The sequence below is a fragment of the Lottia gigantea genome (genome assembly GCF_000327385.1).
Source record: "Lottia gigantea unplaced genomic scaffold LOTGIsca_13, whole genome shotgun sequence".
NCBI classification, from domain to species: domain Eukaryota; kingdom Metazoa; phylum Mollusca; class Gastropoda; family Lottiidae; genus Lottia; species Lottia gigantea.
The window spans coordinates 1,117,549-1,189,637 of NW_008707425.1; the positions used below are offsets into that span (position 1 = coordinate 1,117,549).

Below are 72,089 nucleotides of genomic sequence, written 5' to 3' on the forward strand. Positions count from 1 at the left end.
TTCTTACAACATAGACTATTATTCATTCCTTCACAAACTATCAGTAGTTATAGACCATTTCTTACAACATAGACTATTATTCATTCCTTCATAAACTATCAGTAGTTATAGACCATTTCTTACAACATAGACCATTATTCATTCCTTCACAAACTATCAGTAGTTATAGACCATTTCTTACAACATAGACTATTATTCATTCCTTCATAAACTATCAGTTAGTTATAGACCATTTCTTACAACATAGACTATTATTCATTCCTTCATAAACTATCAGTAGTTATAGACCATTTCTTACAACATAGACTATTATTCATTCCTTCACAAACTATCAGTAGTTATAGACCATTTCTTACAACATAGACTATTATTCATTCCTTCATAAACTATCAGTAGTTATAGACCATTTCTTACAACATAGACTATTATTCATTCCTTCATAAACTATCAGTAGTTATAGACCATTTCTTACAACATAGACTATTATTCATTCCTTCATAAACTATCAGTAGTTATAGACCATTTCTTACAACATAGATCATTATTCATTCCTTCATAAACTATCAGTAGTTATAGACCATTTCTTACAACATAGACTATTATTCATTCCTTCATAAACTATCAGTAGTTATAGACCATTTCTTACAACATACACTATTATTCATTCCTTCATAAACTATCAGTAGTTATAGACCATTTCTTACAACATACACTATTATTCATTCCTTCATAAACTATCAGTAGTTCCATTTAAGACTTCGATATTTCTGATACCGTAATTGTGTATGACAATGGTTTTGGAATCTGTCCACATAAGATTTTAATTCATTGAATTTTGGAACAGGAGTGCTTGTGCTTGCTTGTGCTACGGGAAATATAATCAACTTTATAATAGTTATAAAAGATAAGATAGACAGTTAGATGAGGTGTCTTGTGAAATAGACTAATAATTATAGAAGATAAGATGGACAGTTAAATGAGTTGTCTAGTAAAATAAACTAATAATTATAGAAGATAAGATGGACAGTTAGGTTAGATATCTAGTGAAATAAACTAATAATTATAGAAGATAAACAGTTAGATGAGTTGTCTAGTAAAATAAACTAATAATTATAGAAGATAAACAATTAAATGAGTTGTCTAGTAAAATAAACTAATAATTATAGAAGATAAACAGTTAAATGAGTTGTCTAGTAAAATAAACTAATAATTATAGAAGATAAACAATTAAATGAGTTGTCTAGTAAAATAAACTAATAATTATAGAAGATAAACAGTTAAATGAGTTGTCTAGTAAAATAAACTAATAATTATAGAAGATAAACAATTAGATGAGTTGTCTAGTAAAATAAACTAATAATTATAGAAGATAAACAATTAAATGAGTTGTCTAGTAAAATAAACTAATAATTATAGAAGATAAACAGTTAAATGAGTTGTCTAGTAAAATAAACTAATAATTATAGAAGATAAACAGTTAGATGAGTTGTCTAGTAAAATAAACTAATAATTATAGAAGATAAACAGTTAAATGAGTTGTCTAGTAAAATAAACTAATAATTATAGAAGATAAACAATTAAATGAGTTGTCTAGTAAAATAAACTAATAATTATAGAAGATAAACAGTTAGATGAGTTGTCTAGTAAAATAAACTAATAATTATAGAAGATAAACAATTAAATGAGTTGTCTAGTAAAATAAACTAATAATTATAGAAGATAAACAGTTAAATGAGTTGTCTAGTAAAATAAACTAATAATTATAGAAGATAAACAGTTAGATGAGGTTTATAGTGAATTCACAAAGAATACATTTGAACATTTTTTACTTTTTGTTGTCATATAAAATTAGGCTCTATGCAGATGATTCATGTTATTTTGAGAGTGAAACATTTGTTGATAAAAATGTGCTTGGTACATATACTATGTACTCATATTTTTGCTTGGGAATCAAATTCTACTAAAATTTTTAAAATTTAATTTTAATTTCAATTTTCAGAACAAAATTGTACAGAAATTTTGATGATTTTTGTTTGATTGCATTTGATATTAACAGTATTCTTTAGTGCAAAATATTTAGAATTTGGGCTGAAAATTTCAAATGATAATATTATGTGCCCATGGTTATTTTTTGATCGCTTCAAGCAGTCACCCAAGATATTCTTATAAAAAAATCAGTAATGTTTGATTTACTGACAAAAGTACAAGACAGATTGTGTTTTCATAAACAAAAAAATAAACATGAACATTGACAGCCTCCCTCCATTTCTAACTATAAAATATATGAGAATTTTAAGATAAAACTATATCACTGGAGGGTGAACATGATAAAATTTGGTTTGAGTTTTTTTGAATAGGGAGTAGTTTGTGTAAGGAGATAGATTATAGAGGATTCATTATAAAGAGAAAGCTAGGTGAGGATATGTTAAGGGGAAATCATGCAGAATTAATGTTATAACATGGTTGAAAAGTTATTTGGTGGTGAAGCTTATTTGATTTATATGAGAGAAATCAGGCAATATTAACAAGGTTTTTTTACCTCTCTTTGACACAACTAAAACCCTTTCATTCCATTTCTATTCAAGTTCAGAAATAAAATGACAGACTAGCCTAGAGAAATAAAAAAAAAGAAAATTGCACAAAACTTTAGTTAACTTGTTAAAGTATATGAATAGATCTTGCACTGCTTCAACTATTTTATATTTTTATTTCTTTATACAAAATCTGGTTGAATTTTGGGTGAGGCCACATCAATAAAATTAACATTCTTTTAAGATGGATATTCGACATAAATCTAATAGATTCTGTAGGAAATTTGACTGTATAGACATAGTTGTATATCTATATAGGTCTGTAAAAAACAATCCTTATATTTGCCCACTTGTTCATTGATGTTCTGAAATCTTACCGTCTCATGTCTTTCTTTTCAATTAGGAAATTTTAATTTATTTTCCACATCTAAATATAGTCATCTTGATAAATTAAACATATTCTTTCATACAAAATAAAATGCTTGATCCTACAAAATACAATGAAATGGTAATATTGTATAGAAAACACAGAAAAAATTTAAAGGGATCGTTTTCTATAATATGTATGTGTATAGAGGATACTGATGGCATCAATGTATCAAGGGCACCATTCCAATTTCCAATCAGACATCTGTGGTTCCTGCAATTCCACGAAAACTATGTGTTTTATGACGTCACTAATAACAATGGGTCTTATGGTGTACATATTTTGTTATAGTGACATCATCAAACACTTTGTTATACTAAATTTCAGGATCCACAGATGTCTGATTGAAAATTAAAATGTTGCAAATTGACGCTATCAATGTCCCTGATATACATAAAAAATGTAGAAAAACCTCTTTACAATCCCTTTAAGAGAATTACAGGTTTGAATTGAATGAAAGAGAAATAATCTTCATTTAAATATATATGAAGAAAATAAATAAGAAAACTTGAATTACAATTATTCAAGTTATTAATCCATAAAAAACCTTAATTACAAACAATCTGAAGAACAAACTGAACCACAAAATGAAACCAGAAATTTATTTGTTTATTTTATCAAGTTATTTCTTTACATTTGAATTTTGAGAACTTTTCCTGTAACCCTTATTAAACGTGTTTATTTTTATTTACTCATCTAGTTGAAATATATTCATCTGATTTATTATTTATTTTCAGCTCAACTAATTCCATCATTTATTAAAGAACCCAGGTCAACTGTAATAAGACAAGGAGAAGTGGTAGTATTTATATGTGATGTTGCACCAGAGAATGCTAAAATATCATGGCTATATAAAGGACAACCAGTTGTAATAGATAAATCAAAGGGTTTAACTTTACATAGAAATGATTTAAAAATAAACACAAATGGAAGAAAATTGGGAGATTTTTTAGGACGCTATCAATGTCTGGCAGAAACACCGGTTGGCTCTGTTATTAGTCGACCTGCAGTATTGTCCAAATCAGGTGAGTCTTCAATAATTTATATGAAATCAGAACCTAGACCCACTTTTTCATCCAATCACCATTGGCTTCATTTTCTTTCAATTGAAAATTTATATCATTAAGATTTCTCAATCACATGACATTTGACTGACTGTTAGCATAAGGTGTTAGATAGAATTAAGTAAAATTTACTCCCTCAGAACACTTCTCAATCAGGAAAATATGATCTAACTATTATATAACAGATATTGTACTGATCCAGACATCTTTAGTTATTAAAAGCTGGAAATTTAGAAGACTACATTGTCTTAATGATTAATATATCAACTAATTGTCTTATGATATCAACAGAAGAATCATTTTAAAACCAGGAATTGATTAAGAATATATAATGTCAGAAAGGTAAATGACAAGAAAACTTGAATAGAATGATTGTGAATACAGGATATATTTACTAACATCATGTATCAAATTTATTCCACCTGGTAAACATGTGGTCAATTAGTGGAACTAAATAAACAACTAGCAGAACTCTACTAGTATTATATAGGAAGGGTGGACCTGTCTCTACACCTGGTATTCACCAGTATTCCTTTCTAACTATCACCAAAACACAACATGGTAGCTATCACTACCACTATTTAGGCTATGTGAGCTCATAATGTATTTATTTAACAACATATCGTACTTGTTTTTGGAGGTTGATTCTGACATTGTATTTCCATAAGCAGAACACAACCAATTCTAACTCACCATATGTGCAATTGGCCTTTTATCAGGGTTAGTTTGGTACGGTGGCGCCAAAATGTTTCTAAGAAATTCCTCCAATAAAAAAGAGAAAGTAAAAACAATAGAGAGTGATAGAAAAGATCATATAACAAGTTTAAAAACATCTAACGGATATTAATACCAGTTTATCAACTACAACACTGATTTGCATCAAACTAGAAAACGGAAGGAAACTTCTCTACAACGCAAAATATACAGACTAACTTCTCTATTGTTTCACTAGTCAGCTTCACTATGTTTCCATTTTGAAGTTTAACATTCAACAAACCGTTCAGTTTAATTGTTTAAAACATTTGGTTTACATTATAGCAAGTGTAACGCCTTTTTTTTTCATATCAAATGCATTTCCAGATAGTTTACTATACACTATTGTATAGTCACATTGCATGTGGTTTTATTAGAAAATAAGCATTTAAAACAATTTCATAGTAAAAGTTCTATATTCTGTAACGAGGAGATGACTTGCCAAATGTATATAGTTTGATGCCAGGATTTAAAATTTGATACTTTAAAATTGAAATTTTTCATCATAAGCTAAATTTTCAGATACAAAACATTTTATAAACAACATATAACTTTTTATGCAGTGTTTTTAGTCAAGCTCCCAACATCTGAGAAAATATCAATTTAGTACTACATGATATATATACCGATTTTTATACGCCCACATAATAACCATATATTGTTGTCGCCCTGGTCCGTCAGTCTGTCCGTCCACAATTGGCTTGTGAACACATTAGAGACAACAGTTTTTATCTGATTTGAATAAAATTTGGTGTGATCATTTATATTAATGAGATCTTGGACAAGTTCGAAGGTGATGGTCTTTTGATGAATGGTTTTTGAGTTATTGCCCTTGACTTAAGAAAAACACATTAAAATTTGTTTATGAACACAATAGAGACTACAGTTTTCATCCGATTTAAATGAAATTTGGTGAGATCATTTATAGTGATGAGATCTTGGACAAGATCGAATGTGACGATCTTTCGATGAACTTTTAAGAGTTATTGACCTTGATTTATGAAAAACTCATCAAAATTTGTTTGAGAACACAACAGAGACTACAGTTTTCATCCAAATTGATAAAATTTGGTGTGATCATTGATAATGATGAGATCTTAGTCAAGATTGAATTTGACTATTTTTCGGTCATCAGAATTTGAGTTATTGCCCTTAACTTAGTAAAAATTTGTTGGCTTGTTAACGTGATAGAGGTGACAGTTTATGTCAGAATTTTATTAAATAATGTGTCTTTGTTTAAATCAACAATATCTTGCACAAATTAGGTTTTTGGTATGATTTGACACAGATTGGTGACCGCCCTTGATATACTGAAAATGTATGAGGAAAGTGGGCGTATCTTGCTAGGCAACCACTTGTTCTTTTTGATTTTATCCTTATCTGATCTTACCTTTACTCACAATGAGTTCAGTCACAGGGCATCCAGTTGCCAACACAAAAAATCTTAACTTTTGTGCACATGAAGGAATTCAAATTAATCAATTTTCTAAACTTGGTCATATTTAAGTACTGGTACCAGTTAATATCATTTGATCTAGTTGACAAACCTTCAGAACATTGAATATTACAGAAAACACTTGAAACTCATTGGCTGTACAATATACTATAATATCAAAATCTTCAAATTTCAAATCTCATGTTTATGAAAATATTCAAATGATTGACTGGTTTGTTTCATTTTACTTTTTCTACAGAATACAATGTTAATATTCATTAAAATGATAGTATAAATAAATACATCAGGTATGTGTTATATATATATTTTGTATATTCAATGTGATATATCATTCTCATTTCAGTATTCAAGTTTTATAATGGTAGAGATATCAGTATCAATGTAACAGAAGGTGGTGTGGTCACTTTACCTTGTTTTTCACCTCTTATATCTAAACCTTCTATAATACAGTTTCAACATTCACAGGGTCAAATAGTAGATATCCGTAATGATAGTAAGTATTGTTTTAATTATTGGAAAAAAACTACATATCTATCATAGACATATTTTTTACTCAAGAGTTAGTTATTGATCCTAGTATATCACTCATTACTGCTCTAACGTGAGACTATATTAGTCAATATCTATACACACACACAGTTGTTTTAGGTAAAAGTTATTCTAAAAAGGTGTGTTTTTAACTTTCTCTTAAAAGAGTCAACAGATTTACAGGTTTTTAACTGTTCTGGTAACTGGTTCTATAACCATGGTCCTGCTATACAGAATGACCAATCATTAAAGGTTTTATATTTTGTTGTTGGTACAAGTGAAACTCATAAGACACTCTATAGACTTCAGTCAGTTTTGTGAAGAAATTAAAGCTATTGCATATTTCTGTTTTTTTATGAAATTTTAAGGAAATAAATCATTTAGCATCTATTTGTAATGATTCTTATCCAAATATGTTGTTATTCAGAAAATGTTATCCAAATTATGACATCACTGGTTCAGATATGCTAAGTCTTAAATATTGATGGTGAGATTGTAAAATGGCGCTAAAAGAAATTATAAAAACCTCGTTCGAATCATTTTAACATAGAAAATTACTTATAAGTATACATTTTTGTTTATTAAATGTTTGATGTTTTCTTGAGTAAGTCATGTTTATTAATTTGAAGGTATAATGTCTGCTCATGCGTTCATATTCATTACAGCAGCTGGTTACCACATGTCTTTTAATCATATCGTCATTAGACATTCAACTTTTTTTATTCTTTTTACCATGAAAATATCATTTCAGTCTTCCTGTTGCAACCTTAATTTTCTTGTCAAAAACTATGGCTTTTTATGGCAGTTTGGCTGTAAGAAGTCTCCCAAATTCTCCATTTACTTGAAGTTGTGTGTAACTATTGTCAGTTTAGTCATGAATTGAAATATTATGAAAGTTTGGTCTGCTACTTATTTTGATATGATCTTACTTGCTAAGAGATTAGATGTTAATTTTCCTGTAAATTAAAGATCGGTTCCCTTATTTTCATTTATGAAAATAAAAATGCTGATACTTATATGAATAGAAAGTTGCCAGTTGGTCTCGCATGTAATAATGAATTTAAAATTAGCTACATTAGAAGAGAATTTCCAACAGAATTCCAATGAGTGACTGATCAGGTCAAAAAGTCTCTTTTTTTTGTTTATCTAGACTGGTTAAAACTCTGAATCATATTCAATAAGAACATAATGATATGATTTAGAATACATGATAATTAGAAACACCAATTGATCAAAAAATGTGCTGTATTCGACACTAAAAAATAAGGAAACCTATCTTTAAAGCCCAACGCAGACGAGGAACATTTCTGTCGACGAACAAAAACATCGAACAAAAATATTTGTTTTCCGTTATCCGCAGACGACAAACATAATTCCGCAGACGGCGAACATTTAGCTCGAACAATACGCCAGTGCCACGGAAAATCACATGACCTCAAAATGGCGACTTCCAGAAGAAAATGTAAAATTGCGTTGGTTATTTTATTAATTTTAAAAAAGACGCCAACGTAGACGGTCAAAATGGGAGCATTTGGCTCTGTACCCGGATTCAACATCGTAAAGAGCAGTGTGTGTTCGACAACCTTGTAAATTTGTTGTTTCCAGGGCTTGTGTTATTTCTTGCATCGCAGCGTACTTCTTGTTCCTATACGAATAGTCGGGCGAAGAAATCATAAACAAACAGGCAGATTGCGACCACAGACCACAGTCCAAAATTTTGTGTTGGTGGATTCACTGGACGTCGCCATTTTGAGTGTCATGTGGTCTGGCTTCGATCGCTGATTGGTCTTTCGTGGATGAATGGTCGGCGCTAATGTTCGTCGTTAACGCAGATGGCGAACAGAGAATTGTTCGGGTGGCGAACAATTTTAAAAAATCAAACATGTTTGATTTCACGAACAATTCTCACGAACATTTTTGTTTGTGTTTCTGTAATCCGCAGACGGTAAAAAAAAGTGATCGAAACAAAATTTTTACAATTTTTCGCTTAAAATGTTCCTTGTCTGCGTTGGGCTTAATTAAAGGACATTCAAGTGTTGGATATAAATTTGAAATAAACGTCACAGAATTGCACTTATTAAAAATAAAGTTAATTGTAAAAAGTTGTATTTCTATATTTATGTTAGATAGGTAAATGTCTGCCATATTTAATTAGATTAATTTAGATATTGGAAGTAAGTTAACATATCTAACTTGACTGGTAGGGGGTTATAATAACACTCACAAATTACTTTCAACTTCAGTCAAACTTCTTTTAATATTTACAATTTTTTTAATTTTGCATTAAGTTGCCTGAAGTTTTGCAAATTGTCTCTGAACTTGATTGGAAATCTAATTTAATATTTCTTGTAAAATGTTACCAATATTAAAAGTGAAAAATAAAAGTTATGCGCATAAATTTTAGATTGCATTGAAAGTAGTTTTATAGATTTTCAAAATTACTTACAGCTGTGCTTCCTTGAGAAAATTCCCTCATAGATATATCTTATGATTTGGTGAAATAATTTTATGCCACAATATCCATTATCTTGAATAAATCCTGTCTAATGTTGCATATCCCAGACAGAATGTCAGATAATAGAGTCTAGATATTAAATATCTTTTATAACTAGAAAATATTAAATATAAAATTCACTAGTCTGTTTTTATTTATGATATTTATTTCTTACAAACTTTTGAACTATGACTTTATAATTGAAGAGAAATAATGTATGAAAGACTAGTGTGAAATGAGAGTTTTATCTTGTCAATTTTATAAAGAATTGAAAAAAATTGCTTGAGGAAGGAGAGGCCTGCTGTTCCAAAGAAGAACAGTTTTAAACTACGTTCCACAACAGGCGATTAATCACTCTCATATTACAGTCTTGCTGTGCTTGGCCTCTTTTATCAAACAACTTCCCCAACATATGCCAAAATTTCAAACTGAGCTTTTGTGGCTTTTTATTGAAATGTTTCTGTGGAAAAGAGACAGGCCAATCAATCTTATTTTTTGAAGCAGAAATTCTTTGCCCAGTAGATTATTTACATTCAGTGACTATTTGAATTTGATTTACAAAATACCATAAATATAAAACATATTTCTTATTTATCAATGATAATGTTGAAGTTAAGATGATGTTAAGATATGCTGTCAATACATATCGGTACATTTTTGTAACAAGTATATCATGACCATTTGTAAGGTGACAATTTGGAAGAAAATTTTATTAAAAGCAATCTACACAAAATACATAAGATACACAAGAAGCAGTCTAATAAGAATTAAACTCAGCTTTCGCTTATTTTTTTATTAGTTTTTATTTTAAGTGTAGCCATTTCAGAGTGGGGTCCAACAACCGGAAAACATTCATCAAAATAACCTTTTGACCTAATCTAATGACATCTACTTTAACCAATCAAATTCCTTCAATCTCTTGCAAAATGCCAACGCTGGAGAAGGCATAAATTTGATTGGTTAAAGCAGGTTACTGGTAGGACGAATGTTCAACTAATAAAAAATTAAATGAAAGTTGGACTGCACAAAAAGTTACTTGTCATTTGTCAAATTCCACTACTGTTGTGGTTAAATAATAAAAATACTCTAAATTGATGGGAAAGAGGAACTTAGTATTCTTACTAGTACAAAGGTCTTTTACATGCTCTAACTAAAATGATCAGGGTCATAAATGCTCATGGTTATTTTTGTATAATACAATTTGTTCTTTAAAGCTCCAGTTGAAAGTTATCTTGCTTCACACTTTGTGTGCTATAAATAGCCATGGTTTGAGAATATTTTATTCAATTTTCAAAAGACAGAGAAGAAATGTTGGGGAAATTTCATTAGTTATTAAAAATATAACTAATTTAGAAATAAACTTGTCAGTTTTATGATAGGCAAAGAATATTAATCAACAGCAGGTGTGATTTGAGTTATCTCCCTTTTAAGTTTCCTCCTCTTTCTATCACAAACATAACAGCTGTTAGAATTTCTTCATGCAGCTCAAATATTTCTTATCATGTATATAGAATTCTACTATAAATAAATGATTCTATATTTTATAACATACACTTGAATGTTTTAACTTGTGTCTAATAGATTTATCTTACTCCTATAAAGTTCATTCAATACACATGTATTACTGCTCCTAATACCTCATAACCTGTATATTGCTTCTGTCACAATCATTCCACATGCATTATAAAGGTACTTTAAAGGGATAGTTCGTCTTATGATAAAATCTAAGTTTCACATAAACTGACTTTTGACTTTCTGGCCAAAATCAAGAGTTCATAGAGGCAATCATTTTGATATGTCTCTTACATACAATTATGAGATTATGACATTACAGCTTTTTGGACCCAGACCACAAAAATTTGAGTGCCTATACATGTAGTTCCAGCTAATTTAAGACAGTTCTCTTTACATATTATGCTCTTCTTATTACTATTTTTAGGTGTAGATTTGGAGTTTTTATGGTCTGAGTGAAATTGGCTATTGTAAAAAAGGGCCTAGACATTATCTCCTGATATATGTATATGATATAATTTGCTATACTACCACCATGTTGATTACAGGCCAAATGTTCAGAGTGAATGTGACAGTTGCTGTTTGTCAAAGAAACACAGAACCTTAGGAATATAGAAATGAAAATTAATTGTTATTTCCAATAATACAATTATTTGCAACTAAGACAGGTCTATTCTTTGGCTGATTTGACAATAGCCAATTGTTAAGGAAGTTATGATGATATGTATGTTCATTTTATGTTATGTATCTTATTTTGTAGAAGATATTGAAGTTTTACCATCAGGAAATATTGTGTTAAGAAATATTCAAGTTGATGAGTCAGGAGACTATAAATGTATCATTTATAATCCCAGCACAGAACAGCTCAAGAAATCTGATTTTATTGTGACACTCAATGTATCACCATCTACAGGTAATTATTATAGATACAATATTTATTGTATCCCCATTTTCATCTTATTTTTTTAGATACATGACCTTGGGATATAATTTGTATCCCCATTTTCATGTTATTATTATAGATACATGACCTTTAGGAAATTAACCACACTACCATCTTCAAGTTATTATTTTAGATACATGACCTAGGCATATATCATTATATTTATAATACATGACCTTTGGGAAATTAACCACACTAATATCTTCAAGTTATTATTTTAGATAGTCAGTGTGTTACAAATTTTTTCTAATCAGTCAAAACCAATACTTTATATGGTCATAAGAAGGCATTGATTCTGATTGGTTGAGACTGACTGAACTAAATATGATCTGATCCACCATGAATTGATATGAACTGATTTTAATTTATGATATGATTTGATTGCTCAAGTGAATTATTATGAATTGGCAAACCTGATTATCCCATGAATTTTGGTATATTTTAGATCCTCCATTACCAACCTGGATTTTAGACAGTGACGCTAATTCCCAAATAAAATTAAATATTGGTGATGATGCTGTGTTAGAATGTCCATCTGCTGGTTTACCCGAACCAAAAGTCAATTGGACTAAATATGATGGCTACTTGAAAAAATCACGTTCTCAAGTTATTTCAGGGAATTTACATATAAACAATCTAGAGTTGCGTGATGAAGGAACCTATTTATGCAGTAGTAATGGAATACAGAGATTTGTTACTTTAGAAGTCAGAGGTAATATATTAAAAATGCTACAAAAATAACAGATTTATTATGTTGAAAAATTTGAAATACACGTTAGTATTAGCCAGTGAAAATAGTCAGAATAATGAACATACGTTCAATGGATCTTTGTTGTCAGTATTTTCAATTCATCAGGTCTTTAAAAATAAAAAAAACCAGGACCAGGTATAGTGCTAAATATAGGATATCAAACTATTATTTTCCTGTTGACAACCATGAATATCAATTGTTTTATTTACAGAACTGCCAAAAATCACTGTATCCAGTAATCATATTGAAGGAGAATTGGGAAGTAGTTTAAGAATAATTTGTAATGTTCAGGGACGTCCTAAACCTACTGTACAATGGTATCATAATGGCAAACTTTTAACAGACTCCTACACCAAAATCCTTCATGGAGGTATGTTTCAGATAAATATTATTATTATGTATATTTTACTTATATTTTTATTTTTCCAAGAGAATATTTTAATTTTGTCTGTTACTTTTGGAGTCACTATTAAAGGTATAAGGGGAAATAACTCCAGTCTTTGATTATCTACATACAAATTTGTAGTTTGTAAGCTAGATTAGCTTATTGTTCAAATGAAACATTAGAAACACAAGTTTTAGATAAATAAGACATATAAGTATAGAGGGATACTTTTAGAATATTTATTATTTTTAACATCACTATTATGTGATGACGTGTGAGAACCACATTAAAATTATCAAGTATCTATCCGTAATAATTGTCTTTTTTATAGATAAGTTAAGCTATAAGTTGAATTCCTACAATGGATATAATGTTTTATAATTTATAGATACAGCTAAATTGATAACTAAACTAGAAGAAAGTGATGTTGGTATTTATCAATGTATGGCCAGTAATGAAGCTGGGGTTGCTTCTGCTTCAATATATTTATGGGTTAAAGGTCAAGTTCTGGACCCTTTTGGTGCAGGTATGTACATAACATTGTTTTATAGTCTTCTTGTATAAGATTCATCTAAACTAAATGTCTATAGTCTGTATAGTTAATCTATTCAGGTTTTTTCAAGATTGAGTATGTCCTGTTTCACCTGACAAACGTGCATTAGTAATTATTATAGGAACAGTATTCAATCTAAAAATAGAATCCACACACTGGTATTGAGTGTCAATTAGGCCAATATAATGTTAGTTGAACCAAATATGGAAATAGGAAAATCTAGCACTTTGTGACAGACTTGGTGGATGATCTGATTCCATGCTAGAATAACTTAACTGAAGTGGAAACATGACGGTTTGATATAAAGCAAGCTTCAATTTAGATTAAAACCCTACTTTTTGATATACAGTTGAAATGTGGCATTCCAGTAGTAATGTATTCTCATATTCTGAATTGTTTTAGATGGAGAAGGGTTGTCTATTATGAATACCAACAGCCCAAATGAGACCACTTCTATAGATGAAGATGATATTAAAAAATCTAGGAAAGACAAAAAGCGAAATAGAAAAAAAGATAAAAGAAGAAAAAAGAAAGGCAAAAATAGAAGAAGACATAGAAATAGAGGTATGTAAATTAATCATTTTATTAATGTAAAATGTATAACTATTTTAATTGACTCTCATATCTGAACACACTCCGGTAATTCATTTGCCCTCTGTTTCTATCTTAAATCTCGAAAATTCAACTTTCTATAATTTTTCCCAGAAATCTTGTTGAAAACTTTCCAATATGTCACATGGAAGTCTGGCCAATACTTAGTTTCTGGACAAAAATTCAATATATCATAACCATGAAAATGTTGAACTAGCTAAACTGAAAGTAGACCACTACATCTTATCAAATCTATAATATTAAAATGGGTGATATATATTTATTTCTAGTTATCTTGGTACCCCCTTCACAACCTACAGTCACACAGCTATCTGATTCATCTGTTATGTTGAATTGGACTGTACAGAAAAATGAAGGTCTGGCAGTGAAATTCTTTAGAGTGCAATATAAAGAAGTGGCACCATCAAAAAGTTCCTGGAAAACAGAAGATCATGAACTATCAAAGCATGTTCGTCAGTATGAAGTAAAGCATTTAAAAAAGGGTAAGTAGTATTTAGTTTCAATAGAAAAACTTATTAGAAAAACAATAACTGGTTGACCTTGTCACTGGTAGAATTTTACAGCAGTTAGATTTTGAATGATTCCTAGTAAACCTGTGACATCAGAGAGAATCTTGGGCCAATCTGATGAAAACTTTCTTTAACCTTGATAAAAAAAAAAAAAAAATATAGTTATAAAGATTTCTCACAGAACAGAGTTTTTTGGTCTGATGACAAATTTTGGGGTTGTAAACAATTTGCCCTGTTTTTTTGTTTGTTTGCTATATTGATTGATTGGAAAATTGCAAACAATTATTGTTGGAGATGTACAAAAACCGTTATATATAGAGGCTTACTGCTGTGTATGTTATGTTTTCAAATTGCCGAATTATTACGACAATTCAAATGTAAATATTAACATCCTCTGAGTCTGAATTAAAAGCTGTATTTAAAGCATGTATATTTGATTTTTTAACAGGAGGATATTATAAGTTCCGTATAGCAGCTGTATACACCAATGATGATAACAAAGTTGGTAATTTATCACCAAGATTTCAGTTAAAATATAATTCAGATGGCAAGTCAGTACCAGCATCTGAACCTATTATTGTTGAAGTCAAACCTATTGCTAATAATAATATCTATGGTATTAGTCTGAAATGGATGGTATGTACCTTAATGTTAGAACATAACTTCTTCATCAGAACTATGTTTCTCAAAATATCACAGATCAGCTTAAACATTATGAATTGACGATTCCATCATGCCAAAAATAATGAGTGTTTCTCAAAAGCTTTCACATGTTAAGTTTCAAATGTTATTTTACGTATTTTTCTACAAATACATTTTTACATTTAATAAATCTTTTTCCATCAACATTTTAGAAAAGGGGTCCAGATATTTTTTGATGTTCATTAATCAAAATTTTAGGTTTCAGTAAAGTTCTGGGCCATTATTCATGTTATGGATATAATAACAGAAACTTAAGTAATATCAGAATTGCTTTACAATTTTTCATATATACCTGTCCTTAATAGCTTGTTTACTTTAAGGAAGATACATTATTCTTTTGAAAATTTTGAATTCCGAATTCAGATTTCTGATAGGCAAACCTTTTCATCATTCATTATAGTATTGTCCTTAAACAGATTGTTAAAAGGGTTTCTAGCTTTTTTATTTGATTATTATATTTTATGGCTTCTATTTTCCTCATTTCCCTCAAATATCTGTGGTTTCTGTAATTATAAGGGAGCCACGGTGGCTCAGTGAGTTAAACGCTTGCTCTTTAACCTGAAGGTTCAGGGTTCAATCCCGACATAGGTCAAGATAATACCTTGAGGGGTAAGAGGGACTGACATGGAAAAAGTGTCTAGTCGTTCGGATGTGATAATAAACCGAGGCCCTTTGTGCTACAGGCTTTGCACGTTAAAAGATCCCTCGACAGTTGGAAGTTATTAGCAAATGATATTTATGAAACAGGTGTAAACTACCTATATTAATCTTTATTGAAAAACCAAGAATAAGTTTACATTGTTGATAAAAGTGTATTTATTTGAGTACCAAAGTAGATACGCTTATTTTTGTTACTGCATATTATGACTTGCCCTGCTAATATTTATCTAATAATAATTTCTATTTATAGTATAATGGTCCTGATGCTAGAGATTTAAAAGGATTTATAGTTCATTTTAAACCTTATGATGAGTCTGGTGATTTTAAAGAAATTGTTCTAAACCAAATTGGATTAAGACATTATTTTTTAGTCAATTTAACATCTCATACAGACTATGCTATCAAACTGCAGTCATTTAATTCCAATGGAAGAAGTCAGTTTAGTAAAATTGTAGTAAAGCGTACCAGAGGTAAGTCATTATGAAATATTTTTATATAAATATTTTCTCTGTCTTACAATAATTCAAAAAATTACAAAAATATAATGCTTTAAAATTAGACCAAACTTTTTTTTAGCTTTTATATTTACATGAGTTTACTCCTCTACACAACTGTCCCTGTCCAGTCCAGGGATTATGTGAAGCAAACTAAAGTAGCATATCAAGTCATCTAAAACTGAACAATGTGCTGAACACTTTTGAAACAGGCTTTTCCATTGACTGTTCAGTCCAGACTTGTGTGATTTAATTGGTAAAAGAAAAGGTCATTAGGTTTGGGCAAATGTTATTAAGACGAAGAAATAAGAAGGGAGTCATAAGACCTTAACTGGATTGGTTGGACAGAAATAAAAGCTAATAAAATACGAATCTAAAGTTTGGTCTAATTTCAATGAGATTAATATTATCTGAACCTAAAATGATTCAACTGTTGAGTATTCAGCAGTAATACCGATTAATATTCGATTAATAATTCAATTGAGACACCCTGTAAATACTTAATAAAAACATGTCAAACTTTTTTTTCATGGGTTATTTTTGTATCATAGTAATATAATCTTACTTTGATTGGTTATTATAGTTTATTGTGGGTAAGTTATGTGCTGAAGGGAACCTATGTGGAAGTGATAATTGTAGACAGTAATATTACTATTGATAACAGTAATGCGTGACAGGATTATAGGATTGTCATTGTGTTATTATTTTGGATTTAATAATGTCAATTATCTCATTGTAGGTCCACCAATTGTAGAAAAAACAACCTCCGGACCAGCGCAATCAGTGCCCATAGATCATGGTAACCCAATGACCTCATCAAGTGGTCAGGAACTATATATGATATTAGGAATTGTATTGGGCATCATGCTACTAGCTTTAATAGTATTTATGTTGATGTGTTGGTGGAAACAAAGACAACAGAGAAGAATGCCAGGTAGGTCCAGTAGTCTGGTTACATATTTCAATAAATTGTCTCCTTATAACTGCATTGAAGAACTGTGTATGATGACTAATAAATGTTGTATTTATCTCCTCATAATGATAACAAGATCCACATTCATAAGTTGAAAAATAATAATTTTGTTGATCACTCCATTCTTTACCAAATCTTCCTTGTAATCAATCAGTGGCATGTGTCAAACTTCTTTGGTTAACCAAAAAATTGAAATTTTAAAACTTGGTTAAAATGAGTCTTTGTTCATCAGTAGACTTACCTGGTGTCATGACTAACAACAGAATACCTCTTTAATCCAATAAATCCATTAAACTAAGTAATTTTGAAATACGCTAAGAAGCTTTTTTCAATAATTAATTAGTTTAATGGATATTTTGTTTTTGTTTAGAGATTCTCTTCTTTAGTCATGTAAGTTTATTCTAAGAGGTAGTGTTTGTTTAATTGTTGATTTTAGACATTCTAGAAATATAAAGAAAATGATGTAACTCTAATTAACATAGTAATTATATATTGTAGTAATGAATGGTGTTCTTCACTCAAAGTTTCACGATCAGTCACATCGTATTTATACTGATAGCACTAGAAAAAAATACATGAATGGTGGATATCCTACAAATGGCTATATACCTAATGGTCATGGACCACATTCACCTAATAAAATGAACATAAATGTTAATCCTGTTCCTCCACATCCAGAGGCAATGTCTTTAACCAGACATACAGATAAGGGCACTTACTATCATGTAAGTATACAAAATTATCATGATAAAAGAAACCTCACTTCTGAAAATGCTTAAAAACCTTACAAGACAATGGCATTTTGTGGTAAAAAAACTCTACTGCCTCTTTTTGTTGCATTAAAGTCAAGGTGTATTTACTAAGCTATATAAGTATTTGAAAATCAAGATGATATATGATACATCCCTATGTATATCAACTGATATTATGGTTTCATCAATTATAAATACAAGGGAGAATGTCAGTAACTAGCTGAATAGCATGGACCATAGTAGCATAGTGCTTGTGCTCTATTGATCAGAGGAAAATATTTAGAAAATTTGAATTCAAGTTATATTTTTTTTTATTTTTAGAATCATATTGGTAATGGTAGTGTAAGGGCATTTGGTCATGTAAATACAAGTGATAATAATTTTAATAATATAAACAGTAATAAAAAAGTGATGCTCTCAAATGAAGAAGCATCACAACCTATGCTTTGTGATAATAATAAAAGTGATCATACTGGTGATAATAATGAAGCTATTGTATATAATTATGACTGTTGTTCAAATCATCATTATGATCAAACTTTACCTGAACATACATACGATAGTGATACAGTGTATTCAGGTGGTGATACCTGTGATAGGAATTCTCCAATGCCATCCTCAGTATTGCCAGGCTATGGACTCTGCAATCAATCCCATGAAAGAATTTCTCACAGACTTTCCCAAAATTTGGATCTGAATCAGTCACATGATAGTTTATCACATAAGCATTCAGGTCATAGTAAACAGAGACATAGAGGAAAACATCGTCATAATGGTGAAAATCTCACACGTGATCAAGCAACCAACACAGACCTCAGTAGTAATGGTAGGTAGAATTCACATATTGTCTTTTTAAAAAATGGCTGCTACAGTATATTTTCATTTAAAAGTCATAATTGCACTTCTTTTTACATATAATGTCAGCTTGTATTAAAGTGCTGACACGAAAACAAATTCCACTGAGTAGGGACATCAGCTGAAATAGGTCAGTTGTAAATCAACATGTTTCAGGTTCTGTTTTAATATTTAAAATTTCTATATTACTGTAAAATTAATGTATTAAGCACTATTTTAACAGTGAAAAGATTTTGTTATTGTAAAAATGTTAGTCAAATATCTTTATTTATTTTCAGAAGGAACAATCGAATTCACAACGTTCAACAAATCACAAAATAGTTCAGATCAAAATCATCAAGGAAATCCTTCAACAGACTTAATAAGTTCTGAAGACTTGTCTCAAAGAAATGAAGGTGTGTGACACCAAACATTTCATTTCATGTGTTCATAATTCATTGTATACAACGAGAAAATCAAATTGTGAAACTTATTTATAGTGCATAATGGCATAAACTGTCTTTCACACAGAAAACAGACTGGAAACGTTTTTTACTTGTAATTTGATAAAAAGTGCTAGTTTCTATTGGTGTTCATTAAGGTGCCTTTATTTACAAACAATTATTTTTAGTGAAAAAATACTCAGGATGTATAAAAACATTATGTGCATAATATTATTTTAATATATTACAAAATATTTATTTCCATTTTTATGGACCATTGAATCTGTTATATTTTATGGAAATCAATTTAGTGCCTTTGTCAAAAAAAAACTGTGCAGGGCAATTCATGTGTTTTTACAGAGTTGTTGAAACACAATTTGTATTATTTAAACTTCAATTCGAATCTTTAAAAGGATACTACCTTTTAGAAATAACAAAAAATTTAAAGTTTCAAACTTGGTCAACAAATGTATATATTCATCAGTTGGACTTAAAAGGTGTCATGACTAAAGAATAGAATCTCTATATAACATCATATATCTATTAAACTAAATAATTATTGAAACATGATTTTTAATGGATTTATTTGATTATCAAGGGATTCTTTCGTATAGTTATGACACCCGGTAAGTCCACTGATGATCAACCCAGTTTAAAGATTTTGATTTTTTGGTCATCCTAAGAGGTAGTATACCTTTAATTTGGCATGTATGGTCAGGATGTTACCATATCAAACGTACAATGAAACTTTAAATGCAACTTGTTTGAAAAGTTCAAAGATAAATGTTGTTTCTGTTGTAGTCAAGCAAAAATATTGATGCACATCTGGGAACAATTCTAAATATTAACAGGAACATTCTACTGTAATTTGAGGTAGAAACTAAACAGACCTGTAGACTTAATTTGTGTTCATAAGTTGTAACATTGTAACTTAAAAGAAATAAAGTAGAATGTTTGGTTTTATTCTAAGATGTGCACAAACTATTTCTCTTTTGAAACAATAGTAAAGTGGGAGTATGCACAGACTCTATTTTGTATATTTTGAAATGTCTATAAAATAACAGAGTTAAAACTGAAGGTTATTGTAAAAAGTTTAAAAATTAGACTCTATCAAAAGCAAGTGAAGCCTCATAAAACAATTATTACTCCATCTGATAACATTAATAGATACGGTAACTCAAGATTGATTATTCAGAACATCTACCCTCTTTTTACACATTAAACCACAATGGTTATAACCTTTTTCAGAAGTCTTGTTGAAAACTGTGTAATATGTCACATGAAAATCTATTTCTAGATTTCAACCTATAAATCTTTTCATATCTCAAAAAATCTGAAAGAAAATGCAATTTTGGGCATCATATTCCAAAACTAGACTGACAATTAAGGGTGGGGGGAGAGAAAAATTCTTAAAATAGCACAGACTACATTCATATACAATTTGCATAAAATATTTTATTGGTCTGAGTCCATTTACAATTTTAACAGAAATTTATATATAATGATATGTTCTCAAAAGGAGAAATTAACAGTTCTTGTTATTGTGTACCTCGTGCATACTCCCCTTTTAATTCAGATAATCAGCACAAAGATTAGAGCAATATGATATATGGTAAAGTTTTTGACTTATTTGAATTGTTATTTTTGTTTTTGTCTTGGTTAACTATTTGCTCAAGAGACAGTAGGAGAATTAATTGTATTATATATAACATGATGATGTAAAAAAAGAATCACCATAAATAATTCTTTATGATTTAATATCCAACTGTTCTATATATTGTTAGAAGACCGAAACACTTGTCTCCTTTCCATCCTCTGATAGCTATACAGACAGATGTCGACTGGTGTATAGACAGAAAAAAAGTCATCTTCGGAGGTGTGGAGAATCTCTATACAACAGTCTCTATACAACAGGGCCTATTTTCCTGACTCTACTCCATTGACAACTGTCAAAATATCCATCAGAGGTTCGAATAGAGGCAGACATTTCAGACTGTGTTGTTTGAGGCCTGCAGGGATTGATGAACCATATCCGGAATTCGTATTACAATTCAACCAAGATACAGTTCTTCACTCAACTCGGTGTGGCAGTGTTCACCATCACTTGAATGGGAATTTATTACCACTCATGCCCTAAAACTAGCTACCGAGATACGAGATTTACAACCTTAAATGAAAAATTTCACCCGGGCTTCGTAGATGTCCGTCACAGAGATAAATTATGCCCATTGTATACGTTGGTATAACCTAACCTTTTTAAGAATCAATAGAATAAGACATTGAACTCATTACAGATGTGTATTTTAAGTTATACTACCTCTTGGGATGACCATAAAATTAAAATTTTAAACTTGACTAAAATGATTCCCTTGTTCATCAATGGACTCGTGTCAAAACTATACAAGAGGATCCCTCTAAAATCCAATAAATCCATAAAACGAAGTAATAATCCAGTGAACAAAGTAGTTTTAAAACGTGCTTAGAAGCGAGATTCAATAATTACTTAGTTTAATGGATATGTCGTTTTATATGGCACCTGGTTGTCCCACTGATGAATATTGACAAAGTTAAAAAAAAGTATGTTCAAGCGGTAGATTTCCGTTAACAGAACTGGTGCACAGTCCACCTAGTTGAAAGCCAATCATTTCGGTAGGAAAGGAATCCTCTGTAGGATCATGGCAGCGCTATAATGACTTAATTCAGATAATTTGTGATATTGTTGTCAAAACCTTTTTTGCCATAATGGTTGCTGAATTGAATTTTGGCAGGCATCTCATCCTTTATTATTTCAAAGTTTCAATTCAATGTATCTCTGCGGAAAATACCCAAAAGGCTTTTTTTTTTACATCGATACAAAACTTGCTACTTTGGCATCGGCGATCAGAAGACTTCATATGAAAGACTGACGATTTCCATCAATACTTCAAGAACCGTGTATTTATACGCCTTTGTATAGAGTAGCTTTTACAGCAGTTCAAATAACGATGAATCCATGTCTTAGATATTTATCATCAGGGAACAGTAATCTTCTCATCTTCAACATCTTCAATACTCCAGTCATTTATCTTGCGACATCAAGAACTCAAGAAGAAAATCTTATTTTTAACAGTAGCAATAGCTTTATATTTGTAGTTTAATTGTAATGAACGCATAGGAATAAATTATAATACTCATCTGTAGCAGCGCGCCACCCTCATGATCCTAATTCATATTCTGGTGCTTAAACGTATGAAAATTCTATTTTTTAAGAAATAAAGTGGGGATACAAATTATTTTCTAGGAGAGTAAATTTTAATCCTATCATTATTTTAAATCTAATACATTCTGCACAGGTAAATCAATCACTGTGGATCTGAGGAAGGACTGTTGTCTTTCCACTATTAAAATGTTCTGCGTAAAATTTGAAGTTTCCACAAATCCACGAATCTGAACAATACTATAGGATATTTTACCTTACTGCATCAATAGAGTATCAGAATTTAAGACGCATTCCCTCCCTTTTCTGAAATCCATTTTACTTGTTATCTAAGGGCGGCATGTTTTTTTAAGGAATAAACAGTATTATCAGTTAGTCATTTTGTATCAACATTTGAGGTCATATCGAAAGTGTTGTCCCTCGTGCCATTTTTTCGCAGAAAAGCGCTAGAGTTAGTAAATATAACGAAATAATGGACTAAATATTTCTTCATTTGAGTTTTATTTCAACCGATTTTTTAACCGCTGGAATCTCGATCACTCAAATAACACAATCTAAATAATGTGTACAAAAATACAGGAATAATTTATTTGAATCTGTTTACTCTGTTGAAAAATATTGTTATGATTGCTTCAGATGGCTTTTATTTATTTAATGCAGATTTGTGCAATATTTTGGTATTTTCATAAGATAAGGGCAAATAATCCTTTTTGTAATTACGTGTAAATGATATACTATTTTTAAGATTTATGGTCCCAATACTTAAAATCGCATTTCTTTGTGTTCACTTCGAATATTTCCTTGTTATAATGGAACAATTATTTTCTATCTATAATTGACTGCCTGAATGTGATAGATTATAAATGTATATAGTCCACATCATCATATCATCTTCAATCATCCTTGTTGTATAAACTTATACTTGTTTTAAATAAACTATTGTAAATTATAATTAAAAGTAATTTTATTGTATTAGCGATTGTTAGTATCCTAATTTCAGCAACCACTTTAATTAAGCATATGGTCAAAAACTGCCTGTAAATTTTGCTAACGAGAACAAAATGCCTTCCGGATGACTACCCTAAAGAGGAAAATAATGAGTTTGGGAAGAATTGACCTACATCTGGAAAGCATTTGGAAGGCAATTTGGTCATGGAAATTACTTTTGGGAAGTTTGTGCTAAATGCTTCATGCCAATTGCAAATTCGAGCTAAAGCTGATAGTTGGAATTGGGTTCGACCAGGCACGATGTCTAGCTAATTTTCTTTTGCCATCAGCATCCCAGTGAGACGGGGGTATCCTATTCATATATAAGAATCCACAAAAAAAAGATAAAATAATTTGCATAATTATAATATAATATTTAAAAAATAACTTTACAAAAGTACACACTTTCTGATAACAAAATAAATCCATTCCTCAATTGGTCAAAAACAAAACAAAAAATATATATATTTTAGAAAATAACGAGCAGAAGTCAATTTGTTGTTTTACTAAGTAGAAACGGATTGTGCAGTTAAAATGGCTAAGGCATATCACAAAATTAATGTCGTGCATGAAACTATTTCTGTTTTATATGGTTGGTATTTTCTATATCAACCACTTTCCGTTTTAAAGCTGGTTGAAGAAACAAAAATGTTACTGAATTAAGACTTAATAATAGTAAAAAGTAGATTACTATAGTTGATAACTGAACTTCACTAATTACTCCTTTATTCAGATCTATCTCTTTCTCCATAGCATTGTATTGAGCTAATATTGTACAAAATACAAAGACATGAAACCACTGGTGGCTATGTCCTACTATATCACACATTCCCAGGTTGGACATTTCTGGTTGATGAGCAAGATAAGCAACCGTTGAAAGAAACAAGAACACATACATTAATCCAAGATGATTTAAAGAAGAAATATGACAAGCTGTATCGTTGAAACACTCGTAATATGTACACAATAAAGGATACAACATTGATATTGTAGACAATAAACATGCTGACACTGTCAAGCATTTACGAATCACTCCAAAGAAATAAAGTTTAGCAGTACTAATTGACAAGAAGTTGTTATAACACAGAATTAAATGTAACGGAAGATAAAATGTTTGCAAAATCTGGAAGCTGTTCTCGGGACAAAATCTATAAATAGTTAGAATACCACACCCAAGGGAATATAAAGAAACACCAAAATAATCCAGCATAAAAAATTCGTAATGATGACGTAAACTTTTCGAATGAAAGAGATGTGCTATGGTACTAAAAGACGTCAACGATAAGGCACCGAAAGAATAACCTAATACAACAGCGCCTTCACTTGTATTCATTACATCATACTTTTCACATAAATTGATTATATGCAATACTATGTAAATAAAAGATAAAAGATGTGTCCATATATTTATCGTTTCATTATGCCAATTAAATAAACTGACTAAATAATAATGCCATGGTTTGTTAGTTAATCGATAACCACGTAGTATGTACGGCTCCCGAAATGTAACCAAAACTTTCTCTTGGAATTGAGTTCTTTGGGCTTTAAATAATGGTTGAAACTGTTTTGGTAGCTTATTTCTTAGTAGACCATCCATATCTAAAATAGAGAAATTATCATAAAGCAATGAATTAATTTGTCTTGTAGCCTATGCTTTATACCCTTTAGTATCATTATTCTCATATGATGAATGGTAGTTTTAAGCATAAACACTGATTGTTAAAAATGTTTGCCTTCGTGCAAACACATATACAGAAATTGTGACGACGAAATTTAACATTAGGATTTGTAAATTTATGTTAGCAGTTTCATTTCTTGATCAAGTCAGGAATCTTCAGAAACGACCTATTAATATATGGGAGGTCAAACATATTTGCCTGTATATATGATTGATAAAGTCATAGTTATAAGGAAGTACCTTACATATGGGCTCACTAGTGTCGCTTGTTTGACACTATACAGGTTACAAATATTTGATATACCTTGTGCCCTGTACTATGTTTATTTGTACCACGAGAAATGAGGATAACTATCGATTTTAGTGGTAGGTATTTCGCATACAGACTTTACCAGTTTTGACGATTTTGTTTTACGAAATAGTCAATAGCATAGGATAAAACAAGACTCGTATCCAGACTTGATAGTATTATATAATAACTCTTGTACACTAAACTGGATTAATCAACACACCGTGTTGGCAAATGAACTAAATATTCAACACGATAATCAGATAATCCCCCCTCGTTGTGACATTTAATTCTATAACTACCAAAGACGCCATAATAGTCAATCGCCATTATTTTGAACCTTAATATTCAGTTTTGAATATGAGAAAAGACAAGAGATCATAAGCTGAACTATTTGTGTTTGTGTGAGATTTTAATAAGTAACCTTTATAACCCTAAATAATATTGCTCTCTGACCCAGGGCCCGTATGTATAAAACTTTAGTGAAAATCTTTCCTTAACCAGTTAAGAAAATCCTTAGCCAAGGACGATATTTAAGGATGTTGCATAGACCACCTTAAGAATGTCCTTACTGCACTGTTATCTGTTGCTAGAATCCACACGAATTTCATCACAGAGACAGTGTGCTCTATTATATCTCTGCTGGGGCGATTTTGGGGGTAAGATATGGGATGAGAATCCAGGATTTGCAGGCAGAGATACCCGCTGTCCCTTAGTAGTATACGACGTTATGTTCTCTTCTTTCAAATGATTCTCCCATTTCACTTTCATGAGTCTTGAGTGCTGCCGGGTCATCACCTAGGGCCTGTACATTTATAGAATGGTAGTTCTTCGGATTCACATAGTCGGCGTCATGATCATTTAGGGATATTATCTTTATGTGAGTACCATCAACAACACCTATTACATAAGGGAAATTGGCGATTTCATAAAAGACAGAATTGATAGCAGGAAGTTGGATTCATTAATCCTTCTGATAAGAGCACGGTTATTACAATCCGATAAGGCTACTGTGCTTCGGTGTATCTTTATAGCGTCTGCAATAACCTGATGGAAGCTACCACATGTATAAAACCTCAGAGCAACGAACACCTGTAGTCAAGGAGGGATAGCATGGTTCCTGTAGGTACGAGGCTCTATTTTATTAGCCAGTAGATCTGTGATGAAGAAAATACCCACTCTGTTAAAGCGAAATCTCATGTACAACTCTTTGATTATTGCAGATATCCATAGTATAGGGTTCTCACGGTCACGGAATATTTCTAAGACGTCGCAAATTGCGTTGGACTTTCTCTACCTCAACAATCGCTGGGTTGGCAGCTATCGTGAGTTCACCTGCTAAGAATAATTTACTGATTAGGTACCTTAAAGACATATTTAAGAACATTTTCTAGACTGCATACCACTTTGATTGAGGATAGAACCTCAGATAGATTCTAAGGACATCCTTAGAAATTTAGGTAATATGTTCACTTCAAAGGTTTTATGCCCTAATTGAGACTTGAGGAGCCGCGGTGGATCATTGAGTGTTTTAGACTAGCTCGCAAATCTGAATTTCAAAGGTTCAATCTCGTCATAGGTCGATATAATAATTTCAGATTTTTCAACCCTGTTTTCCCCTGTAAATGATGCCGTTCGGAGAGACAATGCCGCTATCCTGGCACAATTTCCCTCATTATATATATATACGCACTGTCTGGCGCTACCCGTATTTATCAACCAAAATCCGGTGCAGAAAAGTAGGCCTAGAAAACTGATGATTCATTGCATTTCTAATTGAGACTCGTCACTAAAAAGCATAATACCACACTTTGAATAAAGTTCCTGTTTGTTATCATTCTCTGATTTCAATTTAACACTGAAACATTTTATTTACTGTAGTCAACTCGTCTAAATATTGTACAATAGGATATAGAAAGTTTTCCGGTCGAAGGACAGCGAGTAATGAGACAGTGACCTATATGCAATCATTATATTAGATAAATCGTAACAATTCCTTTCTGGTAATAGATTCATTTCTTTAGCCTTGCTGTCAGAAAATATGATCCATGCAGAAAACATTTCTTAAAATGATCAATGTTCATGCTTTCTAGCCAGATAAATAAACTTGCAATTTAAACGAACTAAGTGCATCTAAATATAGAACTGTGTGAGGCAAACTAGTTTGAGGATATTTGTTGTATTCTATTACAACCAAATGAAGATTAAAACAATTTTCTTCTTGTACTTACTGCGTATATTGCATTTCAGTCCTAAAGCGTGCTAATTCTTGTGTTAATTAATTATCAATAGGCTACGAGTCAAATACAGTTATTCACGGGCTGGTTAAAGTAGGTCAAACGCATCACTAATTTCACAAGATGTTTATATACACTCTGTTTTGGCAACACAAAAAATGACACTAGGTAACATGTCCAGAAAATTAAAATCCACTCATTATCTAAACCTATTGCGGTTTATTTTGATATAAATTAGTTGTGAAAATGAAAAGTCAACCTAAAAGTAAAGAACAAGTTTTAACTTTTTGATTGGATAATAGCTATGTGGTTGGGCGCGGTTCAATGTTTTAATATAAATTACACCTATACATGTATTGGTTTCTAAACTAGTCTGGTTGGAGTATTATTAAAATAACGGAAATGTTTTAGTATAGATAATCGTATGTAATAGGTATATTGTCCTCGTTACCACTGTCCGCAATAATTGTTCGTAAAGACTCTGAAAAGCTATTTCGTCCCATATGCTCATTACCGCTCTCTAAAAGGCACAAATCTATATGGATTCTATGACAAACTTGATATTTTTTAGTATTTTATTAAGGATGATTCTTATCATAAATTGAAAAATATTTAACGAAAGTAATTTTAAGCTGTTGCTCCGGAAAACGCTAAACGCGTTCGATTTGTAGCTTGTATAAAACGCTCTAGAAGGCGTAAATCTATGAATTGCAAGGAAATTTCTTGTTTGTTACCTAAATGATATAAAAAAATAAATAAATAACAAAATACCTAACGTAAATTGGTGTTATTCAGTCGTTTTTAAGATCGAAAACAAATTTTATATGTTATTATGCGTGAAGCTATACAACTGTAGAAATTATGTAAAACGGTCGAATGGATACTTTTTAACGGTAATGTGATAGGCCTACTGCATGACTAATAATATTTTTTAGTAAACATTTTGTATATTTAGGTACAATAAAATAGTTTAATATGGTCCAAAGTCCAAATCCTACATAAAGAGATTATAAAAGTATTTCTTCTTATAAAGTTGCCTTAAAACATGAGCTATGCCATTGCTGGATAGGCCTATATTGGTCAATTTAAGCGGCCCCTGAATCTATTGAGAGTTCAGAGCAGTGGTAACCTCCCTGAATGAAACAAACGTTAGGTGTTGATGCCCCTTCCTTTTCCACTGTATACAAAAAATGAAATGAAATGAATGGAGTTTTACGTCCTACTTTTCTACACCATGTGAGCTAATGAAGGCGGGCAACACCATGCAGGGTGCAATGGGGGAAATGTTTTTAAGACAGTGGCATTAGCTTGCACTTTTTCGATTTTCAACTGTCGAGGGATCTTTAATGGCACATCCTGTAGCACGCAGGGCCTCGGTTATTGTCCCATCTGAACGATTAGACATTTTTTTCCATGTCAGCCCCTCTTACCTGCATCACTGGTGAGGGAAGGGGGGGGGGGGGGGGCACTGTACACTTTAAGAAGTTCGGGTTTAAATATCTTATATGCATATAAATGACATCTTTCATGAGAGCTTTGGCACCCACTCTACAAAAACTTTTGTCATATTTCCAACTCGTCTGCGAGACTGGTAGCCTACCCAAGCTTTGGACAGCGTATCAGAATCGTGTCAGATTCCTGAAATACCGATGATTTTCTTCTTATCCCAGTACGCTTAAGTAGCTTAATGATGCTAAATTCCGTGGTGACTGATTTTTTTTAAAGGTGGCTGAAGAAAGCTTCTCCTTGATCTGCATCAAGGCTTGCTGAATCGCTGGCAAAAGTGTGTTAAAGGGGACGGTAGAGAAATAAAGAAAACCATTGAATAAGTACGGATCTTTCACTTAGAACTTTTCAGCTTGTAATACGGCTGGATAATAAAGACTGAGATGTATAAGGGGAGTTAATTTTCAACCACACCTAAACCGGAACCAGTAGAAGAGGAAAGAATTTTGTTGATTGTTTTATTTGGTTAGTATTAATTGAACGTTTCTGACGATAAATATCTAGGAGTACATACAATATTTATTAATAATGTTTGAAATGTTGTCATCTATTCATAAATTTATGACGCCCAACAAGAATATTCATTGAAAAACCGCAACTGGTTTATAAATAACTTCCAACCAAAACTGGATTCGACAAACGAATGACCCCACGGAATCTCATTTCAGCCAAGTCTAATGGATAAAATAAAAAAATTGGATTTTACAATGAAAATTTGTGTGTGTATAGGCCTTGTCAACTAGAGTCAGGGAGCTTCCAGTCCAAATGATGGTCATGGGATATTTCTTTGGACCTGAACAGGAGAATTACTAATGCTACAAAGGGAAAAACCACAGCAAAAGTTGGGGGGGGGGGGGGGTGGGCTTATTTGCATAAAACAGCATTTTTCAGTAAAAGCAATTTTGATTATTAATAATAACATGGGAGATTAATTATGATATTGACTGATTATTTCAGTGACAATATAGCCACTTGTAGATATATTTATGTATTTGTCTTTGACACAAGACAAAATATTTATGAAATTGTTAACCTGGTAGACGACTCATCTTTAATGTCATTTCACACCCTTGCAGACCTGTAGCTACAGCAGAGACAAGAAAAAAAAATCCAGAATCAAGATATGGTCATATTCTTAAAAGTTTAATTTTACACACACAAAATGACACAAAATATCTGATTTTGATAAAACTTGGTGTGATGCTTTAGATTGATAAGATCTCAGTCAAGTTCGAATTTGACATATTTTCGATGAACAGTTTTTGAGATATTGCCCTTAACTTAGAACGCCTTGAAATTTGTTAAAAATTGTTCGTGAACAGAATCCCTGTAAGTTCTGGAAAATTGGAAAATTCATAAAACTAAATAATTATTGAAAAACGCTTAATCTTGATTTGATATTAAGCGTTTTTATACGCCCACATGAATATGTGGTCATATATTGTCGTTGCCCCTGTCCGTCGGTCCGTCAACATTTCTTGTGAGCACTATAGAGACTACAGTTTTTATCTGATTTTGATAAAACTTGGTGTAATGCTTTAGATTGATAAGATCTCAGTCAAGTTCAAATTTGACATATTTTCGATGAACAGTTTTTGAGATATTGCCCTTAACTTAGAACGCCTTGAAATTTGTTAAAAATTGTTCGTGAACAGGATAGAAGCTACAGTTTTCATTCGATTCTGATGAAACTTGGTGTGATCATTGGAATTCATAAGATCTCGGACAAGTTCTAACTTGACACATTTTCGATGAACTGTTTTTGAGTTATTGCCCTTGACTTTGTTAAAACGCGTCGAAATTTGTTAAAAATAGTTCGCGAGCAGGATTGAAGCTACAGTTTTCAACCGATTCTGATGAAACTTGGTGTGATCATTGGAATTAAAAAGATCTCAGACAAGTTCTAACTTGAGATATTTTTGATGAACTTTTTTTGAGTTATTGCCCTTGACTTTGTAAACACGCGTCAAAAGTTGTTTTTTGCCCTTGATTAGAGCTGTGTGATTTAATTGTTTGTTGTATTTGGGTTATTGATATTGATTTTAAAAAATTTTGTGGAATTACTCAGCATAAATAACTGGCATATATATATATGTAATTGAATTCAAACTAATAAAATTTCTTCAATATGAGAAAATTCGTACTTTTGTCACTAAATACTGTTTTATCATTTCTGACAGCTGCCAGTGGGCGTATGTTATCTTGCCTCATAAGCTATCTTTCAATAGTTAATTGCATATTTTTGCATAATTACTAAGTTTTTTGGATGTATCGGATTATATTCTTATTCCCCTAAAGATAATTGGTCAAATCAAATTGACTGTAGTAGATATAGCTGTGACTACTGTCTTCTTACTATTGTCAATGTCAATTGATCAAGCTTATATGAATTAAAATATCAACATTAAAATAGTAATCTTGGGCAAGGACAGATTAAGAATTTCATTGCAAAAAAAAATTTGGACATTCATTGTTTTATAGCTTGCCAGGCAAAGTAACATATGCCGACTGGCAGCTAGTAGAGATGATAACTAATTCTTGATTGACCAAAAATATATTAAAGATCTTAATAATAATAATAGGAAATGTCTCGTATGGAAGATCTTCATTATGACCACATATTCATGTGGGTGTATAAAAAAGGCACAATTCTTGACTAATTTTGATGAAACTTGGTATGGTTGTTTGTAATCACCCAAGGATGAACCCTATTGAAAATCAGACAAATCAAATATTTACTATGAGTTATTTCCCTTGTTCTTGAAACGCTCGTAAACACTCTAGAAGTTGCAATTCATGACAGATTTTGATGAAACTTGGTATGAGTGTTCTTTATCACCCAAGGATAAACCCTATCGAAAATCAGAAAAATTGAAAAATATTTAGTATGAGTTATTGCCCTTGTTCTTGAAAACGCGTTCAATTTTAGCTTGTAAACACTCTAGAAGGCATAATTCTTGATGGATTTTGACGAAACTTGGTGTGAGTGTTTGTGATCACCAAAGGATAAAGACTATCGAAAATCAGAAAAATTGAAAAATATTCAGTATTAGTTATTGCACTTGTTCTTGAAAACGCGTTCAATTTTAGCTTGTGAACACTCTAGAAGGCATAATTCTTGATGGATTTTGACGAAACTTGGTGTGAATGTTTGTGATCACCAAAGGATAAAGACTATCGAAAATCAGAAAAATTGAAAAATATTTAGTATGAGTTACTGCCCTTGTTCTTGAAAAGGCGTTCAATTTTTAGTTCGTAAACACTCTAGAAGGCACAATTCTTAATGGATTTTTACGAAACTTGGCATAAGTGTTGGTTATCACCCATGGCTAAACCGTATTGAAAAACAGAAAAATTGAAAAATACTTGGTATGAGTAATTGCCCTTGTTCTTGAAAACGCGTTAAAATTTTAGCTTGTAAATACTCTAGAAGGCACAATTCTTGACGGATTTTGACGAAACTTGGTGTGAGTGTTTGTAATCACCCAAGGATGAACCCTATTGAAAATCAGAAGAATTGAAAAATATTTAGTATGAGTTATTGCCCTTGCTATTGAAAACGCGATCAAGTTTTAGCTAGTAAACACTCTAGAAGGGACAATTCTTGATGGATTTTAACGAAACTTGGCATGAGTGTTTGTAATCACCCAAGGATAAACCCTATTGAAAATCAAATTTAGCTCTTAAACACTAAAAGGCATGATTCTTGCTGGATTTTGACAAAACTTGGTTTTATTATTCAGTCACGAGCTAAATATTTAACATGTTTTCAAGAACAAGGGCAATAACTCATACTCAATATTATTCAGTATTGTGCTAAAGAGTTCAAAAGAAGTGTATGACTGAAGGTTGAATATTTCATACTGGTGATAGTTATTGCACTGCCAAATAAATTTTTTCAAATTCAAAGCTGCCAGTGGGCGTATAGTACCTTGGCAAGCTATCTTTGGAATAGAAAATACTGTAGAAAGAATTGTAAGTGTAAAGTGTAAATGTTAAGTGCTTTTATCTGCATTTTATCATTGAAAAGTCACTTTAAGTCATAGATATAAAAGTCATTCTAAGACCCTTGAAGTCTTCAACCTACTCTCTTAAATAGAATTTTAGTGCTCAACCTACCAGTAATATATATAAATATTACACAAAGCCAAATGTTTATTATATACACATTTTTGCTATAGAAATTCTCCACATCATAAATGTGATACAACATTAATTATTGTTTTTTATACGCCCACATCTCTCTATGTGGACATATATTGTTGGCACCCCTGTCCGTACGTTGGTCCATCAACATTTGCTTGTAAACGCTCTAAAAACTAGATTTTTTTATGGAATCAAATGAAATTCGGTATGTGTATACATATTCATAAAACGAAGATCCAGTTCGAATTTGAGCTATTTTCGACCACTAGAAGCAGAGTTATTGCCCTTGCCCCAAAATCTTGAATATTTACCATCCGCATGCCATGATGGGCGTATATGGCTGTGGTCCACTATCTTTCTTTGTACAGTTCAATTTTTTAAATATCTTGGTGAAAATGGATGAGATTGAAAATAATAACAGTGTTGATGTTTATCTTTCTAAATGAGATGATTAATCATCAAAATGTCTTGACATCAACAAAAGCCATTTCATTACTCAATGAACAATTAATTACAAACTAGAACTTTAATTCATACCATAATAGTTGTATAAAATATATTACAGGTTAAATCTGATGACAATGGAAATTGTTTCCCTGACAACATCTGATTTAGAATGTACAGGGACAGATAATGGTAGACAGGAGGTAATGCAGATTATACAGATGCCAAGCAGAGAAGAAGAGCAAGTTGAACTAGATACTGCCGCAACTACAAACTGGTCTAAACAAGCTACTTTAGATCTGATATCATTACATCAACAACATGATCATTACTTTCAAAGTTCAGAATATAAGAAAAGAGCTGTATGGGAGATGATTTCTAAGAAGATGAAACAAAAAGGATTTAACTATGCTTCAGTACAGGTTGAAAATAAATGGAAATCATTAACGAAAGCATATAGAGATGTAGTCAATCATAATCTTAAAAATGGACATATTGTTACCAGAACTTGTGCATTTTTTAAAGAATTATCTGAAGTGTATCACTATATACCTGAATGTGCTCAAACTCCCTCCATGCAACAATCAGTTGTTCAAATAAGAGGTGGGAAAAGAAATAGTGAAGACTTTACAGATACTGACACAAATTTACAGAAAAAGAAAAAGTTTTTGAATTTAAATTGTTCAGAGACTCAGAGTAGTTCAGATATACAAAGCTTTAGTTCTGTTTTGAAAACATTTAACGAGGAGAGAAGAAAACAAGATAAAATTAAAATGGACAAATTAGAAAAAATGCATCGAGAAAAGATGGAAATGTTTTCATCTTTTCTTAAAGTTTTTAAAGATAGTTTGAGTAAATAGTTTTGTGGTATATATTTCATTGATAGCTTGTTTGACACATTTTAATATATTAATTGTAATGGACTACTTTATGAAATCAGAATACTATCCAAATAACTCCCACTTTGTATTTTGTGATAAAATTGCTGATTTTCTCTGTTATTTTGTGTAGAAGTTGTTGAAAAACGACTAGTTTAATTTTGAAACATGCTTAGCTAAGATGCACTTTTCAATAATTATTTGGTTAATGAATATATGGTGTTATATAGAGATTCTTTAGTCATGACACCTGGTAAGTTCAATTGATGAATATTTGCAAGTTTGAATTTGAAATTTGGTGTCCTTTCTAAGAGGTATTATCCTTTAAACAATGACTTAAGTCTGAATAAAACAGTATAAATTTATTCAATATTGATGGGAAAATGTTTTGGACTTGAAACTGTACAATAGAAGAATTTTTGTGATCTACCTGTTATAGTAATATCACCTGGTATCCAACTACATACTTATTATATTTATTACATTTATTTATTTACAGTTAACTTTAATTTCATCATATTTCCACATATTTTAAAGATGGGTTTCCTTATTTTTTGTGTCAAATTAAGCAAACTATTTGACAAATTGGTGTTTTTAAAGAATTATCATGTATTCTTAATCATATCTTCATGTTCTTATCGCATATTATTAATAGTTTTAACCAATCATAAATGCTCATGTTTGTACAGTCTGGATAAACAAAAAAAGACTTGTTGATCTTTCTTGATAAGTCACTCATTGGAATTCTGCTGGTAATTCTCTTCTAATTTAGCTAATTATGAATTAATTATTGACATGTGAGACAAACTGGTATTTTTCCATGTCATTAGAAACACCTCTACTTTCTATTCATATAAGGAATAGCATATAGTGAACCCATCCTTAAGCACCATATGAAAATATAGAAGTATATTGTTGTTACCCAGTTTTTTGGCAGTTTGGCATCTAACAGTGAACATTTCTTGACAGAACAATAGCCTACAGTTTTCACTTGATTTATATGAAATTTAGTGTGAACATTTTGATTCATGATATCATGAACCAGTTTGAAGTTGTTGAGTTCTTTTTTAATTAAAATTTAAGTTTAAGAATGTGTGTGCACATTTAGCTGATTACATTCAAACAGTTATGAATATTGGTGTGAAATCTGTTATTAAAACTAGCTGCGGTTTTTATTTCAATTTGTGATTGATAAAGTTTTTATTGCTCCTAACTTGATTCAAAAATCCGTTTGTGAGTTATAATCTTTCTAAAATTTTGGTGTGATCATTATGATAAGTGGATGAAGTTGATTCCCCTTGATTGACATTGTTAAAACTTATTATTGTGATAACTACGGAACCTACAGTTTTGATAAGTATTTCAATTTCATTAAAGGTGGGTTTCCTTGTTTTTTAGTGCCAAAAGTTAAGAAAAATATTTGATGTTTCTAATGAGTTATCATGTATTTTTAATCATATCATTATGTTCTTATTGCATATAATCATGTATGTACAGTCTGGATAAACCAAAAAGACTTTTTGACCTTTCTAGATCGGTCACTCATTGGAATTCTGCTGGTAATTCTCTTCTAATTTAGCTAATTATGAATTAATTATGGACATATGAGACAAACTGGTATTTTTCCAAGTGTTAAGATCTGGGATAAATTCTTAGTTTACGATTTTTTCGAATCTGGTTTATTGCCTCTGAACTAATTAAACCTTTTACAGTTTTCCTCCAATTTTCATATCTTATTGTAATTGTATCATGAAATTTAACACAACTGCTGTATTGACACTTAAGATTTGGTATTTTAAGATAAGTACTAACAGCACCTATTTATTTATTGTATTGTGCTTTCTCTCTAAGAGTCTGCAATGTAGAAAATGAATAATCTTGCAAAAGCAAATCTCCACCCAGTCAATCAATTTTTCATTCTTTCTAGGCTATACCTGTGTCGGGCGACAATTTGAATTCTGAGTTGCAGCCAATGGAATTGGACGAAATCATCACAGCGCATGCTTGGTACGATTGGCCACGATTCCGTTACACTTTTTGACAAACTGAAAATTCTACGCTACAAGATGCCCCACGCGTTGCTTGCTTTGTCGTGTAGCACACGCCCTCACAATACACAGCATCGTTTCGTAGCTAGATTTTGTGCACGACATCGCAGCGGAATCGCACAGTGGGAGGCCTGCCTTAGACTGAAATTAGTACGATGCCTTGAGCGTCACACGACGACACCAGAACCACACACGAAGATACAGAACTCAATAATGAGAAATGAACTGAAATAAATGGAGTTTTACGTCCTACTTTTCTGCATCTCATTGGTCTTCATAATGAGAATACAGTGTCTTCGAATATGGTTACGAAGGCTTCCTGTGACCTGCCGATGGTAAAAAACTTTCAGCCGACCGTGGAAGCAGCCTGTAAAGTAGTCAGCAACAACCAACTTGGGAATATCTATAATTGCTGATGGTACCGATGATAATACCAAGCCGAAGATGACACGATTTAACAAGATACCCTTACGAAGAGCAAAATGGACACACGAATTCAACACGAAAGATAGCTTGCCAGGCAAGGTAATATACGCCCACTGGCAGCTTTGAATAAAAATATTTGGCAGTACAATTACCAGCATGAAATATTCATCAAAATCTGTCAAGAATCGGGCCTTTTAGAGTGTTTACGTGCTACAAATTGAACGCGTTTTTAAGAACAATGGCAAAAACTCATACTAAATTTTTTTCAATTTTTCTGATTTTCATTAGGGTTCATCCTTGGGTGATTACAAACAACTATACCGTCTAGTTCGTAGAAATCAGTCAAGGATTGTGCCTTGGCAATATACGCCCCCCCCCCCCCTCTCCATTATATGTTAGCGTATAAAATTGAATCTTCGAAACGTTTTTTCGCATAGCAAAGATTTTGCCATCACTCACGAAGCCTAAAAAAATAAAAAAATCAACTGGAGGTCATGCGATGGCTTAGGATGTCCTCACTAGACCAGAGGGAGAAGGGGGGTATTGTCTCCCGAGAGGGGGCAAAATATGAGTTAACTTTTCTAGAGGCATTTTTCCTCAGGTATCCGAGTCTGGGAGGTAAAGTGCCAGGTCAGGGGGGCGTTTTTGAGTTATTCAAGGTCAAAGGTCACAAAAGGTCAAATAACGCAAAAAACGTTAAAAATGATAGAATTTAACTACAAAATGTGTACAAATTCATTGATATCATCTAGAAATTGGCGAAAGCCCATTAGTGTGAATCGGCACTATCTATAAGTTCCAATTCTTTGAGGTAATCCAGGTCAAAGGTCACGAAAGGTCACAATGGAAAGACGGATCTCATTGATCATGTCATAAGCAATATCAAGTATTTGTTAAAACTCCTATCGAAATAAATCATTTACTAGTACATGTACATGCATGAAAAATTAACTAACAATTTGAAAATCTCTGAATCACAGTAATTCGTCTAAAACGCCGTCGGTGAACTGTTCGGTCGATAATCCTTCAGGCTCACCGTCACTCAAGTCGTCGACCAGAAACATAGGTCGACTATCTTCCTCTATCTGAGATTTCAGGGTATTCACTTTACTGAGTACAGTGTTCAGTTTCTTCTGATTTTGATCATAATTTTTCTGAAGTTCTGCCTGCCAACTACTCAATGCTGTTTGTCGATATTCGTTGATTTTCTGCAACGAATCCTCGGCTATATTCTTCACTGTTTTCAATTCTTCTAACTTACATTTCAGACTGTCTTTCTGATCTTTGTAATTTTCTAAAATGACGTCGTTAGAGTCTTCAATATTAATACTTGGTGTTGACCAAGAAGGAACACAAAATGGTGTTACAGTCTTCACAGAAACATTTCAGCTCCTCCTTAGGATGTTTTGAGCAGTAATCTGTATCTCCTATTCTGTTTGTTGAACTCGTTGATGGATCAGATAGATAAAAATTTGCTGAAAACTTCCTCACTCCGCCATCAGGAATTTTGCTGATTTTGTTACACAACGGAAATTTGATGGCGTTGCGGCTACCCGCCAAATTGGAACTAGCCAGGTATGATGTATGATGACAATCCAATAATTTAGGTTCCTGGCATGACACAGCACATTCAAACTCATCTACATTCCCAGTCATTTTGATTTTGAATGCTGACAAATTCAATAATCTTTATGGTACGTAATGATATAATCGAATCTCTTATGTCATGTTTTTATCAACCCGAAAACTGAACAACGTAATAAATATAATCCGAAGACCAGTTAACAATCCACCATAGTTTCCTTTGACAACTAAAAATATCCTGTTTGAAGTTTAAAGTTTAAAGATCTCCAATCCTATGGTAATAGTAATATAAAGTGTCTCCAGCATTTTAAAATATGTAAATAGTCATCAGAAGTACTAGAAATGTACGAAAATTTCATATTTCCTTCAAAAATACCTCAAACTAGGAGTTTTACTCACTCTTTTCTATATTTCACAGAGTATAGTCTTAAAATGACGAGTCATCATTTTGGCATTCAAACGCAAATAATTCTGGACACACATGGAATTGAAGGCGCATCTGTCCCTTTAATGAAGTAAAATTTGGATTCACATTTCATAAAAATTTGTAAAATTTCAAAATATTCGAGAGGTAGACTAATAAATCATGCCATGTTAGTTTCTTAAAATTATAAAAACCACCGAGAGTTGCCTTGTATTTCTAGATTTAGTGGATCATTCTCGTTTTAATTTTAACGTTTTTTGCGTTATTTGACCTTTTGTGACCTTTGACATTGAATAACTCAAAAAAACGCCCCCTGACCCGGCACTTTACCTCCCAGATTCGGATTCCTGAGGAAAACTGCCTCTAGAAAAGTTAACTCTCGGGTGACAATACCCCCCTTATAATGGCCCTATATTTTTATACGATCAGACCTGAATTTGAACATTTCCTTCATCGTGTATACATCTGGTGTCAATTTCGGGACATTGTGACACGGTCTTTAGGAAAAACACTTCCAATTAAGCATGTCGACAAGATGTAAATTATAATTTCCATTTTTTTTTATCATGAGGAAACTTGGTATGCATGTATTTATCGATAAGATCATTTTTGGTGTGCCTGCTACTCGAATGAAAAGTTTTTAGTTATTTCCCTTGACTCATTTAACGCTTAAACACGAAAAAGGATAAACCTAATTGGCTAATGAAGATAGTGAAAATATGATAAAGGCAACAATTAATCTTATTGAAACTTGGTATGCCTATGCCATGTATATTGTGTTGATGATATCTTAGTTAAGTTCTAAATTAGAATTGCCCTTGACTATTAAAGGGTGTCAAATTCGATCTGTAAAGATCACTGAGACTACAGTATTAATCCAATTTTGATGAAATTTAACATAAATGTGTATGTTGATGAGACCCTGTTCAGATTTAAATTAAGTGAGATATTGCTTTGACTTATAAAATATCTTAATTTTATTTTCACTAAAGTCACTAAAGCCCCTCTTTATCATTACTGACAGTTGCCAGTGTGCGTATGTTATCTTGCCTGACAAGCTATCTTTATATCATATCAAAAGTGACTTTTGAGTAATTAATGCATAATTTAACATAAATTACAGTATTGTTTCTTTTTTCAAATATTGGTAATGTCCGTGGTTGTTTCCTTCATCTCACATTATGCACTACAAATAGTTCTACTTCTATTGTAGCCTCTGGTAGCTATGTTGACAGTGTTGCAGGCGCTCAAGTAACCGGCAACTTTCACAATAGTTATCAGAGACTGTAATATGGGAGGATATTTGGATTGTGATTGATCTGGAATCAGCCTTCACGTCGTTATTAGCTCGTGCAATTTTTGGTTTGAAAGTAAGAATGAGTTCTGTGAAGTGTTGATTCAAAATTTTCCATAACATTAACGTATTAATATTTATAAAAATTCATTAGTTTCGTCCATTTCGTTTTATAATGTTAATAATTCCCATTTTTGCACATTTTACCATGTTGGTGCTGTTTGTTGTTTTTTTTTTACAAACACTGCTTCAATCGGGGATGGAACAATAAACACACTTATTGAAAATGAGTAAAACTTGTATTTTTGTAATACTTTGTTATATTATCAGTAATAGAAAAAATCAAAAATTCAAGAGAAATCCTAGTTCCTGCCAACAAAACCAGAAACCTTTACCTTCTTGAAACGCACAATATGAAAAGACTAATATTAACTATTATCATAACGATGCATTGAAAACTGAAATACACCGAACTTTCAGGAGGGATGCTGAAATCCGTAACTTGTGACGACAGGAATTCAAAGAGTTCCTTCTTGTTGATTGGATCACGGAAGTCATTCCAGTTGCCCGGCAGCTTGGTATCACTGGTACTTTTCTATGCACAATTTTGTTTCGTTTCTCCCTGGTTCCCCCCTTCAGTCTATCTGGCCGGTATTTGTCCCACAATACATCCACCCGGTTTGTGTCGAAGCAGCTGACGTTCTAGATTAGTTATAAACACATTGTCGGCATAATCCTGGAATGTTGAGACACCAGTTACAGGCAATGCATGTAGTATGCATGTGTACCGCACCATCCAAAACCTTACAGTCATATAACCATGGGGCCTCTGCCTGGTTTGGTTCCTCGATACATTGTAACAGATGACATTTTGTTTCCAGGGATGGGGGTAATAAAGAACATCTGCCTCTATTCCAGCCTCTGATATTTTGACCGCAGTCAGCTGGAGTAGAGTGAGGCGAAAAAGACACTGTTAAATGGGAACTTTCAATACCTCCAAACAGATGCGTTTTCTCTAACATAATATTGAATAACCTTTAAGATGATTGTAAATTAGTGTCGGGCATCATCGTAACTCGTTTTGTTAGTATCACGTGATTCTGTGATCTTTGAACTTTTGGCTGCGCAAGTAGTTTTAAATGACCGATGGTAGATCAGTTTCGTCAAAAAACTTTGATGGATCGGAGACATGACATAAATGGTGTAGAGAGAAAATGATGAGATGACAGTGATAAGTACGAAAATATTCATCTTTCCAAATATACCTGGGTTTTGCATATCCGAGGAATCTAAATAGGTTTAAAAACCCCCAACCTGCGGAGATGTGGAATCATCCCATTTAACAGGGCCTATTTTGTCTGTCTCTTCACTAGCTGACATATGTCCAAATAGCTATCAGAGGCTGTAATAGAGACAGATGTTTCGGTCTAGGATGGAGGATACGACTGGTCTTCGTGAGCAAAGAATTCAATGATGTCACCATCTATTTTGTAATGAGATGTAGAACTGACCGAAGAGTGTCACATTGTTCTCAAGCACCTTTGCTTTCTTGCATTCTTTTGATCTGACTTGGAGCTTTGTTGAAAACAGGTGTAGTGAATTCTTTGAGATCGTATGTATGAAGTGACTCCCATCCACGAGCACCACAGTCTTCACATACTCTTGATAATTCGTTTTGCCTGTGTCTTCCAGTGTACGTATTGTATTCACTATCGCCTCATTCGCGTATTTACGACTATCAAGAGTTACCAACTCTGGAAAGTCATTCAGGAAGGGATTTCCCATCTTGCGTATTGTGTTAGATAGGTATTCAACATGTCGCTTGAAAGTTTTCTCTGCTCCAAGTGTTCGAAGTTAGCGGGGATTTCCGGATCACCGTCATGTAGATATCCATTCTCGTACTGTCTCAGTAGTCTGGGAAGCTCGGATGCTTTCACCACTTTATTTTCCTGCTCATGCGCTTGGTTGATTGGGGTCGCACAGTATCTGTATGACGATTTTGCGATTGTCCAGTGATTCCGAGTTTCGATAGCGCCTTCATGCCTCTAATGTGTACATGCAGTCGTCCGCCCTAGGCCTGTACATTTGGGAGAATCAAACCCTCCCTTCCCCGAAATCAAAGAACAATGGTACTTCTCATACAGTAACATACCATGGGAAGTTTCTTTCAATGGGTTCTAACAACTATGAGAATGAGTATCTCATACGTCTGCTATCATGTACCAGAACTTAAACTTGGGAGATCTCTTACACATTTGTTCCAACCAGTTGCTGAAACTCTCATCAACATTAGATCTGTGGTTGAATGCGTCATTGAATAGCCCGTGAAAAATAAGAACGGTGACCATGCCTAGTCCCTTGTAATGTGTGATACTTTCAGGAATGAAGCAACTTCAGATTCAATAAGATCCGTAGCCCAAAATTAAATTACCAACAGTGTTCCACAGCGCCTTCTCAAAGTGTGTTCGGTCATCATAACTACATAGACGTTCCATTGTACGTACTTGGAGAGCATTTACAGAGGCTGGTCAAACGTAATCACTGTAATTTGTCCTGGGTTGAGATACTCTGTTGCCTGGCGATGTACATGCCATGTTTAATCATTGCTGGTGTGTCTGATTTTTCATTAAAGAGACGGAGCAGTGCACATATTGTTTGTAGCTCTGATTATGGCTGTTGTTGATTAGCGTGAAAAGCAGACCATGTAAGTCGTCTTCCGCAATTCTACATCGCTGATATGTTGACGACTATGTTCCATGCAGTCATTTTCTTCACGTTTTGCATCTACCAAGTCAAGCTTCACTAGTCAAGCTTTATTAGTTTTTTCAACGAAACTATAGGAAAAGGAGCATAATGTTCTGGAAGCGAGACTTGACGGTAATGATTTCTCTTGACAACCAGGTGGAAACTGGCCGGTGAATTGGAATGTTTTATAGATATCCTTTCTAACGATTATTGCTGCCTGTGCCAGTATCAGAGTATCTTCAGTAAAGTCACGTTTTTCACGATAAATTTGCTAAGCCACCTTACTAGCTAGACGATACTACAATGGCAGCCTGACACACGTTAAAACTCCAGCGCCTTGCTATATAACCTCTTCGAAATAAATAGCTATATTGACTGGATGACCAATCTATCTGCCGACTGCTCAATTATGTTACTAGATGCGATTGTTGGTTGAACCAACCAAGGTCCCGAAATGAAGAAAAAATCATAGTATCGACAAGACTTCGACAGCGATTTATCTTATTTTTCTTAGAACCAAAATAATAAAAGAACATTTTTTAAAGATTCTATTGTTGGTGAGATTTTGTATGATTCGGGTAATCTGTTCCTTTTTTTTGCTTGCTGAAGGGATAAAGGAATTATAAAAAGTATTAGTTATACATCGATATTGTTCAAGTTAATAACTGTTTCTTAGGGTATATAAGATTTGTTTTGTTTTAATTAATTCGCAAAGAAAAGGTTGAGTTATATTGTTGTTCATTTTATACATCATGATGAGTTTGTCATAGGCCTAATATCCGCCCCAATATCCGCCAAAAACGAAGATTTCAATTTCAAACATTTTTTTAAGCATAACTTAAACAATTATCAAATCGGTCTACCCAGGAAGTAATGTTGTGGACAGTATGGATGAACATACATGAAGTATTATAAGAAAATGGTGTGATTGGCATTATGTATATTTGAAAACATGATGTTTGTCCTATATTCAGTTTATAATCCCGATTCTGATCAATTTCTTTAATGATTCTATAGTCAAAGAGCCTCATGGATCATAAAAACACTAGTTTAAACACTAACCATGCCATATCTTAGCTGTGCTTTACCAAATAATGGAAAATAGTGACATGTTGGCAACTTTTTTGGCCTCAATCTTGTATTTCCACCATCTTTGATTGTTGATATTATTCGAGAACGAGATGAATAGTTCAAACATTTATGGAAGAATCGCCCTAAACTTGACCAAGTGGCAATTTAAGTGGTATGCGAGTAATATATAGCAGACATAATGTAGAAATCATATTTATCTTTGTTATCTAAATATAGATTAAAACCATAAATTATTAATATACCATCCCAATACGTTAACAATACTGACATATAATCCACTCAAATTTTATACTTAAATAATGCTGGCACGTAATAACCATGTAATATATTCTACACTGCCTCGACCATGGATGCTCTAGATATAAAGTTATGGATTCCTGTTTTTGTATTAAGTAAGTATTTCATTGTTAGCTTTGACTATTGAATACTTTAAATGATAAGGCATGGCTGCAACAAAGAAATAAATAACCCACGAAATGGCTTACTTTGACAAGAAACCACGAAGACACCGGGAATGCTACAGGAGAGGTCATCGAAGTTTCTTCGTGTAACGTTTGGGTTGAAACAAATGCAATGTAGATAAAATATCGACTGTTGTTCAATTTCTACACTACAAATAGTGACATTTTGAGCTAAAACAGAACACTCAAACGGACACAGCTGTTAGCTCAAACATAGGCCGAAAACATGCTTACGACAAACAGTCAAAAGTTTTAAAATACATTTTCAACATTAAGTTCAAAAGAAGCATTTCGGCTTATTCGGCGTCTAACGTGACAAAGATATAAAACTATTCATGATAAAACCAGCAATTCTTTTGTACAGTAATTATAACAAGAAGTGAAGATCTAAATTCTATGTGTAACAAAGCAACTGATATTAACTGTGATCATGGATATAAAGCAGAAGGAAACGAACTACTGTGTGCCACTGATAGAAGAACCTATCAAAATTTGTAAGTATATATTAGTTAAAACTTGTTGTCGTTTAAATTGTGCATTTTAAATTTTGCAACTCATATCTATTTGCGTCATTTCGACCCGCGTGTCGTGAATACCCAGAACAATCTTTCCAGATTATGACGTCACTCTCGCATAGTATCACTATAATCACACCCTTCAAGTTCAAGTATAGAACAACTGCAGTACAGTTCGTGGGATTTTCAATATGGACAGAACACGGTTTTTAATTTGCTCCCCAATCTGTAAGATCATTAATATATTTTATGAGTGAAACACAATTTTAGTTTTAATCTTCAAGATTTATTCAAGGTTCCCAGGGCAATGGACACTTATAGCCTACTTTGACGGAATTTGGTACATGTATATAAAACACTCACATTTTTTCTTATCTTTTTTGTGGCAATAACCACATAGTAGAAAGCGTTAAGAATCTCCATTTAGAGATTGACCTGTTGATACATATGTCGACAAATTATGTACATTCGATAGTGATCCTATTTTTAATTTCAGATGCTACTTTGTAAAAGCAAAATGTTCGAACCAGGATCTGGCAATACTTCATTTCGGTCCTTGTACAACTGAAACAAATAACGATAACCAAACCCTGACCACCAAATCAATAACGCGATCAACAACACAATTACCATTGGACGAATTGGAAATCTTACAGAAAGTATTTTGTAGTACATCGAAAAATATACCATGTGGAAATGATCATAAGCCTATATGTGCTTCTAATGGTCAACTTTATCAAAATGAGTAAGTATGTTTATCCCTGGGTTGTTACTGTACAAGGCAAACTCACTCAATGAGAAATTAACATACTTTCGAAAAGTAATAATACATGTATTATCATTATATTATTAATTTTTATGAGAGAAAACGACTTAAACAAACAAAACAATCGGCATAATAATGTTAACCAACATTCTAACAGTAAGCTAGCAAATTCTTATTTACCAATATTTATACATTCGAGAAACCAAAATCCAGATTCAATGGCCGCCTTTAAGATCTATAGTGCATGATAAACACAAACTGATTATAAATAGCTTTAAAGGGATTTTAAAGAAATTTTCTAAAATGTTTATGCCGGGAATGATGGATTGGTGCAAATTGATGCTATCAGTGTATCCGATATACGTAAGAAAAAAGAAATTGAAAACCTCTTTACAATCTATATAATCTACCACAGAATTCTTTTGAAGCTTTGTTGATATGTATTAAAATAATTCAGCCCTATACAATATGAGTTTATTTCAAACATACACAAACGCTTTAAAACTTCATTCTACTGTCAATGTCCCTCTAGTGTTAAATGCCCCCAAGAATCCTCAAGACAATATCCAGATGTATATGACATACGACAGAATTCTCTGTAAATAGTAGGTAGGCATATAGTCCAGTGAGATCAATTGCTTTTTATTGAAAGGTGAAAGAATTTTCTATGGTATATTTTAAAGAAACATACGGAAAACATTTTCTTTATTAACTTTCAAACATATTTAATCATAAATATTTTAATTGTTCTAGTTTAGTCCTGTTATCATTTAACATATTTTGAATACGTTCAGAGAAATATAAGTATAAACTTTGCGAGATTTAATCAAAACTGTAGCCTAGTGTCTTTTACAGTTACAAGGACTTGTTAACCCCAAAATCATACTTTAGATATTAAATGAAAATCGAACTCATTCGAGATCTCATGAGTACATACTACAAGCATAACAAGTTTCCTAATAATTGACGGTTGGGCTGCCTGGAAAGTTGGACGACTACAATAACTTACACATTACAAGGTGGGTGTATAAACTTTTTTCTTAAAAAAAAAAATTAAATGTTAACATAGTTTATTTATATATTATGTTTTTTGTTCATTTCAGTTGTGAATTTGCTAAGGCTGGTTGCAACAGGACAGATCGTTTGGATATTTTACCACAGAGTAGCTGTATGTCTCATATAATTGGTTGATAATTTAAGATAAAATGATTTTCTGAACGAAGGCTTTTGTATCTATCCAGCTGAGATTACAACTGTACGTAAGCGTAACTTAACTCAAACTGAACAAATCAGAAAGAAAATATATATATATTTCAGGAACATCAATTGATAGTTTAGTCAAACCAAGTTATCTTAAACAAAAACAATATTTCTACTTATCTCCAAAACATGACAGTCGTGAGAGATATTTTTACCTAACATCCATAAGAATCCTGCAAAGAAGTGATTTTATTCCTAACCGGGTCCCCAAAGGACACGCTGATTTTGTCAATAAAGTTCCTCCGAATGCACTCTTTATTTCCATCGATGTTTCATCTATGTACATTAATATCGATAATTCTGCAAGTTAATGGCAGTCCGTAAAGCGTTTGAGAGAAACCCGGACCCAAACAGACCAGATTTGCAGTAGCTTTCAGTGGCGTTTCTAGAAAAATATCAGGTGAGAGGGCCGAGCAGGAGGCACAAAATTTTCCAGGGAAAGGATATTCTTTCACTATGTAAAATGATAAAACTGTAAGTTTTTTATTGCCCCTTTGTCCATTTCACCCATTGTTAACTTTTATGGTCGTATCTTAGATGACATTTAATTGTTTGGATTTGTTTCAAGTTGATAATCCGTAGTCAATAGAACAGTTTTTGGAATTCATTGAAATTATCAATAATCACCATCCATCCATAAAACTTACTGCTAAAACGTTAATCACAAGAGCATAGATTTTCTGATACTGATACTCGCTAACTCTTGCACAGGAGCTCTATTCTGGTATAATCATGTCACAGGTTTTACGATTTCTTCGAATTTGTACCAATTCAACTGATTTCAGACAAGTTTTCACGATTCCCAAAACTGAATGAGCGTGGGTACTCGAAATGATTTTTACGAAATATAAAACGTTCAACCTCAGTCAACAACAGACTTTATATTAAACACCTTCAGGTTTTTAAAGAGTGCCTCATGTTTGTCAAGTTGATGCAAGACGTTTCCCTTTATATCAGACTTTTTTTATTATTTTTTTTACAAGTAACTTTTACGAAAGATATCCGATCTAGGAGCATCTAACATGTGAAAACTCGAATTTAATATACCTAATTTCACGGAGGAAATGTTCTAAACAATATGTAGGAGAAACTTACAATAATTTGCGGCCCATAGGTCGTCAAAAAATCAAGTTAAATTAATCAAATCTATCAGACGATCTAACCCCCAATGAGAGCATAGCAATTGATATGCCAGAAGAAGAAACTACGAAATTCTGTAAAGCTAGGTAAGCCCATTGGATTGAGACGCTAAATATATCTATATTCCTCATAATGCAGGCATAGCATCCTTTGTTGTTTCGTTCAATACTACCAGCAATCGAGCAAGTAAGATAGTCCATTATGAGAGCCTGCATGAGAAATTTCCCCATGTTTATAAACAAAAGATGATTGTTGCATATTATTCAAAAACCAGAACTTAAATAACAACCCTGTTTATAGCAAACTAAAGCCCATTAGTATATAACAATCTAACCTTTCACCCATTGGGCGGGTCATTTTTTATCTTATTTCAGATCAGAACATAGGAAAATCAGTATTTACTGACCGTTAATTCCATTTTCTTAATGAAGTATTTGTTCTCTCCTAGGCCTGTACATCACCACCTCTCTACCCGAAATCAACCTTTAAAACTTGATTAATGTGTAGGTACGATGATTCCATAAAATTATCAAAGTAAAAGGGAACTGCATGGTACTGCGTCAGGACACGTCCACAGTAATGATATCATAATGGGGATTCCCCCATTCTGGCATCTTGAAAGCTGTCCGTAACCAGCCACAACCAAAAAAAATCGATTACCGTGCAATTTCGCTGCACTTACGGAGGTGTTGAGTTTGAAGACACATATAATAAGACTTTTGGATTTGTTAAGGATTTGTTAAGGATTTGGATAGGCTTCTGTCTGTCTGTCTGTTCGTCTGTCCACGGTTGTTTGTGGACACGATAGAGAGCTGGTTTCTTGATGGATTTTGACTAGGTGTGTGTGTTTGTAATCACCCGAGGATAAACCCTATTGAAAATCAGACGAATCGAAAAATATTTACTATGAGTTATTGCCCTTGTTCTTGAATTGTATGTGGACACGATAGAGAGCTGGTTTCTTGATGGATTTTAACAAGACTTGGTGTGAGTGTTTGTAATCACCCAAGGATAAACCCTATATAGCCGTCGCCCCTGTCTGTCTGTCTTTTTGTCTGTCCGTATATATATATACTGCTTTAACACAAAGATTGGCCACTTGCTCGGTGGGTTCGTTTTTCCGCATTGCCCAACTTGCCGCATCGTGCCCAACTGCAGAAAAACGACCTGTAAAACGAAACTAAAGGTTTCTGATAAAATCCGGAATGGCCATTTGTTTCACATGAAACGAAATATTTTAATATGGTGTCCCGCATCGATTTTTATACGCCCACATCTCTCTATGTGGACGTATATTGTCGGCACCCCGTCCGTCCGTCGGTCCGTCCGTCAACATTTGCTTGTAAACGCTCTAAAAACTAGATTTTTTGATGGAATCAAATGAAATTCGGTATGTGTATACATATTCATTAAACGAAGATCAAGTTCGAATTTCAGCTATTTTCGACCGTTAGAAGCAGAGTTATTGCCCTTGCCCCAAAATCTTGAATATTTACCACCCGCATGCTGTGGTGGGCGTATATGGCTTTGGTCCACTATCTAATTCTTTTTTCTAAACAATCGCAGGTTCGTCGATTTTTGTAGTTAGTAGTGTGGAGTCAATCAACCCCAGCTTCTACCTTGTTCACCAGGACATTCTGGAACCGTTGAGCCGTTTATTTTATTCTTGATTTTACCATAAAACTATAGTTTCGATTTCCCTTACAGGTCCAAATTATACATTATAAAAAAAAAAGATGCAGGACAACAGATTAAAATATTTCGTTTCATGTAAAAAATGGCCATTCCGGATTTTATCAGAAACCTTTAGTTTCGTTTTACATATCGTTTTTGTGCAGTTGGTCACGATGCGGCAAGTTGGGCAATGCGGCAAAACGAACCCACCGCCACTTGCTGCCACTCAAAAGATTCAATTCTCTATGGATGAAATGCATCTTGACATGTTAAATTAATCCCACTTGAATAAAAAAAAAGCTGTAAACAAAACTCATGAAATATGAAAATTTCACTCTCAGAAACATTCATTACCGGACAAATTAGCTGCCATTACAAATGTGGGCGTATTACGATGGCATCGCTATTTTTAATTGTCTATCCATCATAAAAAAAAATTGATTCCGAACGGGTCTTCTTGAAAGTGGCAGTGTGTAAAAATTATCTGGGAGGGTTTTCCCACAAAATATTCCAAAAATTGATTTGGATAATTTTGACACCCAATTGGGGGCAAAAAATAAAAAAAAATTTGAAATTGAAAATGGGGTGGGTAAACCATTTTTCTGTACACTCACTGGCGCCGCCACTGACAGCACTCACTCACTGATTTGATGCATTCTGACATAAACTGAAAGCAAAAAAGTATAAAATCCGTATTTTTATACGCCGTCGGTCGGTCCGTTCGTCAACATTTATTGTAAGCTAGATAGAGGCTACAGCTTTTATCTGATCTTGATGAAACTTGGTATGCATGTACATTTATATACTGATGAGATCTCGGTCGACGTTAAATTTGGCTTGTATGCATGCTAAAGGCTACAAATTTGATCCCATTTTGATGAAACTTAGTAGGCATGTATATAATGGTGATATTTCGATCATGTTCGAATTGGTAATAATTGGATGACCGATTTCAGGGTTATTGCCCTTGACAGTTTTTATCCGATCTTGATGAAACTTGAAAATATATTGATGAGATCTAGAATCGGTTTTGGAGTTACTGCCTTTGACTATTTAAGCACAAAAGAGGCAGCATGGTTTATCTGATCACGATGGAACTTGGTATGTATGTATATATGGACAAGATCTCAGTCAAGTTCGAAATCGGTAACAATCGGATGAACTGTTTTGGAGTTATTTCTCTTGAATTAGTTCAATGCGTCTAGTTTGGCTTTTAGGCCTGATAGAGACTACATTTTTTTTTATCCGATCTTGATGGAACTCAATAGATCTCCTTATAGCTTGAAATTAGTAATAATCGGATGATTGGTTTCACATATTAAACCACTACAGACTTTATCATTTCTGACAGCTGGTATGTTACCTTGCCTCGCAAGCTATCTTTAAATTTGTTTAAAATAAAGGAAGGGCACAATTGGGGTTGTAAACCATTTTTCTGTACACCCACTAACACCACTCCCTGTTTATTACTGTGATATAAGTGAACAGTTCCATTCATCAAATGATGTATTAATAATTTCTTAGATTGATACGGATATAAAAACTGTATTCTCTAAGGAATCAATCTTATATATTATTAAATCTTGGACTAAAATAATAAAATCCTCAAGATGACAAGCTATTAAAAGAAGATAGATGTGACGGATGGTTTCCGATATGGGAGAGTCCACACAATAGACAGATAAAGTCTTCGTTCGCTTTGTTTACCTCGTGTATTCGTTCTTTTATTTACTACTGTAATTTAATCTGGCACGGCACTACGGAAGCGTATTAGGGCCATTCGTTTTTTATTTTTTTTATGAATTTTCAAGTTAGTATGTTGAATTTTCAAGTTAGTAACTTGAATTTTCAAGTTCGTAACTTTCAAGTTAGTAACTTGAATTTTCAATGACTTTTTAAGTTAGTATCTTGAATTTTCAAGCTAGTATCTTGAATTTTCAAGTTAGTAACTTGAATTTTCAAGTTAGTTTTAGGGAAAGAAGTTGTGTGGTGTATAAACACCAATTTGCAAGATGGAAGAGTTTCTGGCAGCCAGAAGAGTTGATATTTTGAGAGATGAAAAGGTAGAGATTAAACTATTTACTATCCACTATATATCAAAGCTTTATTTGTATGCAGAACCCCAGCCCTTAAATATCATATTTTGGCTTGAACATTCCCGTAATCGATTTGTGTTTGGAGAAAAGTTATAAATATGGTTTCCGAAGAGTTAAGTTAGCCTCCAGAGTAATGCATAACGATGGAACTATGTGAAACAACCCCTGCAACACGATCCCCTATAATTTTTTATCATTCATTTAAGTATGAAAATTGGTATGTCACCTATATTACCCTCACTTACTCGTTTCTGCACTTATCTTTCAGATTGACGACGATTGCGTCAAGATAATGACGGATGAAGAATTAACCAAATTTATACCAGTTTATGGTGACATACTTGCATTAAAACAATTCTTTCATAAAGAGAATGATAAACAAAAAATAAAGAAGCAGAGTATATTTGAAACTTTGAGAATAAAATTAAAATTTGTTTCAGATCAAAATCAGAAAAAGTCTTTTCAAGCACTTAAGCCAGAAAAAACAGTTGGCATGGGAATTATGATATACGACGAAGACGAACAACGTTTCCATACAGTGAGAACGAAAAATGGTGGGGGAAATTTGTCTGTGAGCTCGCCATAAAGCGGACATAATAAAATCAGCAACAGAACTGTTTTCCCAAACGGAAAATCACCAGAATTTGGAGATGCTAAAGATTATGCATTTGACATAATAAATTTCCAGTACATCCCACTTGATAAAAATGTCACAGTTGATCGAGTAAGTGAATTAACTAAATTGGCTAATTTAAGATTTTATTTGGCTTTGCGGCACAAATATCCAACATCAATAGAACCAAAGAAGTGTAGTAAGAGGAAAAGTAAAGCATCTGCAACAAAAACAAAAGGGTGAAACTGAACAAAATGAAGAAGAAAGATTTTATGAGCTACAAATTGAATGATTTTTATACGCCCACATGAAATGGGGGGTGAATATTGCCGTCACCCATGTCCGTCCGTCCGTCCGTCCGTCCGTCCACAATTGCTCGTAAACACTCTACAAGGCACAATTCTTGACGGATTTTGACAAAACTGGGTATGAATGTTCATAATCACCCAAGGATGAACCCTACTGAAAATCAGAATAATCGAAAAATATTTAGTATAAGTTATTGCCCTTGTTCTTGAAAACGCGTTCAATTTTTAGCTCGTAAACACTCTAGAAGGCACAATTCTTGACGGATTTTGACGATACTTGATGTGAGTGTTCGTAATCGTATGAATTATTGCCCTTGTTCTTGAAAACGCGTTCAATTTTTAGTTTGTAAAAACTATAGAAGGGATAATTCTTGACGGATTTTGACGAAACTTGGCATGAGTGTTTGTTATCAACCAAGGTTAGACCCTATTGAAAATCAGAAAAATATTTAGTATGAGTTATTGCCCTCGTTCTTGAAAAATATAGGAATGATTATTTTTTGGGTAGGGAAGACTGTTGCATGTGTTTGGGTAGGGTGAGGATTGTTGCTAGGATATACTAATGTGCTTCTGCTTGGGTTAGGGTAGAGAGGTAAAATGTTTCTCGGGTTAGGGCATGAAGGTCTGTTGCTAGGATTAAGAAGAGTGATTAGGATTAGGGTAGGGTAGAGGACTGTTGCTAAGATTACCATAGGGAAGAGAACCGTTGCTCATGGTTGGTCAAGGTATAGCTTCCGAAAAATGTTTATTATGAAAATACAAACAAACCACTACTAATATCTTTAATTAGATGCACAAAAAGGTCATTAACCCATAAAAGCAAGAAACACAAAATATGCTTATAGTTCACGCCTTAATTCGCGCCTTATGTATGAATCACATATTTCACTTGGTTGATTTCTTTCTGAAAACATATTATTACACTTTGAGTAAAATAAAAATATCTACAAATAAACAATCTTATATATATATATATCTGAGAGAAAAGTGATGACCAACGAAATTTCCCTACAGGAATTTTCACGACAAGCATATTTGGCAGGGTGTCCGGAGAAAAAGTAAATTTCCTACATGCTGAAGTATATCTGAGACAGAAGTGATGACCAATGAACAATGACCCGACATGAACTTCCCGACAAACACACTCAGTGGGGCTTACTGAGGGGGTTGGGGTCAACCCTCCCATATGGACGCCCCTAAGGGATAATGTTAATGAAGAGGGTAAGCATTATCTGCCTCGCACTCGACACCCTAGTAATTAGCCATATTAGGACAATTAGGGCAAATCTCTCAGAGATTCGTTTCAGGCGAACGTAAGTCTGTGACCTGCTGTTGATTTCAAAGGAACTAAAATGTTATGTAATGTTATGTATTTTTAAATAAATGCATACCTAAATAGCATCGAAGTAACAGAAAAGAATTAGGTTTTTATCTAGGTAATCGCCTGTAAAATACCCATCATCTTTTAAACTTTTGAAATGCTGAATTCAATAGTCTAGACACTCTTTCCTCAGTATGCCCCACCAGCTTTCAATTCTTTGGTTTAATGTACTTGTTCCGTTCTAAACAAATACTGAAACTGTTCAAATGATTCTATTTTCTGTCCTCTCATTAGACCTAATCCGTTCAGGACATCCATTTACTTTTTTTTACAGCATCTATCAAATATTCACCAATAACTCTAGGGTCATTATTAGTCGACCAGGCTTCCAGCCAAATTACATTACGTGAAAATCCATCAATGTAGCCATGGATACATATTCCAAAGGGTTTCAGATTGTCATATCCATCTATATGCCATATACTATTGGGGCCTAGTGACCGGTACTGGCGACGGCGTAGTTTTTCTACTTTTCCTTGCATTAACACCATCAGGATCAATTAGACCAAGCAAAAGAAGAACAGTTTCATGAGTTGTGTTAAAGCCTTCTTTGCGCAATTAACGGCACATCCACCTGTATCCATGCTGGCTAGCAGAGCTATTACAAAGCTCATGTAGGTAAACAGCAACATCTAAAATGTCTGAATGGTGTTTTGTTTGGTACAAGCTGTACTTAGATGTTAACCTTTTCAAAGTTATTTGACTTATAATTATTCCATACTCATGAGCCAAAAAGATGAGCATCTCCTTATTTAATAATCCCAATGAGAAATAAGTTCTTATAATTTGTTCTTGATCCATATTTTTTGTCACCCTTACAAACATGAACGCTCGTGTTGCAAAGAACATTCACATTACAAAGAACACTGTTCTTATATTACAAGTTATTTGAATTTTCAACATTCTAACTTGAAAATTCAACATACTAGCTTGAAAATGCAACATATTTACTTGACAATTCAAGTTAGTAACTTGAAAATTCTAGTTAGTAACTTGAAAATTCTAGTTAGTAACTTGAAAATTCTAGTTAGTAACTTGAAAATTCTAGTTAGTAACGTGAAAATTCAAGTTACTAACTTGAAAATTCAAGTTACCAACTTGAAAATTCAACACACTAACTTGAAAATTCAACATACTAACTTGAAAATTCAAGTTACTAACATGACAATTCAAGTTACTAACTTGAAAATTCAAGTTACTAGCTTGAAAATTCAACATACTAACTTGAAAATTCAAAAAAAAAAAATGAATGTCCTTAATACGCTTCTATAATCATAGACTTTTTTCTGGGCCAGCCGATATATATTTTTCCAAAAATTTCTTAGTTCATTTGAATCTACATTTGTATACGGTCACACGTCGCAGATGGCTGGACAATCTTATACACTCCTATACGTTCGCTGACACTCACTGCTTTGATGCATTCTGACATGAAACTGGAAGCAAAAACGTTTAAAACGGTATTTTTAAAATTGTTAAAAATAAAGCCGGAGCACAATTGCGGTTGTAAACCATTTTTCTGTACACCCACTAACACCACTCCCTGTTTATTACTGCGATATAAGTGAACAGTTCCATTCATAAAATGATGTATTAATAATTTCTTAGATTAACACGGATATAAAACTGTATTCTCTAAGGAATCAATCTTATATATTATTTAAATCTTGAACAATATATATGAATATGGTCATTTGACAGTTTCAATAATATTTTGATTATGCAAATTTCATTCAATTCATGTCCCAGTTCAACCTTGCGTGTAAGACATCGTATAATTGTCGCCACTATTCGTTTATTTTGTACATGTTCAAAAGCGGTTTAAAAGCGCAGTACCTGAGTGGCTCAAACGCTGCTAAACCATTAGAACGCAATTTGGTTGCGGTTATAGGTCGGCTGCTTGTTGAGATTGAATTTTTTTTAGTAACCTCCTTAAGTGGCATTTAGTAATTGTGTAATAACTTAACAAGACACAATTTTTTAATTAATTACTTTAATAAATAGCTTGTGACGTTTCGTCAAAGATACTTTAGATTTTATCATGCAATGATACGAAAAAAAACCAGAGCAATGAGAATATATAGTAAACAAGTGATTGAGCAACAAAGTGATTAATTTGAGAAAGAAAGGATTAGTCATATTGAGTAATGATTACCAATTTACTAAATAAGATAAAGGTGATTACAAATAATTAAGCTAAAACTAAAAAAAGTGACCGACGGATGTTCAAAGGAATTGTGGATAATGTAAATCATAATAAGAGATGAAAGGGGGGGGGGGGGGGTCATTTGGAATAAGAAAAATTTGAAGTAAAAAAGGGGGTAAAAAAACAACAACAACAACAAAATTTGAGATGTCAATCAACGCCATCATGTAGAATGTTATATGCATGTATGATCGCAAATGGTCGCAGTCCGCTACCGGCAACATATTTTCTAACTCCATTTAAAGGGCTAAGTGGTAAATAAAGGTCTTTAATCCCGAATCTTATGGAATTTGAAAGAATATTCCTTCAAAATTATTACATTGCAAAAATGCAAATTTCCACTAAACAATTTGTAATTTAAAATGTGGCAAATGCAGGCAAGGTATAAAACGAGGTTCGTAAAAGCTTGGCATTGTGAAGATCTTTACCACTGTGTACCATCTTTTCATATATATTCTTTCTTTTATAAAGTAGCTTTAATTACAGTATAAAAAGTGGTGGGAGTTATCAGCAATCAGATCTAATATTGTACGATATTATAATGTAGGAAGGTAGGAGTTTTTTTTTCACAAGGATACATTTTTCTTTCACAAAATGAGTCGTTTGAGCAATTGACGTTCGTAATACTGTTTTCTGTTTCTTGACAGTTTGTTCTGACAAAGCCACATGGAATTATCCAATGTTTCGGAGGGGCATACCACGGAACTAAGGATGTGAATTTTTTTCAGCGCTCAACTAGGGTGAATACTCTTTTGGAATGCCCGTACACTAGATATCAAAAACATAAACAGCGCGAATGATCATTTGTCGTCAATTTGATTAATACTTTTTTTTTAGAAGATACACATTGAAAAATTAATATGTTTTTAGGTAATCAATCAAAATGACGATTATTGTTGACTGTAAGCTTTGTGTAATGGCTTTAATAAGCTTTTCGTCGGCAGCACGTAAGTTTTACAATATTATTATATTTTTTTGTACTTTAATGACATCAAAGCTGGCCAATTCTATATAAACAAACAAATTTTATTGGTGCCCATTTTTAAAAAAAAACAAACAAAAAAAAGCAACTCTGTATTTTTAACTACAAGAAATATTGTACATCGACAGTATTGTATTGCTTTAAAAATCAACAGTACAATATAAAACCTACCGATACTTGGGGTACAAATACGGGACACTGACTTTATGAGGGTACAAATGTCGCGGTTGAATGGCGCAAGCCTCCCAGGGAGCGTCTTTTATGTAAAAAAAAGTTCTCTGATGCCTTATGTGCAATTAACGTTCGTTATACTGTTTCTTTCTGTTTCTTGACAGTTTGTCCTAACAAGGCCAAATGGAATTATCCAGTGTTTTGGATTGGCATACCAGGGAACTATGGATGTGAAATTTTTTCAGCAAATGGACGCTCAAGTAGGGCGAATACTCTTTTGGAATGCCCGTACACTAGATATCGAATTTATGAATCATTGACAATGAATGGTTATAAAACGAGTCACGATTCGCCAACTACCGCTACTCGAATGTCGGCCTCTACCGGCAAAAGTTTCAATGGCTGCTTGGTACAATCTAATAACCCAATTTCAGTTGTGGCCGTGAATAAAAATGGTGGTCTGATTGGAGGAAGCCAGTTTCGGGAACTGAAAGAACTGGGAATAGAATATTTGATAATGACTGCAAACCCGAACATTTCTACCAAACCGGAGTTCGCCATCATGGCGGCTTTTACTGGTACAAAAGTCAGCGTGCGACTTCCTCTGGTACGCCCAATCTCTGTTAATTACGGCGGTACGACCTACACCACTGGCGATTGGATTAACGATACCTTGAAAGATTTTCAAACCATGAGGATAGTAACGAATAAAAAAGATTTAACCGGTTCTTACGTCGTGTCGGATAAACCGGTTGCAGTTGTGGCTGGAGACTATGAAACCAAAGTTCCGATTGGCGAAACATTAGTGAGTGGACACGTGGAAGAATCCATGCCACCAATACAAGAATTGGGTAGAGATTACATTGCAGCGCCTCTAATTCACACGAACTATACCTGCTCGTTACGAATATTGGCTGTCAGGAACATCACAGATGTTACAGATGTAACAATATCGAACATAACCGACACGACAGGATTCGCCGTTTCGATTCCTTTCAATGACGTTTATGATTACGACTTCAACTGCGAACTCCAACTTATTCGTTCTAACCAAGAAATTATGGTCGGACTGTTCACGCAAACTGGGGGAATAGTTGGTGGGAAACCTTCGTATTTTGTTTTGACACCGTTAGAGAAAGCGGGAAATGTAGCGTGGTTTGGTGTGCCCGATTATTATGGTTTGAATCTGTACACCGCTTTTGAGCACAATTACGTGAACGTTATTGTGAAGGCTTCTGATGCTGGTGGAATTCGAGTTAAGAACTCAGGAATCACATCTCATTTCCATCAAGACATTGATGTTGATGGAGAAACCTATTCCGCATACTCCGTACCAGTTAGTGCATCTTCTTTCGATGCTCATTGGGTTCGCCATACATCAGGGGGTAAATTTATATGTTATTTTGAAGCGAGGAAAAACGACTGGAGATCTTATGGATATACCCTAATACCATATCAACAGGTAAGTTGTCGATTACACCTGTCTGTTCCATAAGCACTTGTACTTTTCGTCTAAGAATATTTCGCAGAAAAGTTTATTAATTGGCATTCTGCTCGAAAGATTCCATTCCGTTTTATCATAGTGGTTTGTCTATAAAATGTTAGGCGGACGGGCCGAGTAGATGCCACAGAATAGTCAGAGGTGGGTGTGAGGGGGATGAAGTGGGATCAGCTTCGGGCAATAATCTCAATCATAAAATAATTTAAGATAGCTTGCAGCTGTCAGAAATGTTAACTAGATCTTTATTTACCAAAAATATATTGAAGATCTTAGTAAGAAAACAAAATTCATTATGCATTTGAATATCACATCTATGGTCAGTTCTGATGAGTTTTTCCACTGATCTTTTTAAATCACTAACACTAACCTAGAACCAATATTAACAGGCTCTGCACGCTAAAGATTCTCAACAGTTGGGAATAGAAAAAGAGTAAGCTATCGCATGCAAAAACATGGAAATATTTGTCATCGCACACTGTGAGATTCACATGAGAAAGTACGACATGAACCATTTACTTCTCGTTTAATTTCAGGGACCAGATTTTCTATTTTGGGATGCAGATTCTGATGATCACGTTACTGCTATAAATATAACATACAATTCAAGTAAGTACATAACATCATTCTATACATGCTTAAGGGTCAAACTGTAATTTCCGCAGCGGCATGCCACAAAAATTACACACACAATGAAATGTGACTTAACGCGAAATAAGCGCGAGAACAAACAAGTGAACTCTGAATTCGGGTCTTATGACAAATTTTACTTTTGTCATTTTCAAAATTCTCAAAAACAAAATCCCAAATAGACCTGGCCTTGACCGTGACGAAATCACATCCGTATATCACGCATATAAGTTGTAGGACCAGATTTGCCGACTACCATATGGACTGGTTAAACCAAGTACATGTACCCGTGCCCCTAAAGTTTTACAATTATAATCAAACTAAACAACCAGCAATATATAAATGAGTGAAAACTGAAATAGCATTAACTTAAGACTGAAAATCTTTGAATATTCCATTACCAGACACTAAATTAACTTACATAGGGGTTTACAGGGTAGCATATGTTAAAAAATTCGCGGAGGAGGAGTCCCAATCGATCCAATTAAGTCCAAGTCCAGGTAAGTCTTCCAAGGTTAGTTTAATATTGTTTACTTGTATTATGAAAAAAATATTTGTAGATTTAAATGTCAAAAGTTATGAAGCAACCAACAACCGACAAGCAAAATCATTTGATCCATCCACCAACGTAGTTTTCACTGACACCAGCAGAGCCGTTGCCATAAACAAATGTAAGAAAACATCATGTGACTTGGTCAGCTGTACTGAAACTAATACGTGTACACTTTTGTACACTCCACATTATTGTGAAGTTTATGAAACACCTGGTTCGGCGTTTTATAAATCTTCAGAAAATGAAGAGTCCTGTTCTGCACCGCCACCATCCTGAATGGATGGTACTAGTGCGACCTGTTGCAGAGATAAGGGTGATTGAAAGTAACAAGTGGCTACTGAATAAAATCCATTGGCACTGAGTTAAAGTTATGTTAAATTATAGTGGTGCTAATATTTAGTAAATTAAGAGAAAGAAAGTAAAAACGGAAGACCTTAATAAATAAAAAAATTAATGAGTACATTATAATTATATTCTTCTCATATATATCCAAACAATTCACTGTAAAGCGAACTACGGCAATTTTAGTTTTTCCTTTCAGCAATATGAATAAAATGCACATATATTCGAATGTTGTCTCTTTTTTTAAATAAGGTAGCCGCTTTGGACCAGTATTTTGCTCGCTAAGGTCCACGGTTCCATCCCGGCATAGGTCAAGATAATACCTTCGGACTTTTCAATACTGTCAGTAATGCAGGTCGGAAGGGATGAAATGGAAAAAGCGTCTAGATGTTCGAAGGAAAAAGCCGATTCCCGTTGTACACGTCTTCATCATCTCAATTAGGTGCGGGGAAAGTGAGAGTTTTTTCCTTTTTGATATTGATAATTGATTGTGGTCTGGATACATTAACATTATCTCCCTTCTTACAATATGCTTTTCTAACATTTGACACAAATCTTGATCTCAAACGCACGACATTTTTAATTGTCTATCAATCATATGAAGAAGTTGAATTCCGAACGGGTCTTCTTGAAAGTGGCAGCGTGCAAAAATGTACCGGGTACAATATCTTGAAATATATAATTTTCGTAAAGAGGAATCAGTCTCGTGGTAGAATCCTTTATGGATTCTTTTGATACTCATACCCACACGTAGTATGGAAACATATTGCTGTCCATCCGTTCACTCTTAGCTCTTTCTCACTCTACAGGCTACAAATATGATTTGTACTAGTGGGCGTTTGTTACCTTGATTCGCAAGACTATCTTATTCTAAAGCTATGATTGACGTTCTTATATTTTCTAATATATTCTGCGTTTGATAGTGACAGGGCTTTTTCAGGCAACATTACAGATATAATTCTACATAAAGGAAAACAAACCTAAAAATCATATATTTTCATAATTCAAAGGCATAGTAACATGACAATAAACAAGATTATGATTGGTGCATGAAAGGATTATTTAACGATCAAATATAGTGGTTGATTTAAAACAAATTGTACTGAAAGTATTATATAATATATAATATAAACTAGGAATATTAAAACTGAACTATATCGCTTTACAATTGATGCATTCAGTGAAATTATTTTATTATTGTACACATAAATATACTCTTCTGTAAACAAATAAACACGAATTTTGTGTATGATTGATAATAAATGAGGATTTTAAAATTGAACTAAAAAATTGCTTGTCACAATATTTATAGCAAGACATTATTAAACAACTAGCTCCTTCACCCAAGTTTTTACACTATTATTGTCATTGAAAGACACGAATGTAGAAATCACAGCCATCATTATAAAAAATATCTGGATTTCTCTTGATATTAACACTTATGTCCATTCTTTAAAGATTCTAATGTTATTGTTTCTGGTCGTTCAGATTCTTCATTCAACGGAACGATAACTTCCTGAATCATATGGGATTTATTTGTACGAAAACAGGGACAATGCAACAAGAAATGTAATATGGCCCCGATTGAACATAATGCACCACCAGTGTAAAAAGATATGTCGTAGCTGCTAGTTGTATCATAAATATACCCTAAAATAATAAAAAAATATATTCAAATAATCATATAAATTTTAACATGTATGTATGTAAGGGTGTATGTGTGAGATACATGCAATTCTAACGAAACTTACGATATGATATCGAGAATTTACTTTGATCTTTACCTTGTATAAACGAGGTTGTGGGTGTGAGGATGTTTGCTGATGGGGAGTGCCTAACTGTGCTATAGTAATTACTTTCGAAATTATATTTTTTGACAAGACATTTTTTAAAGGCTGCTTTTTCAAAGTGGTTCAATCTATAAAGTTGACATTTGGTGAAATATTGTATAATCTATCTATGGTTATGAGGTCAAAACATGATAGCCTTATTTTTGATACTTTTTGAAAAATACTGGATAGAAAAGTATTATCGTTTTTTCTTGGTCACGCGATATATGTCACGTGTCTTACTCATTAACATATTTAAACAAACCTATTCTAACGGATTCATATGTTTAAATACGTTACTATTAAGAACTTTGGTATATATATATGTACTACTTAAATCGTGGTTAGATGATGTAAGAAACAGTGCTTTAAAAGAAAATGAAGCACGTTATGCACGTGCAACTACAATACGTAATGACAAAACCAGTCCCCAATCTTACAATTTGTCATTCATGTTATATAGCACGTTTGCATTCACTATCCCATTTAAACAGTCTCGACCTAAGTGTGAAAACTGAACAACAAATATTACTTTTCATATACATGTATAGCCTTCATACAACAACAGAATTGTGATATTCCACGGGGTCATTTTTTGAATGAAATTTCACTAATAAATATGGCCTATACATATTTTACGCTTTCCTATATGACACTTGGTAAATTTTACTTTAATCAGGTAAAGATGTCTGAATCGGCAAATCATAGAAAAGAATACATTACCTGCTAGAGGGGGGCCCGCCATCGCCGCCATGCCTCTGAACATTGCCAATAAACCAAATGCATTTGTCAATTTTTCAATCCCCAGTAAATCACATATAATTATAGATGACAGTGAGATAAATGCACCTGAAAGAAAAACCCAAAGAATATTTGAAGCCAAGCATTTGTAGACTCGACACTAAATATCTCGATATCGGACTTTTCTGCCTACGAAAATGGATATTACGAATTGACCGCCTGATGGTCATGTGATTTAGTGTAGTTAGTTCTTGACCTCGAATAACTTGACAAGTTTCCTGTCGACTTCGTACTTCAACCATTCAATAGATCACAAGATCTACTGTTATGTATACTCTCTAAGGCTTCCACGTCTTTTGTGATAGAAGTGATATATGTGAGAGACTAGTAAAACATTTTGATTACCAAGTGATGTTCCAAATATTGAAGCTGCTACATTTAAAGTAATATAATCATTACAGAATGGGAATAACATGGTAATAAGACCAGTGATAGCCACTGAGATATTGTTAACTAATAAACTACTGACACGAGGTCTGTCGGCTAACCAACCAGCGACTAATCTTCCAAAACAATTAGTTATACCTGAATAATACAAACACAAAATATCCATCCACATTAATATAAAGTTTTGATATCTTAAACCCCACGCCCTTCATTCTATAAAGATCTTGGTTGTGCATATGTTTACCGGTTTTCTGGACTACGTCTCGTATATTTTTAAAGTTTAGAGATCCTCCTTGCACCTTAGCATACGACTATCGCATCTGCACGTGTTTTATCTTTTGGTATGCTATACAAAAAACACTCGGTGTATTGCCCACAATAGTTCTACGGGTACCATAGAAATTTGTCTTCAGTCCCATGTTAAGTGCCTACCTATTAAACAACATAATTTTGAATGTGAAGGCAGAGGGGAGTTAGGCTCAATTTTATTAGTTTTCTTGTAATGCTTCGAGATACGTTGTAATGGTTTAGTTAATTTTAACGGTCATGTTATGATAGCAGATATTTCTCCTTATATCTTCCAACGAATTAAACTGCTATGGACGTATTTAACAATATCAAGGGCAATAACTCAAAGACCCCGTGAAACTGTTATTTTACTAATGTATAAAGGTAAATGCAACAACTTACCGATAACAGATACTAAAAATGCTGCTTTATGTTCATCTATTCCATTCAGTACAGCCTTATCAACTAAGTAAACGAAAGGAACATAAAATCCAAGGAAAACAAACACGTTTCCAGTGCATAACAGAATAAATCCCGCATCTCTAAATAATGAAAAATCCATCATTTCACGAAGGGTATCTTTCGCAGAGTTGGGAATGCAAAGATATTGCCAAAAATGAGATTCTTCTTTTCTTTCTATTTCCGTCGGAATTGTTGTAATACTCTGAATGTAACTTCGCATATCAGGTTGAGATTTAAATTGTGGAATATTCAGAACACTTCCACTGTAAAATATATCTTTTCGATATAAAGGACGTTTATAGTCCTCCTTGGGAGCAAGCAGATTTTTTGAGTTTATTAATTTGCTCCTTTTATCGTTGACTACAATGTTCTGGAGACCATTAGGTTGAACTTTTAACATTATATTTTTAGGATCTGAAGCACTTAACAGAGGCGAAAATTCGTGAATTTTATGATGCATGTTGTTGGGAAGGCTTCCATTGCTAAATTTGGTTGTTTTCACGACTGGATATTGGACCTCTGGATCACTTTTTCTTTTATTAGTGTCCTTACTATCAATAGGTGGAAGTTCGTGTTGTGGTGAACTGGCTGAGCTCGAATCTTGTGGTGAAGTCGGTGGTGTAAAATATTCAGATTGTTCTGTTGTGACAGTCCCTTCTATAGTAGAATCAGCTTCTATAGATAAATGTGTAGCGCTATCAGATTTATGTACATAGCTCTCTTCTACTACTACTTTAGGTAAACTAGGACTGCGCGGAGAGCTGGTGATGTCCCCTCGGTCTGACATCGATAATTTATGTACTCGTGCATCTCTACTATTTTGACGACCAACTCCTTTCACAAATATAGCACTAGGTAAAGATGCTAGTTCTGATTCGTCTTCCTCAAGTCGTTTTTCTCTCAACAATTTGGCTTCCATTACACGTTCTAGGATAGAATTGGCATCACGGACATGATACGCGTATCCACTACATTCTGATTCTGATCTAAAACGTTTTGATTTTGTTTGTTCCTTTATTCTATCAATCATATTTTTAGCCCGTGGTCGAGTGGGTTTGGGTTTACTGACTTCTAGTGGCCTCATCAACATTCCACAAACAGCAGCTTGTAAGATAATACCAGCCAAAATCAACAGTGCATTGCGCCAATCATACTGATCTAACAAGAATTTGGAGAAAGGCGCCAACACAAAAGTTCCAACACCCGAACCACATACAGCAATTCCTGTTGCCAAGGCTCTTTTTGATTCAAAGTAATAACCAACACTAACAATAGCTGGTAAATATATCATGCCAAAACCAAACCCTGAAAGTAAAGATTAACTGCAGGTAAGGTAATATACGCCCACTGGCAGCTTTGGTAACAATCACCAGAAAGAAATATTCAGTCATACACTTCTTTCTAACTTTTTGGGGTGATAGTGAACAATATCACAAAGTTTCGATAAGAATTGTGCCTTCTAGAGTGTTTACGAGCTAAAAATTTGAAGGCGTTTTCAAGAACAAGGTCAATAACCCATCGAATATTTTTCGATATCTTTAACCGAGTTTCAAAATCCGTCAAAAATTGCGCGTTCTTCAGTGTAAACTAGCATTTCAAGTACAAGGACAACACCTCATATGAGATATTTTTCTGATTTTCAATAGGTGATGTCCTTGGGTGATAATAAATAATAAAGATTCGTCTAAATCCTTCTAAATTGTGCCTGACAGAGTTTTTAAGAAATACGAGCAATTATGGACGGACTGACGGACATGCGAGACGCCAATATTTGCTCTTTGCTATTTGTAGGCGTATAAAAAGTATTCTATCACATTCAGATCAGTAATGAAACTGAAAAATGACGAAATATTATATTTTTCGCCAAAAGAACACATGGTGACGACGTGTATTATTTCCATGAACCCATGTACAACTTAAAATCTAAAGTAAAAATCCAGGTTGTATTTTAGCAACATGTAATAGAAACAAAATATTGCCATACCTCCAATGACACCATAAGTCAGCGTCAAAACTTCAACATTTGGTGAAAATGTACTTAACACAAAAGCAGTGGCAGATATAAAACTTCCTACTACAGCAACTGGTTTACAACCATATCTGTTGGTCATACCACTAACAATAGGACCTGAAATATAATTATATCATTTAATTAAAAAGCTTTGATTAGTTTCTACATTCTACAGGTAAATGACAACAAAAAGTTTATATGACTATAGAAATTATTGTTGAAAGGTAGAAAAATCTAGTATAATCGTTGCCAGTCGATATAGCATTTTGAAATCATGTTCAATTCAGTGATTTGATCTTAATGTAACGTAACATAATGACGAGTATTTAATGTCTGCATATCTGTTGAAGGACCGTTTACCGTACATACCGGTAGCTTTATTATCGGAATAAAGATATGATGATATCAAGGTACACTGTAGATATCTCAAAGATCAAGCTAAGTTGAGTTTTTGCCTATAAGTTTTGGATTTTACTAAAAATACAAGTATCCAACCAATTGGCGATCATAAATTCTCTCCATCAGTATATAGCCTAGTTATGATATGCAGCTATAATCGGCCACAATCATAATATCAATTGTGGCAATACTATTCAGTTTGTGTGGTAAGGATTTTGTAATATATTCTGTGCGAGTCAAAAAAACAGTTCTCATTCATAGATCATTATGAACAATAACTGTGTTTCCACCAAGGAAAAGGTCGGCTTTCGGCCATTTTAAAGCTAGCTTTCGTGTGTTTCCATTAGGGGCAAATTGCCGAGCCCTCGCGATGGTTGGATCGATAGATATTGTTGAGAAACTGTGAATTGTTGTCAGAGCTGTAATAACTTACCAGCAAATAGATAAATTCCACATAATAATGAACCAATTAGAGATATCTTGCTTTTTGGAGCCTTGAAGACATCGACAAATTCCACCAAAAATACTCCAAAAGTATAACCTATTCCGTCAACAATCATATTAGATACAAATGAACAGATAACAATAATCCAGCCATAACCTCCATCTGGCGGTGTTGGTATATAATCATCATCGTCATCATACTCATCAGATTCTACTGAAGGGTTACGATTTTTCTTTACTGACGACATGATGTGAATCAATCAATATTCTCTTAATACACCATCTTAACCTGAAATTATTGACATGAATTGATTATCTCTAATTTGACATATACAAGGCAATCAAACATTATCTGGAACCACACTCCCCATACGAAACTACGTCTAGTTCTTACGTAGAAATAACACACACGAACGTAGTTCACAACCATTTTAAATCACATCTTCGACTTTTACAATGTTTCAACAAAGCTTTCAAGTCACATTTAAAGCTATTTCTAAACCTTTCATTGCGATTTGAAGGTTTAGTTGAAATATTAAAGCATTTTCTAAATTTCGACTAATTAAGTCGACGGAGTGATTCAAAATGGTTGTGAACTACGTTCGTGTGTTGTGAACCATACGTAGTTTTGTATGAAGGTGTGCTATAATATCTTTTTGTCTCTCACCTATATTAAATCATCTAAAGAGATTAAAATAAAGAATTATTGGCAAGGTTTTCAATTTTGATACCAGAGCTTTTCACAAATTTTGAGAAAGCTCGAACTATACCAACGCTACACTATGGTGCCTAAATGTCAAGAAACACTCTCAAACTCTCGAATTTTTCGATAAAAAATTCAAATTGAGATAACATTAGTTTTCTTTTCGAACATAAATCCATTGCTAAATTTATCCTAAATAACAATGTATTAAGCAAAAAAATTTCAATGTCATGTTATTTTATTGAACAGTTTAATGATATTCTAAAGGTGGGTTTTACACTGGCAACTTATTTATGCGCACAATCTTTCAACCTTCAACCATTAGCAATCTACCTGTGATGTTCACACTTCTTCACACAAGTTCACTCCCTGGTGGAAGGAGGTTGAAACATATTGAAAGATATTTTGGTTGGAAATTTGGTAAATTTTGGAATTAGTCACTATAATAAACAAAAGGCTACATTGTTGAAAATGTTGTGCATGGCATGCTGGAAGAGCAGAGACGACAGAAGAAACACAAATAAGACAGTTTGATAAATGGATGATTGATTGGCTTGGGCCTTCTGTATTTATCCTGTAGTCTTCCTGTTCTGTAATATACAGACAATGCTATTTCTCTAGATTTTCTACAAGTTGTCTTCGGCTTCCTCTAGTGACAGAACACAAACGCATGTTTTGCAGTACTTACAATGTTTTATTGTTTTTTTCTGCTTGGGAGAGCCCTCCGAACACATTTTCACAGGATGCAATTTTTCATGAACCAAATTCGAAATGGCCACCATATTCCAAGTACTATTTGTCATTTTTAAGGCACCAACAAACTTATTTTTAGTGTCACAATATATATTTTCATAAAGAATTCGTTTATGATGATTATTATCCCCTATTAGCAAGTTGTTATCGTGCTAAATGAAATTGAAATAACATCTTCAAGAATCGTCAGAAATCTCCTATGACACATTGTAACTTTTATCCAAATTATGTTTTCACAAATTCAGGTGTTGGTTAAGTTTGTCATTACTGGTGTCCAGAAAAAGCAATAAAACATTGTATTCCAAAACACACTTTCATTAAAATCTGGTGTTTGGCCAAAAGACTAAAGCCAAAAAGTTGAAAGAAGGTTGCTTGTGAAATCCCACCTTAAAATAACTTCCAGTGTATCAATTATATAGTTCTTATCTTACGTTGCAAGAATATTTGCTGGTCCAATAGTTCAAGGAATAATGCAAACAATCGTAACCCATTATTAAGATAACCACAAAAACAGACCTTGACCGACTTACAAAATATCAGATTTCTTTGTATACCCTTTCTGAATAACTTTATGAAGATAATTATTCAAGGTTGATGACTAACGCATTTCATTGTCCCACTTTGATATCATACAAATGAATAGGGCGGATTTTTCTGCATTTGAAGATTGATAGTCAAGAAACGCCGGTGTCTCTAATCCTCCGTCAAAGGCGGACCGCCTCCACCAACCCGCCAGGTCATTTGAGACTTGATATTCGCGAATTGATAAGCACATTTTTTCTGATGCAGACTGCAATAAATAGTTGGAATGTTTTAATTACGAATGACGAAACTAAACAAAACATAAATCTTGTTCTTTTTCAACATGCAAATGTTTTTTTTTCAATGACCGGAAATTAAGTTAAGAAACGATAACTCTTACCTCAATGTCAGAGTAGTCCGGAACATACTATCGCTAACCTATGCCACTGGAGCTTTTTCTGATAATTTTTGACAAGCGTAGAGGCAGAAAATCTATTGCAGCGTTACAATACTTAAAATTCGAGGAAATTTAATTTAGGTCATATAGCCTACTGATCTATGACTAGGCCTATTTACGATTTAACAACAGAAAGTCGAAAATTTAGTCGCTGACATTATCTCTACTCACAAAGAAATTTTTTTAATTCACGTTCAAACTCGCTTCTAACATTTGCATGTTGAAACAGAACAATATTTATTTATTGTTTCGTTTCGTCATACTTAATAAAAACATTTCAACTTTTTATTGCAGCCTGTATTACAAAAACGTGCTTTTCAATTCACGAATATCAAACCTCAAATGACCTGGTGGGATGGCGGAGGCGGTCCGCCTTCAGCGGAGGATTAAAGACACCGCAGAAACGCCCACTCTAATAATTGACAGAATAAAATCACTAGATATGAATATCCTGTTGCAACTAATTTTAATTCAGACACATAAAAATGTTGAACTTTTCAGTCTGTGAAGCAAACACCAAATAGTATCCGATGCTTTCATGCTGGGTTCAATACTATAAATCGGATACTGATACTTCTGCTTGACCATGGATTAGAATAACCAAAAATTTCCTCCTTGGTTGTAAATTGTTTCATGATGCATGAAACCAGTCCATAAACATCCTACCTAAACACCTGATCACCATCCGTTACTTTATAAGATAATATATAATATATAGCATGATGTATATATTTCTATTCTTTAAATATTTATCTTTTCTACGTTTTATATACTTTCAATGAAAGTAGAGGGTTCTATTGGCGAAAGCTTGTTCCCCGATCCTATTATAATAATCATATGTATGTAAATATATATTGTTCATACAAAAAAATGTAGACTACGCAAAAATATTAATATCTTAATACGGCCTTCAGTCTAAATAAGATAACTAAGTTTTATTCTCAATTAAATTCTCGTAACTTGTGTATTATGTATGCAAATCCTGTTTAGCCATGCCGAACAAAAAACTCCTCTTATATACCTTCAGCATATTTTGCAGCTCAAAGTTATACTCATATGAAGCATCTTATATCTAACTAAGATATGCCTTCGCTATTCGAGCCTCTTTTGTATCAGTTAAAATGTCACACAACGTGTTTTTATAAAAGACTTGACATTCCCTTTGGAATACGGTTACTTTTACATAGAAAATATTCCATTCCCAGTTAAAAGCGTGCGGATATCGGGGTTTCTGGATTATCGGCAACCGGATAAACTCGGCGTCACTGTAGTTACATTTTGATCGTATTGTCTAACTTTTCTTGTTTATAACACCCTCTCTAGTAATCATTTACATCAGTTAATTTTCATTTAAAAATATATTTCTTCATTGACCCATGTGATTGGCTAATTCCTTTTAGGCCTAACATATAAAGTATATAACCATATAGAACTTTTAGCAATTATTATTCCCAAACGTTTTCAGAATCAGATGAACAGAGTCCAAGAGACAAGGCTCCTTGTGATAAATAACACAAACCGATTCGCCTACAATTCAATAAACCGTAGAGCCGGACTACACGACAGTCAAACACTCGGTCGTTCTTATGAATTCCTCAACATTTTACATCGGGTATATTCACACAGAATATCTTCCGCATAAATAATACAACTGCACTTGTCTTTAGGTTTATGCAAGGTTTAGTGTAGCCAGAACAGCTGATTTCATCTTCCGGTGTTTGTCGGCAACACTTAAAATTAATATAAATTATGTTAAACTAAAACATCAGAAAATATACTCACCAGCTATACCTTTTAGTTGAATGTCTACACTAAGACAATCTGTTTATCGCTTAATATTTCCTTACAAGTAAATCTTTTCCACCGATTACGTTTTCGTTGAGTATTGAGTCGGTTAGTGAACAAAGGCTGAAATCAGCTGTTATATTCTAAAAATAGTATAATCGGAGATTTTCATACGGTACGAAAGGATTTCTTAAAATGTTTCTGATGGAGCAAGAAATTTTTGTTTTCAAGTTAATATCATCTGAACTCCTTAAAATAAAGTTATAAAATATGGAATCAAATTATACATTTATTTCCCGACT

The 72,089-nt window shown here is 33.1% G+C and overlaps 8 protein-coding genes across 8 annotated transcripts; 5 read left to right on the forward strand and 3 right to left on the reverse strand.

Annotated features, from left to right (window-relative positions):
* Positions 1-10,929: 10,929 nt before the first annotated feature.
* LOTGIDRAFT_230536 (hypothetical protein) lies at positions 10,930-20,194 on the forward strand (the record flags this gene model as incomplete). The annotated part of the gene is made up of 14 exons (XM_009048902.1): positions 10,930-10,942; positions 11,526-11,678; positions 12,154-12,420; positions 12,671-12,829; positions 13,233-13,370; positions 13,800-13,961; positions 14,279-14,491; positions 14,967-15,154; positions 16,131-16,350; positions 17,114-17,308; positions 17,846-18,072; positions 18,421-18,925; positions 19,233-19,349; positions 20,178-20,194. 14 exons carry the CDS (start codon positions 10,930-10,932, stop codon positions 20,192-20,194), a joined length of 2,574 nt encoding a protein of 857 aa, XP_009047150.1.
* A 4,089-nt stretch (positions 20,195-24,283) lies between these two features.
* Positions 24,284-25,063, reverse strand: LOTGIDRAFT_74595 (hypothetical protein; the record flags this gene model as incomplete). The annotated part of the gene is made up of 1 exon (XM_009048903.1): positions 24,284-25,063. A coding segment is annotated over one exon (780 nt), but the record flags the coding sequence as incomplete, so codon positions are not given.
* An 8,933-nt stretch (positions 25,064-33,996) lies between these two features.
* On the forward strand, positions 33,997-34,719 carry LOTGIDRAFT_157131 (hypothetical protein; the record flags this gene model as incomplete). The annotated part of the gene is made up of 1 exon (XM_009048904.1): positions 33,997-34,719. One exon carries the CDS (start codon positions 33,997-33,999, stop codon positions 34,717-34,719), a length of 723 nt encoding a protein of 240 aa, XP_009047152.1.
* A 3,466-nt stretch (positions 34,720-38,185) lies between these two features.
* Positions 38,186-38,867, reverse strand: LOTGIDRAFT_157132 (hypothetical protein; the record flags this gene model as incomplete). Its single annotated transcript, XM_009048905.1, has 2 exons — positions 38,186-38,505; positions 38,765-38,867. 2 exons carry the CDS (start codon positions 38,865-38,867, stop codon positions 38,186-38,188), a joined length of 423 nt encoding a protein of 140 aa, XP_009047153.1.
* A 5,829-nt stretch (positions 38,868-44,696) lies between these two features.
* On the forward strand, positions 44,697-47,283 carry LOTGIDRAFT_157133 (hypothetical protein; the record flags this gene model as incomplete). The annotated part of the gene is made up of 4 exons (XM_009048906.1): positions 44,697-44,742; positions 45,176-45,305; positions 45,823-46,071; positions 47,196-47,283. The coding sequence occupies 4 exons, from the start codon at positions 44,697-44,699 to the stop codon at positions 47,281-47,283; spliced, it is 513 nt and encodes a 170-aa protein (XP_009047154.1).
* A 4,895-nt stretch (positions 47,284-52,178) lies between these two features.
* Positions 52,179-52,848, forward strand: LOTGIDRAFT_157134 (hypothetical protein; the record flags this gene model as incomplete). The annotated part of the gene is made up of 2 exons (XM_009048907.1): positions 52,179-52,229; positions 52,531-52,848. 2 exons carry the CDS (start codon positions 52,179-52,181, stop codon positions 52,846-52,848), a joined length of 369 nt encoding a protein of 122 aa, XP_009047155.1.
* Positions 52,849-57,653: 4,805 nt separating this feature from the next.
* Positions 57,654-60,880, forward strand: LOTGIDRAFT_157135 (hypothetical protein; the record flags this gene model as incomplete). Its single annotated transcript, XM_009048908.1, has 5 exons — positions 57,654-57,717; positions 58,088-59,385; positions 59,958-60,030; positions 60,456-60,551; positions 60,612-60,880. The coding sequence occupies 5 exons, from the start codon at positions 57,654-57,656 to the stop codon at positions 60,878-60,880; spliced, it is 1,800 nt and encodes a 599-aa protein (XP_009047156.1).
* Positions 60,881-62,504: 1,624 nt separating this feature from the next.
* On the reverse strand, positions 62,505-67,758 carry LOTGIDRAFT_92970 (hypothetical protein; the record flags this gene model as incomplete). Its single annotated transcript, XM_009048909.1, has 7 exons — positions 62,505-62,596; positions 63,499-63,624; positions 63,922-64,101; positions 64,654-65,301; positions 65,707-66,018; positions 66,698-66,841; positions 67,557-67,758. Coding segments are annotated over 7 exons (1,704 nt in total), but the record flags the coding sequence as incomplete, so codon positions are not given.
* Positions 67,759-72,089: the final 4,331 nt, after the last annotated feature.